Here is a 60286-nt window from a genome sequence, read left to right as displayed (position 1 = left end):
TAATAAAATCATGTCTAAATTTTTGTTTCTATTCGCAAATCAATGAATTTTTACAATAAAATAGACAAAATTATATCATCCAATAAATTATAAATAATAATTTATATTATATGAATCTATTTACAAACTTACCCAATCAAATTGCAAGTCTATATAAATATATTTTTAAAGATAAACATACATATAATCATATAATAATATCATATATAGTTTAATTGGGACTATGTTCAAAACCTAGTTCATAAACACATTATTATATTTAACCTTGACTCGTTTTATAGTCGACCTAAACTTATACTTGAGTTTATCTTATATATTAAATAAATAAACATAAAAAAATATTTTTTTCAAATTAAGTTTGAACAGTTTATAAACAACTTGGTTAATTGATAGACATAAACAAAACAAAAAGACATACTTATTTTATTTTTTTCGCAATTTTTTTTTCCTCACTATTTTGAGTATTTGACCCGTCCAAGGGTCCAGGAGGAACCCGTTGGACACTCTGCGTTTACCACACAACTGCGAAGCAGCCCAAGTTGCTCAGAAAATCCAATTCCCACCCTTTGAAAAAAAAAAAAAAAAAAAGAATCCAAATCCCAAAACTTCATATAAATCCCAAACAAACAATTCCCAATTCCATAGAATTCCACAAAGAAATTCATTTCATTCACAAACAAAAGTCCCAAACTCAGCATATCAAAAAAGTTTCAGTCTTTTCCACATACAAATTCAATTTCCGAACACTGTTTCTGAATTCCTTAAGCTTTGGTTTTAGAGTTTGAGTTTAGAGACAAAGAAGAAGATGAGGCTGTTGAAGGTGGCAACGTGTAATCTGAACCAATGGGCCATGGATTTCGATTGCAACTTGAAGCAAATCAAGGAGTCCATATCCATGGCCAGGCAAGCCGGTGCAGTCATTCGTCTCGGTCCCGAGCTCGAGGTTACTGGTTATGGCTGCGAAGACCATTTCTTGGAGCTCGATACCGTTTCTCATGCGTAACTTTCTCTCTCTCTCTCTCTCTCTTTTGGTTACTGTAATATAACACACACATATGATATATGTGTATATATATTGTTTGTGGGTTTTGCTTTTGAATTCTTGGTTTTTTTTTTTTTTTTTTTTTTTTTTTTTTTTTTTTCTGGTTTGGAAAAGAAGTAAACTTGGAGCTCAATTTGGAAGCAAGTGTGTGGAAAATGGTGTGATTTTGTTACTGTTATATTATACTATCATGGGTCAGTTACAGCTGGTCTAGCTCTTTCTGTTAATGTTATATCGCCCAATCACTTTGCGTTAATATTTTAAAAATATTACGGTTGGATTACATGTTGTTTATGTTATTAACACACGTGCCAAATGTTTTGTTAATTGGTGGGTCAAGATTAAGTTTTACGCAGTGTAAATTTTCTTTAATGTTACACGACATAATAACTTTTTATTGGATTGATATTTTTAAAATTTGGATTACATACACTTTTTGTGCTAACACACATGCCAATTTCTGTGTCAATTTGGATGTTTTTTATTTTTTGATTGTTAAACCCATTTTTGTATGTAATTTTAAAGTTCAAAAAACTTGAAATTTAAACATTTTATGAATGATGAAGTTGTTGATATATGATAATCTTCATATTTTTGCATGCATGCAGGGTATATAGGGATGATGTAATCCAATAGTGAATTTTAAAAAACCAATAGAAAGTTATTGAGTGTGTTTGTATTGCTTTTGATTCTTTAGTTTTTGTTTAGAAAAGTATTAAAATTGGTCAGTTTAGAAGGAAGTATATGGAAAAGGGTGTGAATTTTGTGGAGCATAGGCTTTGAGTGAGTAAATTTATGTGTTAAATCGAATTAGTTTGTTGGTTGATGTGGCAGATGGGGTAAGAACAAAAGTTTCCACTGAATTTATATCAGACTCATTAATATTTAGTAGTGGGGTAAAGCTTATAAAAAATTTATATATATAAAAAAAAAAAAAAAAAAAAAGTAGTGGAGTAAAGAATTGGAAAACCATGAATAGAAGAGGGTGTTATTGAATTTTATTGATGAATGATGCCATACTTATTTTGCTGATTCAGCGTACACGAATTGTTGAGATTCTGACCATCATGTTCTTCTTTGACTAATTGATATGTAAAAACGTTTTCTTTTTGTAAGAAGATATTTTGGTTACCTGCTGATGGCAATGCTTGATGTGATTGCAGATGGGAGTGTTTGAAAGATATTTTACTGGGCGATTGGACTGATGGCATATTGTGCAGCATTGGTATGCCTGTCATCAAAGGATCGGAGCGTTACAATTGTCAAGTTCTATGTTTTAACAGAAAAATTATTATGATTCGCCCGAAGATGTGGCTTGCAAATGATGGAAATTACAGGGAGCTTCGTTGGTTCACAGCATGGAAGCAAAAAGACCAACTTGTGGACTTTCAGCTTCCAATTGAAATTTCTGAGCATATATCACAAAAGTCAGTGCCTTTTGGTAATGGATTCATTCAGTTTCTAGACACGTAAGTGACAACATTACTAGCACTGGTCTTGGTTAGAGTATTTAGTCTTTTGTCAGAACTTATGCCACCTGTTGCTTTTATAATTATGTGGTCAAGCAAGACTGAATAATAGATCGTAGTGTCACTACACATAGCCCCTATTTTCCACTTTTTCTTATGAAGACATTAGATGGAAAATTTCAATGCCTCATTCTCCCTATAGAAGTTCTCTCATTGGGAAATCCCATAGATGCATAATATCAACTAATTACTTTTTTTTTTTTTTCCTTTTTTTCTATAAGTATAACATCAACTAATTACAAAACTCATGAACAGATGAACATTATTAGAAAAGTTTTGTTGGGGATGCAGGATTTGTGTGGTCCACATATAATTTTGTTGTATGCTTTTATGCATGTCAGGATGTATGGAAGATTGATAATTTGTATGAGCTTCTCACTTATATCAGAAATTGAAAGTTAAATGTCAAGCATGTTTTTTCCCTTGTTAGAGCTGTTGCGGCTGAAGTTTGTGAAGAGCTTTATAGTCCTGTTCCTCCTCATGCTGACCTTGCACTGAATGGGGTTGAAGTGTTTATGAATGCAAGTGGAAGTCACCATCAACTAAGGAAGCTTGATATTCGCCTTCGTGCTATTATAGGTGCTACTCATACTCGAGGAGGGGTTTACATGTACAGCAATCACCAAGGATGTGATGGCAGTCGTCTTTACTATGGTACATAACTATATCTTAGTTGAATTGACATTTGTATTTCATTCACTTACTACTTAATATGAAATACATATTGGACTTTGTTTTCTTATATGTAGACATTCTATCTTCTGTTTGATGCTTATTTTGGTTTCCCTCTTTTGTAAACCCACTACTTGATACGTACCTTATTTGTGGCAGATGGATGTTCTTGCATTGTTGTAAATGGAGATGTGGTTGCTCAAGGCTCACAGTTTTCTTTGAAGGATATTGAGATTGTGGTTGCTCAAGTTGATCTAGATGCGGTATGCAACATCTTGTGTGTGTGTGTGTGTGAGTGCGCGCTCACGTGTGCAAGTGCAAGCATATCAGAAGGCACTATATGACATACATTTGATAGTGTGGATTAGTTTTACCATTGTATTTGCTACTTTGAAAATGAATCACCCGTTGATGCTCTTCCTAAATATTCAAAGACATTTATGTGTTGCATCAATACTATTACACTTTTATATTTTCCTGTCACCCTTTTAATGTATAATCTGTTTGAGCATGAACTGGTTGTTATTGGTGACTGTTAAGTAAATTTTCCGTACAAAAAACTTAACAGGTCTGTGAAAATAGGTACCTATTTGGATAATCATGCTGTTAATCTGATATTCATTCTATCGATTCAAATTTGTGGCATTTCTTGTGATTATAACCTTCTGTTGTAAATATAAACAATTAACTTCTGTTTCCTTAACTTATGTGCTTGATGTCAGGTTGCTAGTCTTAGAGGATCTATAAGCAGCTTTCAAGAGCAAGCAAGTCGCAAAACCATAGTTCCTTCAGTGGCAGTACCATACAAGCTTTCTCAGTCTTTTAACCTGAAAATGTGTCCTTCCAGTCCACTTGAGGTTTGTTCCTGGTCCAGCAAGGACTTATTTTACTGATCTTGTGTATTGAGATGAAGGCTTTACTCATAAACAGTTTGCATTTAGCAGTCTTGCACCCACTTGGAGATTTTCTGAAATTTTAATTTTAATTTTTATATTACTTGTAGTTTTATAATTTTTGTAAGAAGTATTATTTTAACAAGCATTGTATGATCATTCTAGAACCAAGCACTTACTAAATTGAACATGACTCAGATTAAGTATCACTGTCCTGAGGNTTCACTTATAAAGGTGCCATTTCTGGCATACATTTTTACAAGTTCTATATAATCCATTAGGTCCAATTATGTTTCTTTTTTAATGCACTATAATTTTCGGTCATCAATCAAATCTTTATGTTTGCTTGGCTACACCTTTCCAATGAAATTTTATTTTAATGCCATACAGAGAAGTGTGTGTGTGTGTGTGTGTGTGTGTGTGTGTGTGTTTTAATACTTTTGTGTTGCACAATTTTTTTGGGGGCTTGGGGGATTTGAGAGCTTGGTTTATGCTTTTCATGTTGGGCCTTCTGCTTTGGGGAGTAATGAAATTTTGTAGGAAATTCACGTTACAAAGTGTAAGTAATTACGTTCTAATTATTCTTCAATCTATTTCTTTTTTTTTTTTTTTTACAGGTAGATGGCGGATCTAACATTGAGAACTTAGGTTTGCAGAACATTCAAGCTCGAATCAGAATGGTGCTAGCTTTTATGTTAGCATCACTCTTGCCGTGGGTGCACAACAAACCTGGATTTTATCTTGTTTTGGGTAGCTCCAATGTGGATGAAGCATTGCGTGGTTACCTAACAAAGGTAATATTCATTTTAACTTTAGTTAAAAGTTAGATATTAATTACACAACCTTCTTTCTAATAGTGAAACTTGTTAAAAAGTCAACCTTCTGTCAGTGTGCATTTACTTTTAACTCATCTATGTCTAAACTGTGATGTCCGTTTCTTCTTCTTTCAACTTCTCTCTCCACCCCCCCCCCCCCAACCCCCCCAAAAAAAAAGTGTAGCAGCCTCTCTTGTATAGTTAGTATATTTTTATTTCCCAAACTTTTGGCTGGACCTAGTTAAACCAGGTTTTTTTGTACCCTCCCATCTCAGAGGGAGCAAGCCAACTTTGTGACATATGAAACAAAAGAGTTAGTTGTGAGGGATTCCTCTATTCTGTATAATGTTGATTTGCCTAGATGCTTTTACAATTCAATCATGTAAGAACTCAATTTTATCTCAATTCTGTTTTATTTCAATTATATGAACTCATGTCTATCTCTTTCACACAGTATGATTGCAGCTCTGCAGATATTAATCCAATTGGAAGTATTAGTAAGCAGGATCTTCGGTCATTTCTCCGATGGGCTGCCACCCATCTTGGATACTCATCTTTGGCAGATATTGAAGCAGCCCCACCAACGGCTGAACTGGAGCCTATACGCGCCAACTACAGTCAGGTAATGGATTTACTTTCATCTGCCTCTACATTTTTTTTAATATTGAAAACAGTGGGTCAAAGATATAAGTTAAAGGGATGAATAAGTCATTCTCATCATCATTTTTTTTCTTTCTGGTAAGTCTAATTCTTTGTTCTATAAAACAGTTAGATGAAGTGGACATGGGAATGACATACGAGGAACTCTCTGTCTATGGAAGGTTGCGGAAAATTTTCCGATGTGGTCCAGTATCTATGTTCAAGGTCTGTTTTTGTTTCCCTGTTTATCTCATAAATGAATCTCACGGAGCTTCATTGGTTTTCCTTCTCTCAAATTAATCTGTGATAGGAACTAGAAGTGTTGTGATACCATGACTCAATTTCTTGCTTGCTTTGGTACATCAAGGAATACTCTTTATGGTGTCTCCTATTCTAAGTTGTCTTTAAACAGATTTTGTGGTGATGTCTAAATTTTAGAGGTAAAATAAAAATTATTATAATAACTTCATCTGATCTAGAGGTGCAATATGAATACACTGAATATTTACTTGAAAATAATAATCTTAACAATTATGTATAATTATAAGTTAAACATCTTCAAGATCATACCAGGGGCTTGGATCCTGCACTCTGTGATTTTCTCATTAAGTTTTCTTGGATTCTACCTAGATCATTTTTTGTGTTTTTAGTTCTTTAGAAATGGGACCAGAGATTTGGCAGGCAGAGTTACTGGCCACTAGCAGAGACCCTCTGTTATGCTTGTTTATGATGCCATTGGATGAAGGAAATAATCAGATATCTAAATAAGCTGAATTTTCCAATCTTGAGCTCAAAACTCTTTTACATGATTTCTTTTCACATGGGTGGCAGATTTGACACTATGTCTCAATTTCATTTCCTAGTTTTATTGTTACCAAACCTTCTTGGCTTTTCTCTGAGGTGGTTTTCCCCTTTTTTTTAATTGCCCCCTTATAATCTTTTGATACATGTACCTTTAAAGAAAAGATAGAATAAAATGAAAAATTCATTGGAGGAGCATCCGTAGCAGATGTTCTAAAAATTATGCCATTTTACCACATCAAAAGCCTACTTTATTATTTTACCACATTATTTTACAACATCCCATTTATCAGATGTTTTATAATTCAATTTTATACATTACAATAATATTTACTACACATTAAAATAATATTTATTACAACTCATCAACACAATCAACACATTAAAAATTTTACCACATGCATTCCGTACCATGGCAAATTTGCCACGGTACTGTTCAATGTTGCAAAAAAAAAACAATATCCCACATCTGCTAAATGGCCTCAAATTGGGTTTGGTGTGGGATATGTGCCAAATATTTAGCATTTGGCACATATCCCACATCTACTGTGGGTGCTCTTAGTGTTAGTTATGAGTCCTCTTTCTTTATATGTGCTTTTATTGGATGACTTGTTATATTACCAAATCTATAAGGTTGTTGGATCCAATTGACATTTTTATCTCTGATGCCCATAAGCACTCATCAGTTTTGATACTATTTTTCTTATCGCAGAACCTCTGCTACAGATGGGGTGCAAGATTAACTCCATTGGAGGTGGCTGATAAAGTGAAACACTTCTTCAAGTACTATTCCATCAACCGACACAAAATGACAGTTTTGACACCTTCATATCATGCTGAGGTAAGTTGACCTAAGAGAGCAAGGTCCAGAGTTATATATTTCCAGCTTGGAAACTTCTAGTAAAAAACCGCATTGTATTTATCTTAATCCAGTAAGAGCTTACACCTTTCTAAACTACATGCAGAGTTATTCACCAGAGGATAATAGGTTTGACCTTCGCCAATTTCTCTACAACGCAAGATGGCCATATCAATTCCGCAAGATTGATGAACTTGTGCAAGAGTTAGATGGCAACAAAGTTGCCATTGAAGAAGACCATGAAAAGTTGGGAACTATATCACATGGTGGAGGTGGAATGGGAGTTGCTGCAGCAGGCTCAGGCAATCCAAATGTTGGTATTTAATTGAAACAAACCTTCTTGTGAACTAAATTGGTACAAATAGATTTGTCTATTTTATTTCTTGATACACTGGTTTACATGATGAAATTGTGACCAGTTAATGCGTTTTCAAGGGTAATTGCCACCCCTAACAGTTATATTGATTTTGCCTCACCTCAAGGCTATTGTACATTTATTCATTGATTTAAATAAAAACAATTCCAAGTCTTTCTTATCCTGCAAAGGTATCAGGATTCAAATGAAAGAAACTTTGAAAAAACCTAGAATGAGCTGATTTAAATTCATGTAATTGACAACTGGAATTGTGGTTTAGTGGTATCTGGTTCCCTATATATCACAAAGAACAAAGGGTAAAAGTTAACCAAATTCAGCTAGCAGCTTCAAAACAGGTCTGTTGTAAGCCCTGCCTTGGCTATGGTCAAAGCCTCAAAGGCTACTTTAGCACTTAGTGAACTGTGAACATTGAAGGTTTGGTTTAAAAGAAATGGGTGTTGCTCCATTGCTCATGTCCCTACTTCCATTCCCTGGCATTTTGTTTTCCTAACCGGCTTATGAAGCCTTTGGATACACAGGAACGGGATTATTTTTAGCAATAAAGCTCTGAAACCCTGCCTACTTCTCTTTCTTCTCCAGCTCGGACAGTCATTCAAGTCAAGTGGAATAAACCTTTCCTGGGCTGGTTCAAACTAAATGGATTGTTTATGGGAATACTGGCCCAGCAGGATGTGGAGGAATTATTCAAGATGATTGGGGTAATTGGGTGAAAGGTTTCTCAAGGTCCATTGGCAAAGCTTAGCTGAAATTTGGGCACTGCTAGACGGTCTTGGTCTAGGGAAAGATCTAGTAAACATTCGTCTTATTTTTGGAAACTACTTATTTTGCTGAATTGAAAACTTTTTATTGAAAGTATGCAAAAAAAAAAAAAAAAAAAAAAAAGCTAAAAACTGACTTTTAGAGCAATGAGACCCACTTTAGGAGGAAAAATAAGTTACAAAGGAAAATAAGCTAACTTTTTCTCAAATCTCAAACACATTGCACAAAAGCTTGTTTTGCTTCTCCAAAATAAGCAATCACCCAATTTAGGGCCCGTTTGGTACATCAACTTGAACACATGTTTATCAGTTTTTAAACATTACACGTATTTTTATACACTTTTTCACCCACATATATTTCCAAAAAAATTGAAAACTATTGTTTAAACATACGTATCAAATGGGCCTTTACTATTCCAGAATGTCATAATTGATTGTACGAATATCAACCAAGATTTCTATTTCTGGAATCTCAAGCATGTTCTCTGTAAAACCAACAGATGTGTTGAAGCTTTTGCCAAGAGAGGCTGTTTTCAAGTGGCTGATTTTATTTTGTATAAGGAACCTCCTCCTGGTGTTTTATTTTTGTTGGAGTTTGATAACTCTGATACTCTTTCGAGTTGGTTTGTAAGGACTTAGTTATGTTAGTGTATGCGTATGTTACCCAAAAAAAAAAATAGTGAACATTAGTCCAAATTTTTTGCTACCAAAAATATAGAAAAGCGATGGAATTGGGAGCAAATGTAGCTATGTAATCAAGGGCTAAAGTAAGACCTGGGTGATTTTTGGCATTTAACTGAGTAAAAGATGCAAAAATTATTCAACTCTGCTTACAATATTTAATCAATATAATAACCTGCAGAACTGGCTTAGTGGTAGAAAGTTTTTGTGACCTATTACCTTGCAAGTTCAAGATTGTGGATTCGAGTAGTAGCAAGCCCCATTATGGCACGGGTGGCCTCCAAGCCATTCATGAGTAAGATTTAAGTGGGCCGAGAGCAATGATCACACTTGTGAGCTCTATTTTATTTTATTTTTTTCTATTAAAAAAAATAAAAGATAAGAAAGATTCAATCAACACCTCACAGCACAATGGGAATGATTCTTCTCTAGCAAGAGAATGATACAATCCTTATGATTGATATAGGAGATTCCATGGAAACTCTTCCACCCCAAAAAAAGCATTCTTCCAAACTGACCAGCAAGTAAAACTTTAGTTTGTCACTTCACAATTTCAAGGTCCCCACTACCATCGGCCGATATCTACAGCCAACATTGCATGTGTTACCAGTTACCTTCTGAGAGATCTCTTCAAGAACTCTACCGGTTCTGGGCATTTAAAATTAGCCACCCTTTCCTTGCGCATTGCAATTTACTAGCAAGCCATAGTGGTCTGAAGTTTGTCCATTGGAGACTTCTTATTGGTGTGCAGAAAAAAAGAATCTGACACAACTGGCTGCAACCGTTGCTGGGGTAGAAACAAAGGCATAATTCGTCTCTAGAATTTTCATGGAGGTTGAGGGTTTTTCAGTGCTCTGCGGAGAAATGAGTTTTCTTGCAGGTCATCAGGTAGAGAGATGCAGACTGCAGGGTAGCAACCAAAGCTTTCTAGACCTTGTTCTGGCCCTTCGTTCCTTTTTTTTCTTTTCTTTTCTTTTCTTTTTTTTCTTTTTTTTAATCTTATCTTTTCCTTGTCCTTCATAAACCTTTTGGCCCGACTTTGGATAGATTGATTGCATATATAGCCAGACCCAAATTAATGAAGTCCGAGAATGATTCAACTGAGATCAGTCCCAAAAACCAAAACAAACCGAACTCACACAAACGTAGGCACGAGAAATCACAAGTAGAAGACTTAGAAAAGGTTTGCTTTTAACATAAAAAGAAACAAATACAAGTAAAATTACTAATACCGAAAGACCTGAAAGTATCTTCACCTCAAAAAACAAGCGAAGTAGGGGAAAATTTCGTTCTTCCCCCCTCAACTTCCCACCACCAGAAAAATTACAGTAAATGTCTCATTGTTCTAAGCCTATATCCTCAATCTCAGTTTCTCATTCCTGCTTCCTCAGCAGTACTAAAATGAAATCAAAGATGTCTAAAGCTCATCATGTGAATCATCATCCTCCGCTGATTCTGACTCACCTCCTGGGGCACCACCTGACCTCTGATAAACAGCGGTAATGATTGGGTTACAAACGGCTTCCACCTCTTTGAGCTTCTCATCATAGTCCTCTTTCTCGGCACTCTGGTTGTCATCAAGCCATTCAAGGGCATCCTTCACAGCGGTTTCAATTTTTTCCTTTTCATCTTCCTCAAGCTTGTCAGCAAGCTTGTCTTTGTCGTTGACCTGGTTTTTCATGTTGTAGACATAGGTCTCCAGGCTGTTACGAGCATCAATCCTTTCCTTCACCTTCTTGTCTTCTTCAGCAAACTCCTCTGCTTCACGAACCATACGGTCAATCTCCTCCTGACTCAGGCGACCCTTGTCGTTTGTGATGGTGATCTTCTCTGATTTACCAGTGCCCTTGTCTTCTGCCTTGACGTTTAGGATACCATTTGCATCAACTTCAAATGTGACTTCAATTTGAGGGGTTCCCCTGTTAAAGAATGAGATAACGTTAAGCCAAGGCAAACATTTGAGGCATACTTTAAAGTAAGATTAACAAAGGCAGAAAGCAAACCTTGGGGCTGGAGGAATTCCAGAAAGATCAAATTTCCCAAGATTCCTACAATCCTTTGTGAGACTCCTTTCACCTTCAAAGACCTGATATCAAAACAGGAGCATCTCGTATAAGATTTACCCAGTTCCAGACAGCAACACTTAATTTGGGGTGATATATTCCAAACTTCAAGAATTGGAAGACAAGCAAACGAGCATAAAAAGAACCATACCTGAATGGAGACAGTAGTCTGCTGGTCCTGGTAAGTAGTGAAAACCTGAGATTTCTTTGTTGGGATAACAGTATTTCTTGGAATCAATTTGGTCATCACTCCACCAACAGTTTCAATTCCGAGGGTCAAGGGAGCCACATCCAGGAGAAGGATATCTGCACCCAGAATACCACATGAAATATTTGTCAATGCTTCCAATATAGTTCATCTAAAGTCTCTTTGGCAATGTATAATACCACTTCAAAAGATACCATATTTGATAGGATACTAACAGAAAATGAAAAATAATACCTTTGGTTTCTTCACCACCCTCTCCACTCAAGATGCTTCCTTGTACAGCAGCACCATAAGCAACTGCCTCATCTGGGTTCACACCCTTGTTTGGTTCCTTCCCGTCAAAGTAGTCCTTAAGAAGCTGTTGTACCTTTGGAATCCTAGTGCTTCCACCAACAAGAACAATCTCATCAATCTGGTTCTTCTCCAATCCAGCATCATCCATAGCCTTCTTCACAGGTCCCATGGTCTTTCTGAACAAATCATTGTTCAGCTCCTCAAACCGAGCCCGGGTCAATGGTTCAGAGAAGTCAACACCATCAAAAAGTGATTCAATCTCCACACGGACTTGGTGCTGGCTGCTAAGAGCTCTCTTGGCACGCTCAGCTTCCCTTCTGAGCTTCCCAAGAGCTCTGTTGTCCTTGCTGATGTCCTTGTTATGCTTTTTCTTAATCAATTTGATGAAGTACTCCATAATTCTATGATCAAAGTCCTCACCTGCAAGGGATACCTTGCTTTAGCTCACAATTCAACTTCTACTGATAATAGCAAAGCAACAAGACAACTTACTATAAAAACTTTTCAGAATTTCAAGGCTTTTTTCTCACACAAAACATGAACTTCTTTTGCACCACCCAAAAAATATTCTAGATATTTCAACATCTAGTTATACACAATATCAGTCCCTCTGAATTTTGTTATTCATTCCAAGTCCACGTATTTCTTGCAGTTGAAGTAATCATATTTTCCATATAAATTAAGAGAGGCACATTCACTACCAAATTGAAGAAAAACCCTATATACACATATCCAAGAACAGATATAATATACTTCTCCTACATAGTGCATGCGTTTTACCACATGAAAATTTATAAAAGAATAAATCACTGATTAAGAAGGCAAATTCTCACCTCCAAGATGGGTGTCTCCGTTGGTGGCAAGAACCTCAAAAACACCATTATCAATTGTCAAGATACTGACATCGAATGTCCCACCACCAAGGTCAAAGACAAGGATGTTCTTCTCACCACCCTTCTTGTCCAAACCATATGCGATAGCGGCTGCGGTCGGTTCATTGATAATTCTGGCAACATTCAATCCAGCAATAACACCAGCATCCTTGGTAGCCTGCCTCTGGGCATCGTTAAAGTATGCTGCATATTGAACACAAAATACCAATGAGTAATGCTAAAATTAACAAATGTCGAAATCATAAATTACTACATGGTAATTGGGGAAAGTGCTAGGTTACAATTAAGCATTACTCACCAGGAACTGTGACCACGGCGTCCTTGATTTTCTTCCCAAGGAATGCTTCGGCTGTTTCCTTCATCTTAGTCAGAATCATAGCACTGATCTCCTCAGGGCTGAAAACCTTGGTCTCACCATCCTTGATCTTTACTTGAATGTAAGGCTTTCCATCCTTGTTCACAATCTTGTATGGAACAAGTTTCATGTCCTTTTGAACCTCCTTGTCCTCAAACCTGTCAAAGACGGGAAAATATCAGTTACTACACAATGATTCCTTACCGACTCAAACAATGGTAAACCACAGAGTAAAAGATGCATTACTTTCTTCCGATAAGTCTCTTGACGTCAAAGATGGTCCTCTCGGCATTAACAGCTGCCTGGTTCTTTGCAGCCTCACCGATCAGTCTTTCACCGTCGGTGAAAGCAACCCACGATGGGGTGATACGGTTACCTTGGTCATTGGCTATGATTTCAACATGGCCGTTCTTGTAAACACCAACACATGAATAAGTTGTGCCAAGATCAATGCCAATAACAGTTCCCAACTTGGTGGCTTCCTCTTTTGCAATGGAAATTGCAAAGAGACATCCTGTTATGCCCCAAGCAACATTGTTAATTACCAATTTAAATACACATTCCAACATTTTTCAACCATAACTTTCAATCACAACAAAAATCAAAGCAAGAAATAACCATTTCATGACACAAGCACATATCACTCAAACACATACATGGCACAATATTAAATCACACGTGCTTGTATTTATTCACGTAAATTACATGCATTTGGTGGATTCAGAACCCACGACGAAAATGACATTTGAGCCAAAGCTCATTGGCTACATGTGCTTTTATTTAAATTCATAAGTCATCCATAAGATCATCACGTCTTTTACCCAATCAATCCTAAGAAGATATTGATTAAAGGATTGAATTCTCAATACTAATACCATTGCTATAATAACTCTATCACCATTTCCTAATTCTCTTGATTGATCAATACCCATCAAACTAAGCTTGATTAACAATCCTAATCAATCTCAGTCCCATCCAATTTCTCCATAAATTAATTTTCTTTGTCTTTTTTCTTTTTTCTGGTAAGTGTTTACAAACTAATATTCAATAATCACAAAGTACGAAAATTTTCAAAATTTTAAAAATTAGTAAAATAAAAAAAAAATTCAAACACACATTTTCTTCATACATGCATATTCAAACAAAAATTTCAAATGCTACGCTTTATAAGATCATAGCGATATAACTTCGAATCTAATACGCACAAAAATCCACTAAACTCCGATCAGATCTAATACTAGTCACTACAATAAAGATAAAGCTTTCGAGCTAGAATTAACAATTAAGTTCGCTCAAACACATCAAAAAGGACCAAATCAAAGCCAGATCTACCGCATTTTCAATCACAAAATCGCAAACCATTAAAGAGAATCAGATCTAAGCCATGGAGAAGAAGAAAAAAGAAGATACCAAAGAAAACGATTGCTAGTACAACAAGAGTCCCGCGTGCTCTCCACGAGCCAGCCATTTCGTCGCGTCAAACAACTATTCTCTCTCTCTCTCTCTCGCTTTCTCTGTGTTTTTTCTCTGTGAGATTCAGAGTGGAGCTGTGTAAAAATGTTATATAAGAGTTTGAAATGGGTTTCGGAGATTGGCTTTGGCTAAGTCTTCGTTCTCTTAATAGAACCGCGCGTGCCTGAGGGTCCGAGCCCTTTATATATAGACTGGCTTTTGCGCAAGTCTCCGCTTCTATCGAACTTTCGAGTGCACGCATTGGCTAGTGTGAGTCATCAATTAGAGGGAACATGTCATCGGGGGTGACGTGGACCAATCAAAATTTGAGGACGGGTTCCATTGTCCAATCAGATTTGTTCTTGTGTTGGGATGATATCAGCCGTTGATCTTCTGTTGTGTGTCCCACACTACACCAAACCCAGCATAGTTTCTTTCCTCTTTCCCTTCAGATGATGCTGATAGATATTCTGATATGCCCTTTTTGGATATTGTACGACTGCCGTTTTGGGTTTTTTAATGAACGACAATCTTGAATCGCTAGGCTTTTAATGTGAAGCCCCTCCGTTTAACGACATTTTTTTATTAAAAAAATAATAAAAAATAGAGACACAAAAAAAATAACCCTGTGGTTTCCTGTGCAAAACGAAATTGCTTGAAGTTTTGAGTGTATCGATTTATGTAATATGGATTGTTTTATGCATTAACAATATGTAACACTTAATCCCATGGATTTTTATTTTTTTTATTTTTTTAAAGATAGATCTATTATGTCATTCTCCAAAAAAAAAAAAAAAAAATCTATATCGTCGGTTCTATGGCTGTTCTTTTATGAATTTTTTTTTAATTATTAAGATTTTTTTTATTCACTTATAATCTCATACATGACATGATATGTAATAATGATTGTGGGGACAATTTTTGCTTCAAGGCCAAGGGCTAGACCATGTTGTAACCTAGGCAATTTTTGTTGTCCCACATGGGAAATAAAGACTTCCTCTTCACACCTTATAAGGGATGAGCAAGTGGATGAAGAGTACCACTAGCTTGGTTAACCAAACTAGTGGTACTTTTCATCCACTAACCTAGGCAATTTTTGTTGTCCCACATGAGAAAGAAAGACTTCCTCTTCACACCTTATAAGGGATGAGCAAGTGGATGAAAAGTACCATGGTGATGGCGCAAATACATTCCGTGCTTTTAACCCAACTCAAGCGGAAGAAACTTATTCAATGGTCACCGCTAACCGCTTTTGGTCCCAAATCTTTGGGGTTGCTTTTTCCAATAAACGTTGGTTACATTTCTTTATGTTATTTGTACCAGTAACTGGTTTATGGATGAGTGCTCTTGGAGTAGTCGGCTTGGCTCTGAACCTACGCGCCTATGACTTCGTTTCTCAGGAAATCCGTATAGCGGAAGATCCTGAATTTGAGACGTTCTACACCAAAAATATTCTTTTAAATGAAGGCATTCATGCTTGGATGGCGGCTCAAGATCAGCCTCATGAAAACCTTATATTCCTTGAGGAGGTTCTACCCCTAGTGGTACTCTTCATTCATTTGCTCATCCCTTATAAGGTGTGAAGATGAAGTCTTTTTTTCCCATGTGGGACAACAAAAATTGCCTAGGTTACAATATGGTCTAGCCCTTGAGCTTGAAGCAAAAATTGTCCCCACAATAATATTATAAATATATATATTTATTGATTTTGAAGTAATAATTGGATATGGTGTGACATTATGTAACGAGGATTTAGATATATTTATTTTGCAATAATAATAGTAATAACTCCGAACCAGTACGTTTGAATAGACCAACACTACGGTATTCCATTCTTNTATATCGTCGGTTCTATGGCTGTTCTTAGTGTAACACAAAAGTCCAAGTGTAAAATACAATTATAAATATGTACAAGTGTTATAGCAATTCACCACCATTTTCATGTATAACAATACCAAAAGAATTTGAGTATATTGCTCAAAACTTCAAAAGGTTTTTGTATTTTACGGAAAAACTACAATGGTTTTGTGTACTTTTCCCTCATTTCTTGTTCATTTGTTGGGTAATTAGTAATTGGGTTCAATTGATATGACTTAAAAAAAAAATTAATTTACAATAATGATGCGAAATATGTGGGTTTTCAAGGAAAATTTTGGCAAATGTCCTTTTTGAGCAAAAATTGTTGCGTTTTACCCTCTTTCCCAAACTAATTAGAGAAATATCCCTCTTTGTAACTTAATTTGAGATAAATCGAGTTTAAAAAAAAATCTGCAGCCCTATAGCTGCGTTTTAAGGAATCTATAGTGACGTTTTAAGGACCTATAGTGACGTTTTGTAACTCGACTTCCATAAAATCGAGTTATAGGCAATTTTTTTTTCTTTTTTTTTACCTATAACTCAACTTCTGGAGGTCGAGTTACAAAACGCCACTATAAGTCTTTAAAACGTCACTATAGACTTCTCTAAAATAAGTTTGGGGGAAAGAGGTTAAAACGCACAATTGTTGCTCTCAATACAGAAGGTTACCCACATAATCGCCAAAATGTCCAAAAAAAAAAAAAAAAAAAAAAAAAAAAAACTACAATATTCCATTCTATTATGTCAACTGAAATCATAACTAGAACAGAATTGACAACTTTAGTTTAGGGATGAAAAAATAAATTTTTTACATTTTCAATAGTTTATCAATGAAAAACAAACTTTTTAAATTTTAAGAACAAAAGGCGAAACATATATATATATATATATATATATTGCAATCTTTTGGGAAAAATCTTGTAAGAATATCATTCGTAAATATGCAAATTATTGTTCCATCATAGTAATAAAATATGGTAATTTATTGACCTCTTTGTATATTTAGTTTTTATTTCTTAATGTGGTGCTTGTTATTGTGAATGTTTCAATTTGTTTGTATCTAAATCAAACTATTAGTGTATATCACTTTCACGATCTCTTCCTCAATCTCAAAGTTAAGCCGTTCAATCTTTCTCAGGTTTATTTCTTTCAAGTCTCACACACTCTCTTTTTTTATTACTATGTTATGTATGTTAATTTTTGTTTGAGTATATACATATATATATATATATATATATTTGGATTGGGTGTGGTGTAGGAAGAGGAAAAGAGGTGGGAAAAGCTAAAGCCTTTCAAAATCTAAGGTTAGATCTACTTCAATAATATCTTTTTGTGATTTTTGTGTTTATTAAGGTTTTTATTTTGACATTGATTTGAAGCTTTATGGATGAGATGATATATTGTGATTCTGTTTCTAATTTGAGTTGTTTGCATTTTTTTTAGAACAAAAAGAGAAGGTGAATTTGTGGGAGTGTGTGACCAATATATTAGCCCAAAACTGTTCAAACAGCACCTTCTACATCGCACCACACCTATGACAACAAAACTGAGATGCGGTGCAATTATAATTTTGGCCAAATTACACCACCCAAAACCTCATCGAATCACACCACAAATACCCCTAATCGTGATAGAATGATTTTTGATAATGTTTTACATTTTACAATCAAGTTATTAAAATCCAGTTATTATGAAATATATTTAAAATGTACAACTATTGTTTTTAGATCGCAGTGTTGTCAATAATTTGTTTTTTGAATCTTAGATCAAATTAAATGATGAGTTTTGGAATTATTAACAACTAGTCGATAACCCGTGCTATGCACGAGAACCTACCTATTTGTGAGGTAAACTAAATTTTTTTTTTATAAAATCTTAAATTGATTAAGAAACTATACCATTATATGATTTGCTCTTGTATGACTTCAATTTGTGTTACAATTTGATGAAAAAGTCATTGATTGAACGTGCAATTACTTTCAAATTTGTCAAATAGTTTTAGATACTGCAAAAAAATAACTCAAAAATTCAAATATTAAAACTTCTAAAAGACAAAAAAAATGAAAGAATCAGATGATTCACTGTTTAGAAATTATTGAAACAAAACAATATATATATATATATATATATATATATGACTAAACAATAGAGAAATATGGGGTACGTTCAAAATAATAATCCATGACTATAACTATTGAAAAGAATCAAAAGATTCAAAGCCTACAAATTATAGATAATATATGTGTGTGTGTGTGTGTGTGCGCGCACGCGTGTGAATTACACAAATTCAAATGTTAAAACTTCCCCAATGCCAAAAAAGATATATAATTAAAGAATAAGTTATTGAAATAATTCAAAAAATATATGACTACTCAAAAAAGAAATATAAGAAAAAGAAAAAGTACACGAACCCATAAAGCAATAAGTTTTAAATTTTAACGGGTCTAAACTTTAAACGAACATTATCAGCACATGGCCCATGATAAAAAAAATGTTGAGCAGAAGCCCGCATTGAAATAATGAAAGCCATACCTACCCTTAATATATCGTATATAACCTTTCTGTTCAAGAAATTAACATACTTTCATATCGTGAGGTGAAGCAAAGACATATGCAGTAGCAACAACCTTAAATTTCAATTATTGCAAGTTTTTTTTTTATTATATATTGTAAAAAAAACGACTAAAAAGAATTTGGTGGTTCGTGTACAGAAATTACTTTTTAAAAAATACATGAAAAACCATAAAGTAATTTTTTTTTTTTAATAAAGTAGAGGAGAAAAAAAAAATAACAGAAGAAGAGCTCATACATCTACTCGGCTTTAACAAATATATTGGAGTTTGCATTGTTTTTATAGTGTTCATAATTAATCTCGCAAATTTAGAGATAAATTATAAACATTTGGATTTGACTTTAAGTTTGATTTGTTAGAGAGATAAAATTTTACTCCTTATTAAATTTGAACTAAAGAAAAATAATTTTATTTAAAAAAAAATGATAATGATGTGGCAAGCTCAGGAGATATCAATAAAAAGTCAAAGGCTTATATATATAATGCCCTTAAATGTAAACTATTAATTCCACGGTTTCCACTTGTATTTCTTCAAAAAAAAAAATCAGTTACATGGACATCATGTTATATGGTACGACTTCTTAGGGGTATTGGAAAGTCAATCATTTAAGAGTTTGATTAAAAATGACTCCTTCTCTACCCTTCCACCTAAATTTTTATTTGGAAATACATTAATTGGAATGAGTTTGACTTTAAGTTGGACTTGTCAGAAAGATAGAGTTTCACTCCTTATTAAGTTTGGGTGAAACAAAATTATTTTATTTTAAAAAAAATGATAATAATGTGACAAGTTCTATAGAGGTCAATAAAAAGTCAAAGATTTCAGTTATACATACATACATACATACATATATATATATATATAGATAAAAAATTGGATTGGTTTCAAATTGTGATGGAAAATGGTTTTGAATTGAAAGAATGCTTTGTTGGTTTCAAACTGTACGGTACAAGCTCAACTTTTTGTTGAGCTTGAATTAAATTATTAGACAACGAAACAATTTCTTCACGTATAGTTTTATACTCTACATGCAATGTATCTTAAATTTAAGTAACTTTACCAATAACCATTGTTTAATTTATGTCTATGCATCTTTAACCGAAATAAAGGACATGTATGATACCATCACGTACCTTTGGCGCAATAATCACTCCACAAGTATAAGTACTAATGAAATGTGGAGAATAAAGGCTGAGATTGAAGAGAGCATGATTTTTACACTTAGATCAAATTAAAATAGAGTTTTATCTCATAGCGAAAAAGACATGTATGATGTTGGCAAACAATGAAAGTATGCATACATGTATATATGTAGGGAAGTGGTGTGGGTTCCAGTTAGCTCAACTGGTAAAGTCTCTAATGGTCGTATAAAAGATCTGAGGTTTAATCCCCGTCTATACCAAAAGCTGATTGGTGTTTTAGTCTGATGATACAGAGCTATCATAAGGAACGGACGCCATAGGTTAAAACTCTTTTAAAAAAAAATGGAAGGAAGTGGCACATAAAACCCAAGTAAGTACTAGGCCTTAAATTAGAACAGGCCCATAACATATCGCTCCGAGAAATGAGGCCCCTCTACGAAGACTTATACCCGAGAGTGCGGATCAAAGGTTGAACAAGAAGTCATCATAAACACCCTCAAGATCTCAAACCTCAAAATCCGACCTAATAGGATCCATTACCTCGGGCCCGAGCATGAGTAAACCACTAGAGTCGCCCAAGGTAAAAGCCTATAGGATCTTCCTGATGATTCCACAGCAACCCAATTGACACAGTTGCATTTAATACAACATATAACTTATCAGAATAAAACAAAAGGTTCTAAAAGTCTTTGTTTATTATAACCTCAAGAAAAGAAGAGTCTAAAAGGATAGAAGGTTGCCCAACTATACCAGGACAGCACCTACACTGGCACATGCTAGAGAAGAAAATGAAGAGAATTAAACAAAGGATAAAGATAAAGAAGAAGAAAGAGGAAGGATAAAGAAAGAAGACAAATAAACAAAGCAGATTTTTTATTGACAGTGAAAGATAAAGATAGTAAGTAGAAAAAGAGAGGAACGAAACACATGGTGAAAAATTTAAGAGAAATAATCGTATGAATAAAGTCTTTGACACAATTTTATAAGGCTGAGAATTATCTGTTCCTTATTCAAATCTCCTGTCATGGATTGTATTAGCCCATAATAAAAATTAATTGTGATTATAGGCAAGTCATTAAGCTAAGGCTAATATATATTAATTATATATATATATTAATTATGCTTATTAATCATTATGCAGGCAAATGATGATCACGTGTTTTTCAAGTTTAGTACTAGTAATTCATTGTCAAAGCCATTTATATTACATTGAATATGCAAATTTTTTAATATATCTTGTATTTCATTTGATCGTTGCAATCTTCACCCAAAGATAAAGGGTCCGTTTGGATAGCACTTATTGTTGCTGAAAGTTGATAAAAATTGATTGTTGCTGAAAACACTGTAGCAAAATAATTTTTAAATGTGTAAATAGTATCGTGGGACCCATTTTTAATATTAAATATTGCGTGAACAGTACATAAACAGTGCGTGAACAATATGTGAACAGTGCGTGAACAGTAAATTTTGTCCCCAAAATGTCAACAATTGCGGGGGAAAAAAAAAAAAAAAAAAAAAAAAAAAATAATTTTGTCCCCAAAATGTCAACAATTGCGGGGGAAAAAAAAAAAAAAAAAAAAAAAAAAAGAAGGAGAGAAAACGCAGGAAGCAAAACGCGCCGTGACTATCCATCGTATCCAAACCCAACCAAAATGAAAAGTTGTGTTGTCATAAATAGGACAATGATTGTGATTATAGACTACTACCGAAAAATAAAAGATTATGATTATAGATTTGCAAATACCGTACACTTTTTGAGCTAAACATTTACCGTACACTTGTCAATTGCTTTTGTACCATGGTAGGCATCGCTAAACCAACAGTTAAAATTACTGCACAATAATATAATATAATTTGAGTTTTTTCAACAAATTTTTTTAAGTAGCTAAAAATTAAATTAGGTAAAAATATAGTGTTATTTTAAAAAACTACAGTAAATTTTTTAAAAATTGTTCATAATCAAATAATTTAAATAAGTTAAAAAATTAAATAGGAACAAAACCATCACTATAATATAGTATCTCACTTTTCACTGTCAATGACAAAACTCAAGTATAAGTTGACAATAATGTGTTTCTCAAAAAAAAAAAAAGTTGACAATAATGTTGCAACAAAGGTTGGAAGAAACAAGTGTGAAAGATTTTTGAAAGGGAGTGTATAAAAAACAACAAATAGGGGTTTTATACATTGACAAAACTTATGTATAGAATTTTATGTGCTGTTTTTTAGGTTTCCTTCTTAAGATTTTGCTATGTGACTATTTAACTAAAAAAATACACTTCTATCCTATTAGAAAAAAGCCAGATAGCAAAATTTTAAGAAGGAAACATAAGGAACAGTACCTAAATACTGTTTTTAAGTCTTGTCATTTATAAATCAACATACCTTGACAAAACTAATTAGCATTGGCGAAACCTTAAAATTTGAACTCAATTCCCTTACCAACTCATTCCATCCCATCTCTCATTCCCATTGATTTAACCTTACTAGATTTTACCTCGCCATCTCTCACCCCTGCTTATCCTTGCCTTTAACAAGATTTATGACATCAAGGATCTTGATTAATGTTGCATCCTTGCGTTCGACTTTATTTTATAGGTGTCCCTTAAGTTAATGATGTCAAAATTCGTATGATTGGCCTAAACCGACCAAGGTTGCACTCAACATAACAAAATTTACTAGATGCGGTCAATCGACCAACATTATAGTGCAACTCAATAGAAGCTTTTGAGAATTACGTAACAATATAGTCTAATTTAGGGTTGTAAACAAGTCGAGTCAAGTATTAAAAGTTCAAATTTGTTCATTTAATTTTTTTTTTTTCAAACACGAGCCAGACTCAAGCTCATTACCAAACAAGATTATATATTAAAGTTTGAATCATTTTCTTGTCGAGCAAGATCAAACTTGTTCATGAGCTAGCTAGTTAACTTATTATTTTCTTATATATTATAAAATTATGACTAAAATGTGTCACTACTTTAAAATTATATGAAATTTTAATACAAATAGATTGTTTATATCACCAATAAGTTAAAATAATGATTGAGTATCATATGAATTTATTGAAAAACTTATACAATCCAATTTCAAGTTTATATAAATATATACTTGAACAGGTATACATATAAAAATATAATATTATTTATAGTTAAATAAAGCTTTCGTCTTATAAAAAAAAAAAAAATAAGGCTTTCGTATTCACAATTACATTATTATGTTGAACTTGATTCATTTAATAATTGAGCCTAGACTTTAGGCTTGAACTTAACTTATTTTATAAACAAACTTTTTCTTGAGCCAAGGTCGAACTATTTATAAATAATTTGGTTCATTTAAAATCTAATCCAATTATATAGGTTGCACTGCCTAATCTACATCGCTAATTGCAACAACATCATACATGATACGATGGAAGAAGGAAGGGGATTTATTTATTTATTTTTGTGTATGATAGATTGACTAACGGTACAAAATTTAAAAAACATTCAAGAGGCTACAAACCAGTGAGAAAAATAGAAAAACACAGCGAAAAGGGAAAAAACAGTAATTATAGGCTTACAGCATATCAAACCCATAGAAAATAAATGAACAACTGTAATGATAACGGCGATAATAATACTCGGGCGAACCACGGCCACTCACACCCACACAGCGAGTGAAATCTCCAACCAATCACACACTCTATCCTCAAATCAAACCCCCAGAAAGCCGCTTCTGGACCCGCAACAAGAACCAATCACAACGCCCAATTGACTCCACGCTCCCACGCGCTGAAAAAATAGCGTGGACTCACCTGAGGACCAATTAGAAAATCAGAGAGATATAGTTTATTTTTGTAAATCCCAGCTTTACATTGGCGTCTCTGCCTTTTGCCCACACTCTCTGCTAGGGTTTCAGACTCGCCGCTTCTTTCTTCTTTCTTCTTCGTTTCGCTAATCGGATTTTTGATCACTCGCTCGCTCGCTCGGTCTCCGAGTCAACTCGCCAACTCGGTAAGCACTTTTTCTTCAATCTTACATATCTCAGTGTGTCTGAGCTCCGATTCTTCACTTTCAAATCCCTGATCTGATCTAGGATTTATCTCTAGGGTTTTGCATTGAGTTCCTTTTTTTTTTGGTGATCAGAACAACTTTGTTAGTGTTTTAGTACTCACTTCGAATTTAGATTTCTCGAATTTCGTTTTACTCTTGTTTGGTTGCCGAGAAAACACGGGTAATTCCCGATTTGATAAACGTTTAGATATCCGATTTTTCGGTTTGGGGCCTCGGAGCTTAAAATCGAACGGAATCGATTCTGTAAGTGTTTATCAGAAATGTTTGGATTCGTGGAGTTGAGAAAATTAGTGCTTGCTTACTTAGCAGAGTGCTTTAACTTTTGGAAATATTGCGAATGTCAAAAGATGATATTTTTCCTTTGAATCTTATTAATTTTTCTTAGTAAACAAACAGAGAGTATGAGTTAGGATATAATAGAATGACAGAAATGAATATGTGGGGCCGACTTGACTAGTCTGTTGAGGATCCATAGCTTTTACTTTTGGAAATACTGAGAATGACATAGAAGATGTTATTTTTCCTTTTGTATCTTATTAATTTTTCCTAGTAAACAAACAGAGAGTATGGATTTGGATATAATAGAACGATGGAAAAGAATTCATGTGGCCAACCTAATGAGTCTGTTGAGGATCCATAGCTGACACCAAAATTTTGGTACTAAGGCTTGGATATTGTTGTTTTTGTAGTAAACAAACAGAATAGTGGATTTAGGGTTTGGTAATATTGATCGTGATGATGATTTGCTGGATGGGTTAGCTTTCTTTCCAATTGTGATGAGCAGTTGATAGTTACTTAGGGCTTGTAATGACAACCGATTGGTGTGCTGTTATTTTTGCATTAATTTTCTTCCCATTGGTCTGTTGAGTAAATTTTTGTGAGGATTGAAACCAAAGAGCACTTTTTTTATTACTCGAATGATCTTCAAGTGTCTCAATATCTTGCCTTTTTATTTCTTCGTAATGATAATTTGTGGACTTTCATATTATATATTAAGTAGATTTACACTTTGAATGGAGGGGGAGGGGAGGGAAGGGGTTCCATTTATATTTAAAAAAATTTAAACTGTCAATTTTCCCTTATGGTTTCAATTTATATCAATCTCTTTAAAATTAGAAAAATATAGTTACAATAGTCAACTTATATGACCATTCCCCTTTCCTTTCCTCATCATACTTAATTTTTAAAACATCCAAATTATGGGGAGTGGTATCTATTCCCCTTCCCCGATTTAATTTTTAAAATACTCAAACAAGGGGAGCAGTATCTTAACCCTCCAAACCCTCACTTTTAATTCACCCAAATTGGGACAATTTGGTGTCAGTTTTTCCCTTATGATTTCAATATATATCAATCTCTTTAAAATTAGCAAAATATAGTTACAATAGTCAACTTATATGACCATTCGCCTTTCCTTTCCTCCCCATACTTAAATTTTAATACATCCAAACTAAGGGGAGTGATATCTATTCCCCTTCCCCGATTTAATTTTTAAAATATTCAAACAAGGGGAACTGGGGAAGGGGTAATCATTCCCCTCCACTCTCCTCTTCTACCTTATCCTTTAATTTCCTTTCCCGCCAAACTTCCAAACACATTGTTACTCTTAATGATTTAAAGCAACTTGGTGAGTTACGTCAAATGTGGGTTACTTTTTGTTTTTTTGATTGTATGTCTAAGGGTGGTGTTGGATACATTAACATATAAATTATCTCTTGTCTAATTAGTGGGTTTAATTTGTTGATCCCAGATTCAAATGGCAATGGAGGTGACTCAGGTTCTTTTAAATGCACAAGCAGTAGATGGTACCGTGCGCAAGCAGGCAGAAGAAAATCTAAAACAATTTCAAGAGCAAAATCTTCCAAGTTTCTTGTTTTCTCTTGCTGGGGAATTGTCGAATGATGATAAGCCTGTTGAGAGTCGTAAATTAGCAGGCTTGATTTTGAAGAATGCCTTGGATGCCAAAGAACAACATAGGAAACTTGAGCTTGTGCAAAGATGGTTGTCATTGGACCCCTCTGTGAAGACTCAGATCAAGGCATGCTTGTTAAAGACCCTCTCTTCTCCTGCTCTGGATGCTCGATCAACTGCATCACAAGTCATTGCAAAGGTTGCAGGTATTGAGTTACCACATAAACAGTGGCCTGAACTGATAGGGTCGCTCTTGTCTAATATTCACCAGCTTCCGGGTAATACCAGGCAGGCAACGCTGGAAACTCTTGGGTACATTTGTGAAGAAGTATCCCCAGATGCAGTAGAACAGGATCATGTAAACAAGATTCTTACTGCTGTAGTTCAGGGTATGAACTCTTCCGAGAGTAACAATGATGTTAGGCTTGCTGCTACTCGAGCTTTGTACAATGCTTTAGGTTTTGCGCAGGCAAACTTTTCCAATGATATGGAACGTGATTACATAATGAGAGTTGTTTGTGAGGCTACCCTTTCTCCAGAGTTGAGGATTCGACAAGCTGCTTTTGAGTGTTTGGTTGCCATATCTTCAACCTACTATGAGAAGTTGGCTCCTTACATACACGATATCTTTAACATCACTGCAAAGGCTGTTAAGGAAGATGATGAGCCAGTCGCTCTTCAAGCCATTGAGTTCTGGAGTTCAATATGTGATGAGGAGATAGACATTTTAGAAGAATATGGAGGTGACTTTACTGGGGATTCTGATGTTCCCTGCTTTTACTTTGTTAAGCAGGCTCTCCCTGTTCTTGTCCCCATGTTATTAGAGACACTACTTAAGCAGGATGAGGATCAAGATCAAGATGAAGGGGCTTGGAACATTGCAATGGCTGGAGGCACATGCCTGGGTTTGGTTGCACGAACGGTTGGAGATGATGTTGTCCCACTTGTAATGCCATTTATTGAAGAGAATATAACAAAACCAGATTGGAGGCAAAGGGAGGCTGCTACTTATGCCTTTGGTTCCATTCTGGAAGGTCCATCCCCAGACAAGCTCATACCACTTGTTAACATTGCCTTGAACTTCATGCTCACTGCCCTTATGAATGATCCAAATAACCATGTGAAGGACACTACTGCTTGGACTCTTGGAAGAATGTTTGAATTTCTGCATGGGTCAGCTTTGGAGACCCCCATAATTACCCAGGCAAATATTCAACAGATTATTAATGTTCTGCTTCAGAGCATGAAAGATGTACCAAATGTTGCGGAGAAAGCCTGTGGTGCTCTCTATTTCTTGGCCCAGGGTTATGAGGATGCAGGATCTTCATCTTCTCCGCTGACTCCATTCTTCCAGGAAATTGTTCAAGCTCTTCTCACTGTGACTCACCGAGAAGATGCTGGAGAGTCACGCCTCCGCACTGCAGCCTATGAGACTTTAAACGAAGTTGTGAGGTGTTCTACTGATGAGACAGCTTCAATGGTGCTGCAACTAATTCCTGTCATTATGATGGAACTCCACCAAACTCTTGAGGCACAGAAGCTTTCGTCTGATGAGAGAGAGAAGCAGAATGAATTACAAGGTTTGCTCTGTGGTTGCTTGCAGGTCATTATACAGAAACTTGGGTCATCCGAGCAATCGAGATATGTCTTCATGCAGTATGCTGACCAGATGATGGCCCTTTTCTTAAGAGTATTTGCTTCTCGAAGTGCCACAGCTCATGAGGAGGCTATGCTTGCCATTGGAGCTCTTGCCTATGCAACAGGTGCCGATTTTGTAAAATACATGCCAGAATTTTATAGGTATTTGGAAATGGGTCTTCAAAATTTCGAGGACTACCAGGTTTGTGCCATTACAGTTGGTGTAGTTGGGGATATATGCAGAGCGCTGGAGGATAAGATATTGCCTTACTGTGATGGAATAATGACCCAGCTTCTCAAGGATTTGTCAAGCAACCAGTTGCACCGATCTGTAAAGCCCCCGATATTTTCATGCTTTGGTGACATTGCTTTGGCAATTGGAGAAAACTTTGAGAAGTACTTAATATATGCTATGCCCATGCTTCAAAGTGCAGCAGAACTATCTGCCCATATTTCCGGTGCTGACGATGACATGTTGGAGTACACCAATTCTCTGAGAAATGGAATTCTAGAGGCATACTCGGGGATCTTTCAGGGATTTAAGGGTTCTTCAAAGACCCAGCTATTGATGCCTTTTGCACCTCATGTTCTTCAGTTCTTGGATAGTTTGTATATGGAGAAGGACATGTAAGTTATGATGGAATCTTTACTGATTTGTTTATTAATTTTTTCTTCTTTATTTTTTTAATCTCAATTATTAGTTTCTTACCTCCTTATTTGTTTTCTTTCAGGGATGATGCGGTGTCTAAGACGGCGATTGGGGTCCTTGGAGATCTAGCTGATACCCTGGGTAGTAATGCAGGTTCCTTGATTCAGCAATCTGTGTCAAGCAAAGACTTTCTAAGCGAATGTTTATCATCAGATGACCATTTGATAAGGGAATCTGCCGAATGGGCCAAGTTGGCCATCAGTCGAGCCATTTCTTTTTGAGGCAACTGCTTCGTATACTCTTCTTCTTTGCATGCATTTGGGTGTGTTGAGTGGGGTCTGGGATTGCATACAATGAGTCAGGTCGTCACCATTTTTGGGCGCAGATGTTTGGTCGGTCGGCTGTCAGTGTTTCACTCAGCAGCTCGGAGTCGGTTTTTTTTTTTTTTTTTTTTCATTTTAGTTTTGCATTGCCATGGAAGTAGTCGGTGATGACCCATACATTTCTGCTATGTGTTTCACTCAGCAGCTCGGAGTCGGTTTTTTTTTTTTTTTTTTTTCATTTTAGTTTTGCATTGCCATGGAAGTAGTCGGTGATGACCCATACATTTCTGCTAGCTTGGCAGAAAAAGTTGAACTGTTACTAAGTTAAAAAGGAAGTCAATGGTATGGGAGGAATGAGATAGGAGACTCCATCGCTCCCTGATGCGTCTAATGTGCTAGTGATAGCAGTTCCATTTGTTGGGAGTCGATGGTGCGGAAGCGTTGGGTTGGGGGTAATTTAGCAGCAATGTAAAAGCCTGCATTTTTTAATCTTTTGGCCTTCTTTTTCCTTTCTTCCCCTCACCGAAATTTGGTGTCTGAAAGCATGGCACTGTTACATGTCAATTTTCATATAGTTCGGTCTCTTGCCATTTGTACTCATGTATACCTGCTCATTATGTGGGACTGGTGACAAACAACATAATATTAGGACATTCATATCATGCATTAGTCATATTTTATCATCATTATATTTACTGTACCTTTTTATTATTTAGTCAATGATCAATAGCATGCTTTTTATATGCTCTTTTTATGCCTTATTGTGGCTATTCTTCTTGTATAGCTTTGCAGTTTTCTAATTTTGAAGTTTCTTTTGTGTATTGCTGAACATTAATTCTGTAATGTCTCTTCCCCCTTGGATCTTATTATCTGACTGCTGTTGTATGTGTTATCTGTCAAAAAAAAGAAAAAAAAAAAAAAAAAAAGAGAGACTGACAGACGAATAGTTTTGGGGTTGAGACTCTTGTTTCATTCCCTTTTCTGGTGTGACTCTGGTGTAGTTTCTAGTTCTCAGGTAGTTTGAACAGACTGACAGTTAGAACACTGGCCTGCATGCCTAAAATTTATTCTCATCCCAAACGCAATGACTTAGTGTAATGCTACTAGTAGATTGGGCCTAGCCTAAAATTCCTTTTCATCCTTGTAAAGTATACACACGTAGAATGAAATCCCATTGTTTGTCGCACGATTTTAATTTGCGATGCCCACATTATGTTTTGCTTCTTCTATTGTCGTTTTAATCAATAAACTATTCGGGGAAAAAGAGAAATAATAATAATAATAATAATAATAATAATAATAATGATAATAAACTATTTTAAAGATTATCAGCTTGTATGGTTCCTCCCTAGAATATCCTTGACTATTATGCTTAGCTATTTGTTTATGAAATTGAGAAAATATCCATACTTTATGGTAGAGATGAGATCTAATTTTTGTACAAAAAGTGTATCATTTAAAATGTCATTTTAAAAGTCTACTTTAAAATAGATTATGCCTATTTTAAAACAAATGAAAGTATTAACAATGGAACGTGTGATAGATTCTCTATCAACATTGCTTCCTTCCCAAATTCTCGTATATCAATAATGTATCATCCAATAAAGTTTTAATTACAATTCCTAAATACTAATAATAACCATTGAAAAGATGCTTATAATTTAATTGGTATTTCTTAGTGTTTTTAATGAAATTGTTTAAAGTTTAATTCATTTATTCTAACTATTGAATTATATGTATATATATATATATAAATCATTTATAGATTCACAATCATTCTCGTTTTGTATATAATCTCATTGGCACTCTTTTTCACTTCGAGTGATCAAATTAAGCAAATAGAGAGTCAAACGCACAATTCATCGGCCATTGTATTGTTAAAAAAAAAAATCATTGGCCATTGCATTTGCATCTGTCAAAGTCAGTCTTCGAAGCATCCAGCTTGCTCGTACGGCTTTTTAACCCATCTCACCACCCTTAATCATCGAATCCAGACCGTACAATTCCATGGACCCCGCCACATACACAAAAAAAAGTGTCAGACCTTCAAATTGTGATCCCAGTTTCTCTTTCTCTCTTTCTTTCACTGTATCCTCACTCATTCCTCAATGAGTCATTTCCTCTCTCTCTCAGTTTGTGGCAAATACGAAATTTACTTATATTTGGAAAGAGTCCTAACCAACAGTGAAATTCATTGAATGGCGATCGCATCTCCTTCAACGCCAAGCTTCTCAGCTTCCTTCTGCTGCACTTGGACCGAGTCAATTCGCTCCCCCACTCGTTCCCCTTCTTTCATTTCCTTCACTCGCCGACTCCAACCTCACCCTCCCCTAACTCGTCGACTCGCCATCTCTTCGCGTCTCAACTCCTCCAAACCCTCCGGCGCCGGCGGCTTCATCTCTCCGGACAACGGAGGCGGAAGCGAACACATCCAGTATGAACTCTACCACAAATTCTCCTCGCCACAACGCCGGAGGCTAGGATCGCCGGTGTTCGTCACTCTCCCCGTCGACTCCGTTAGTACCGGCGGCCAAGTCCGGCGTCGCAAGGTCATGGCTCAGTCGTTCAAAGCTCTATCAGCCGCCGGTGTCGAAGGCGTCGTCGTCGAGGTCTGGTGGGGACTAGTGGAGAGAGACGAACCTAGGGTTTACAATTGGCAAGGGTATTTGGACCTCGTTGCCTTAGCGAAACGGTGCGGTTTGAAGGTCCGTGCTGTCATGGCCTTTCATCAGTGTGCCACTGGGCCTGACGATCCTCACTGGTCAGTCTAAACTCTCTCTGAATTTTGTTTTGGTTTTTGTTTTTTTTTTTGTTTTTTTGTTTTTTTTTTTTTTGTAATTAAAATTTATTTTTCGTGTTTCGATTATGAATTTATTATTGCAATGTTTTTTTTTTTTTTTTTTTTTTTTGGATAAGTAACAAAAATTTTTATTAAAAAACACACAGCCCAGTACATAGGAAATGTACAAAAAGGCAAAAACATCAAGAAACCAAATTACAGTGATCTAGCAACACAGGAAGGGAAATACAAGAAAAAGATGGTAGAACAAGACACCATTCGAGAAGAGTAAAAAAGAAGAAAGATTTAAACTCAATCATGGACTGTTCACGACCCTCAAAGCTTCTAGAATTCTGTTCCCGCCAGATACACCACATCAAACAGTGCAGCACAAGCCTCCAAATAACTATATTACGACGATGCCTGAATGTGCATGTCCAACAATCCAACAAATCCACTACCCTTTGAGGCATCACCCAACAAATACCAAACAAGCAAAAGATCAAACTCCACATCTCAAAGGCTATAGGACAGTAAAGGAGGAGATGATCTACAGATTCCCCACACCTTTTGCACATAAAGCACCACTCAATGACAACAAAATGCCTCTTCCGAAGGTTGTCTATAGTTAGAATCTTGCCTAAAGCCGCAGTCCAAGAGAAAAAAGCTACCCGAGGAGGAACCTTCGATTGCCACCCCATTTTCCAAGGGAAAGAAATGCCAGTAGAAGGGGAAATAGAATGATAATACCCACTGACCTTGAAACCTTGACTGCTGGCTGGCTTCCAACAAAGATTGTCAGAACCAATGCCCTGCACCTTTGTGGAATAGATCAAAATCATAAATGAATCCAAAGATTGTGACTCTTGATCATTCACTAAATGACAAAACTAAATGTCCCAAGAAACTCTCCCATTTACAAAGCACATAACCTCAGAGACCAAAGCATCCCTTGTCCAACTAATATAATATAAATCTGGAAACGCCTCCTTAAGAGGACAATCCCTACAACACATCATCCCAAAACTTCACACGAGTTCCATCACCCACTTCATACTGAATGAACTTGGAAAAATTCCCCCAGCCACTCCGAATGAACTTCCACAAACAAACACCATATGCCCCAGACAGATTTTGTGCACCAACCACCCCACTCATTCCCATACTTCGCCCCAGTGACCCTTCTCCAAAGGGCATCATTCTCCAAACCATAGCGCCACAACCATTTGGCTAATAAGGCAGAGTTAAACCTTCTCAAACAGCTAATGCCCATCCCTCCATTCTTCACTGGCCTACATATCTTAGACCAATTTACTAAGTGAATTTTATGCTTGTCTCCCATACCAGACCAAAGGAAATCCCTTTGTAATTTCTCCATCCTCTTAGCCACCTTGTCTGGGATAGGGAAAAGAGAAAGGAAATACGTAGGTAGACTAGAGAGAGTAGTCTTAATAAGGGTAACCTTACCCCCCTTAGATAAATACAACCTCTTCCAACCAGCTAGCCTTCGCTTCATCTTCTCCAAGATAGGATTTCAAATCGTCTTATCTTTAAAAGAAGCACCCAACGGAAGACCTAAATATTTCAGCGGAAGAGCCAACTCCCTACAGCCCAAAATCTCCACTAGCTCATGAAGATTAGGCCCATCCCCAACTGGAACCAATTTAGAACTAATTTAGATATAGTGGTTCTCATGAAGTTTTCGAATTGTGGGTCGTTCTGGATAGTCTAAAAATCCAGAAAATTAGTATTAGATGCATGGTAGCACCGCTAATACAAAAAGTAATTTTTTTCCACATGACTTTTTGAGCTTATGCCTTATTTGGCGTTTGAAATGGGTGCCTGCACTCATTAAGGAAGCTTCAAAAGTTTCCTACCTGTATTGGAAAATAGCAAAAGCTAATAAAATTCTGCCTTAATGGTCCACAAGGGTGTCCATTAACAGGACACGCCATAATTTTTATTTTTTATTTTTTTATTTTATTTTATTTATTTTTTGTGTGTATTGGATGGCTTGCTGGAGTAATACATGGGATCATGCTGATTTCTGATATATAAACAATTTCCTAGTGTGGTTCTTACTTTCAGCACTGCTATTTAATTTTCGTGAAATCAAATGACATGTTTAAGGCCTGCCGAACACTGATTGCTTTTATCACTAGACTTTTGAGGTGTTGTGTTAATTTAAGAACTCAGATGCATTGATTTAGCTGTCAAGCTGGATGATTTAAATACTTAAGAATATTTGAAGGGCTGTCTTACCTCTTGTTATGGAAAAAGTATCTCATGCATCAGATATATGCATTTTACACTCTCATGGTGCATGGGTCTCTCACTGTTGTGGAGCCCACACGTTATTAGAGGATAAATGAATTATGGGGGCATATCTTCGATATAGAACTTTTTGGCTTTTACAGTTTTACTTTTGGTTAATCTAATTTGGTACTTGGAGATTTCTCTATTCATGTTCAAAATTTAATGCCGCTATATATGCAAATAGTTTTATATTTGACATCTCCATGTTTTTGTCGTTAGTCTTTTAGAGTGGGAGGAAATCCTTAAAGCATTTCTATTTGACAGTAGGTGTCAAAATTATAAATCTAGTTAGTCATTTTTCCATGTAATATTTTGCGGTTGATCCTATTTGATGTTTAGTCTGAAATAGGAGTTAATCTGCTTTAAGTTTTATGTTGGGTCTTTCTTGATGTTTTTATTCAAAAGCTGTTGTTTGTGGTTGCTAACTCTGAAAGTTGTCCTTATAAAATTAAAGGATTCCTCTTCCTCTATGGGTACTTCAAGAGATTGACAAAGATCCAGATTTAGCGTATTCTGACAGATTTGGAAGAAGGAACATGGAATATATTTCACTTGGATGTGATATTCTTCCTGTTTTGCGGGGGCGATCGCCAATCCAAGCATATACAGATTTTATGAGGAACTTCAGAGACACATTTAGGCCATTTCTTGGGGTTGTCATAACAGTAAGATGATGCCGTGAAGTTTGGCATAGTCATAGATGCCCCTTGATATTAAATTAGGTGCTCAATGTATTGGCTGTTCATGTTTCAGGGAATTCAAGTTGGGATGGGTCCTGCTGGTGAACTAAGATACCCGTCATGCCCTACACAGAAGCTAACATGGGCTTGGCGCACACGTGAACTTGGAGAGTTTCAGTGCTATGATAAGGTAGGTAGAAACTTCAGCTTTATTTACAAGCTTGGTCTTTCTTTACACAGTTGTTCTTTAATATTAGGCTGAAAATCTTACACTTTTAACCCTATAGTTTCAAAAGTAATAAATTAAACCTTGAGGTTTGAAAAAGTAACAAATTATACACTCGGCGCATAAGCCCAATGCCTTTCCACTTAAAAGGATTTAGGTTTAATTTGTTAATTTAGAACCTCACGTGTAATGTGTTACTTTTGAAACTATAGGGTTTATTTTTTTAAACTCCTAAACTCATAGGCTTTAAAATGTAATTTTTTCTATTATTTTTTCATCTGTTGTATTGATTTGATTCCCCTGCTTCTTTTTTCTTTTTCTCAAATTGCTCCTGCTAGTATATGCTTGCATCTTTGAATGCTTGTGCACGAGAGATAGGGATGCGTGAATGGGGAGATGGGGGTCCCATAGGTGCAGGTAATCTAATGCAAAATCCTGAACACACTGAGTTTTTCAGAAGCAAGGATGGGTCTTGGACCAGACCATATGGTAAATTTTTTCTTGAATGGTACTCGGGAATGCTGCTGCTGCATGGAGACAGGATATGTAGGGAAGCTGAAACTGTTTTCAGGGGTACTGAAGTTAATACATCAGCAAAAGTGGCTGGTATCCATTGGCATTATGGTACAGAATCCCATCCATCAGAGTTAACAGCTGGCTATTACAATACTTCAACTAGAGATGGATATCTACCAATTGCTCGCATGTTTGGTAGGTATGGGTTTACCATGTGCTGCACGTGTTTTGAAATGCAAGATGAGTTAGAAAGACAGATGAACCCGGTCGGTAGCCCAGAAGGTTTTCTTAGACAGCTTCTACTGGCTGCTAGGGTTTGTGATATACCCCTAGAAGGTGAAAACTGTGCAACCAGTTTGGATGATGATTCGTTTCAACAGGTGCTAAAGATGTCGAAGTTTTATTCAAATGGTCTAGAAAAGCCCTCCTTCTCATTTAACTTTATGAGGATGGACAAAAACATGTTTGAATATCAGAACTGGGTTCGTTTTACTCGTTTTGTGAGGCAAATGTCTGATGCCAATATTTTTCGTGCCAACCTAAGTTCAGGAGGTGATATAAACCTGTCTTCTATGTTGGATGCTACGAAAGTTGGTTTGGCTTTAGCATATTCTTGAACAGCTTCATCTGTTCGCACCATCAAGGCAGAAAAAGAAAATATTTTTATCAACGATTGATGTGAATACCTTATACATAATTCGATGACCTCTCTGATCTCCTGTTGTGAAATGTGTAGTAATGCCTAAATTTTTTAATTATTTTTTCCTTTTTTTTTTTTTTTTATAATTTTTTATGAAAGAGTTATTTTAGTGTATCATAATACATTGCCTTCCCATATTTTTAAAACGGTGGGCTAATTACTGTCAACTTTTGCTTCTTGGGTACAATTTGTGGTAATCTTTGTTACTCTCAATAATGTGATGCTGTGTCAAGTTGAATGACAAACAATCCTGAAATGCGTTATCCAGTCAATTGAATATTGCTACTAAGGAAAATAACTTATAGGATAAAAAGTTTGTGTTCTCCGGGTCATGCAATTCTGTTTCAGCTCATTTCATGTAGACGGTTGTAGAAACCAATTAAGAAGGATTCACCTCTACTAAGGGCTGTGAATTTTAGTTACCCTTTAACCAATCTTGGAGTATTTTTACCTTTTACCATATCTGAAAGTTTTGTGCCTTTTGGGTATAAAATGAATTTAATATCGATGGCAGATTTGACTGAGTGTAATGTCAATTGGCTAGTAGTAATTCAACCAAATAATACTCGTTCACTTCCCCACTTGGTCCTTTTCAGAGCAATAATCTACCCTTTGGTCTGACAGAAATGACATTACTCTTGGCCTTAGGTCTTGTACCCTTTTGATTACATATATCATATATATAGGGTCTGTTTGGATAGCATTATTGTTGCTGAAAGTTGCTAAAAATTGATTGTTGCTGAAAACACTGTAACAAAATAATTTTTAAATATATGAATAGTACTGTAGGACCCACTTTTAATATTTTTAATATGTGAACAGTGCATAAACAGTACACGCACAGTACATGTACAGTATTTTTTCTCACAAAAGTCATAAATCCGGCTGCTAAAATTAAAAAAAAAAAAAAAAACAGAAAACGCAATGCGACTTTGAGTGATTTAAAGTGCTATTCAAACCGGGTCATAATGGTATTACACACCCTATTGCAGATAAGCTTAGGGTTCATAATCAAGACATACAGACAAAGCATGCTGATCTAAATTATCTTTGTTATTTTTTCCAATGAATGTGAATATGTGATCATGTATGTCTGAACTCTGTAACAGCATCACATTCAGCCATGAACACAGGTTACATACTACCTTGTGGTGGCAAATTTCAACATGATAGATGTGATAGGTACATAGCACAGCACTTGACCAATTATAGAATATCATGAAGACTGATTAGATTGCACAAAATTTTGTAAATCATCAAGGCATATTTGCCTTTTCCCATCAAGATGTATATTGCGTTTCCTACAGAAACTCATTTTTTGTGTGACCTTAGTTAGGTCACCTAGCATTTTCAATTAATAGGATGTTGGGCACGCCTTCCAATTTCCATGTGTAGGGTACAACCTCTATATTCTTTCTCAACTACTAAGAATCTCATCATATAAAAGTTCTCAGACAATGGCTAATTCTTCAGCTAGGTATTCTGCTTGTTTAGCTTATGTATAAACTACTTTGAAGTTTTATTTTTCAATTTTAGGCACATCTATACTTCTGTCAAACTTATTTTTTAAAACCAATAATCCAATGAAAATAAACTTTCCCAATTGAGTAAAGTTGGTCTGCAAAGTTTCACAGGGTCTGGGTGATCATCTATCTCCATAGCAAGAACAAAAAGCTTGACAAGCTCAGCTAGCTGAGTCCTAGATTTTTTGAATTAAAATTAATTCCCTTGCACAGTTAAATTATCCCGAATGGGACAGTCCCCAATAACTTGCGCTGCTTATAGCCACTCAAGGTGATAGTGTTGCGCCTAGTACATATAGGGGGCTCAGAGGAGTATTAAGCTGGATTCGTTAACATTTTTTATAAGGAAAGAAATGGGAAAGTTGGATGGTCAACTTTGTATAAGGTTCTGTGATTTTTTTGTGATGATGTGACTGCACAATCCCTAGAGTATGATTTAAAAGCCAACAAAGTTAAGAGGTTGGATGAGTTTTCATTTCCATTCTCTTAAGGAAAAAATTTAGCTCTAAACATGTTTAGAGTTTATATTACATTAACCCATGATTTGATGATTAAAGAGACAATTTATGTGTAGTTTTAGTCACATAACTTTGTTAATGAGTCACGTGGCTTGTATAGATAATACATATGAATAGTTTTATAAATTGCCGTGTAATATGCTTGGAGCCAAACATTTTTATTCTATTGAAGCCCGCTCATATGTAAGAGGTGAGCTTTGTTCCTTACCATACAATATGACATTAGAAAAAGATAAAAAAAAAAAAGAAAAGGAGAATCAAAGGTAGGAAAAATACTGTTGTAAGGACTATGTAAGCTTGCAAAATGAACAGCAAACATTATGTGCACTTACCTAGTGTTTGACTATCGGATGTTGCACTTATCCACCATGCTTTATCATTTTTTAGCATGGCCTCTTGAAGGGAAAGCTAAGATTAGCTTAATTTGTGATGTTTTGATTTATAGTTTGACACAAAACAAGAAAGATGTATGCCATCTGATATAATCGTTAAAGATTTTCAAACAAAATGGCAGGGTTTTGCTAAACATCTATTGTCCAGTGAACTAGCAACCTCAAGATGTCTAGGAAGATGTAGGGCTTGTATTTAAGTCACTTAACAGTTGCATTAAGTAGTTTCAGAGTTTCCAAACTATTTTTCTTCTCCAATTAACTGAAAAAAGTTATGTTGGCTTAAGCTTTTAGTGTCTTTGATTTAGGTGAGAAATCTAGGAAAAGTTGTACTTTCCCTCCATTAGTATTAGACGGACAGAAGTAATGTCTCCCTAGTTTAGTAGGTTACAAACTTACAATGCCCCCTCTGCCTCTCCTTGTTTTTTAAGAGCACTTTATCCTCTTCTTTGGTATTTCTCCGTCAAATTAACAAAAAATTCATATATATATATATATATATATATATAATGTGTCTAGACTCTCAAGCTAACGTCGTCAATACCCTCCAATAACACCTCCAATAACACACATTACTTGCACAAATACGTCACACCCAATTTGAAGGGCTAATCGTTGTGCATGTGATGTGTTTGCTATCAAAGGGTTTTAATAAGGTTTTCACATGCCCAATAAATAATAATAAAGATGGTTTACTTATCTATTGACATCACACTGAATGGTATATTAATTTATATGAGCATCCACATTGGTGGAGCTATAAATTTAGCTATTTGGCATTACAAAAAATTACTTTATCTATTTTACCTTCTCATTTTATAAAACATCCAATATCAATGGTTTTATTTTAGCTTTCAATACAATAAAATAATATAAAAAAACACGATAAAATAATATATCCACTACAATAAACAACCATCACAACCACTATTATAGTGAGTTTGGCCTTCTATTTTTCTTTCGATCTGAACACACTTAACACACAAATTTGCAAAAAAAAAAAAAAAAAAAAAAATCAAAAAAATTCACAAAATTCCAGTTTGCAAAACCCATAAAACAACCCAACATAATAAATCTGAAAACTGAAGAGAGCAGAGGGTCATTAGCTGAAAAATAGCGGGCAAGGGAGAAAGAGGCAAATAAAAAAAGAAAAAAAAAAGAAGGAAAAAAAAGAAAAAAAAAAGAAGGAAAAAAAAGAAAAAAAACAGCATGCAAGAGAGAAAGAGGAAAAGAAAAAAGAAGAAGATGAGAGCATGCAAGGGAGAAAGAGAGTGTGGGAGTGTAATAAAATACAATTTTTTTTGCTATAGTGCACAGTTATAGATGACTTTGCACTATAGCAAGAAGCTAAAATTTTTTAGCTATGACACCACAATTATAACATGCTTTTAAGTATTGGTAGTGCTAAAAATAGTAATATGACTTTTTAGCACCACCAATGCTAATGCTATAACGATTGCTTAAACTTTTTTTGTGATAAAAACCAAATATATATACACTATAGAGTTTAGAAATCAGGTTGGCAAACCATGAATAAAATGTGTCTTGTATTTGTTTTAGAAGTGAGTTTTTATAGACACTAGTCGCGAATCCGCGCGTTGCGCGTGATAATTATTTTTATGGTGGTTTTATTAAAAAAAAGTTTTTTAACAATTTAAACTAATCTTTTTTTTTTTTTTTTGAGAAGCAAACTAATCTAATAATGAGTAATGTATTTCGTAATTATATTTTTATTTGTTATAGGAACAATCATAAATGTAATATAGGAACAATCCAAAACACCAAAAAAATGTAAACTAAAAAAAATTAATAAAACTTAACAATGATTAATTGAACCAATATTATGATAAAATTTTGTTTTTGATTTATTTTCTTTGTAGAAATTAATTTCGGCCACCCAAAACATATTATCAAATAAACAATTATTAGCAAAATCTAAGAATTAAATTTCTATACATGCATTGTTATAAAATAATAATAATTAAAATAAAATTGCAAAAGTTAAAATTTGTCACCTGTCCAATTATTTTCGTTTGGCTAATCTTTGCTTTTCTTTAAATGAATGGCATTATAAAGTACTTCTAATACAACTATTAAGAGTACTTTGTCCACCACAAAGGATTAGAGAATAAACAAAAATTAGTAAAATCTCATAGTTTAACATCTAATTTGAGTACTATAAAAAATCATGATATGTAACAGAATAAATACCAAATTATTCAAATGATGCTATGTAACATTTAACAATCAAAGAGAATAAAATAAATAAATAAAACAACAACAATTTAAAAAACAAAACTAAATCGCATTAACCCAAAATAGAGTTTTAAAGAATATAAAAAATTATCAACCTAAAGAAGAGATGTAAGAAAAAAAAAAAATCCACCAAAAAATTAGAGAGAGAGAGAAGAGAGAGAGAGAGAGAGAGAGAGAGAACCATTTTTTTTGTGAGAGAAAACTATGCATAGAATGAAGAGATAATGACAAATTATAGTAAGAGGGAGTGAATAAAAAGAGACAAAAATAAAGGAAGATGAAGGGAAAAGAAAGAATGATATTAATGTAGAGGGTAGTGGGAGATGAAAAGGTAAGGGAGGGAGAAAGATTGAAAAAGTAGTGGGGAGATGAAATGGTAAGGAGAGAGAGAAGGTGGAGAAGTGTAAATATTAAAAAAAATAAATGTTAAAAACAATTATAGGAAAATTGGGAAGAAGAAAAAAAAAAAACCTAAAGCTTGAAAGGCTTCAACGTTGTTGTTGTTGTTGTTGTTGTTGTTTTTTTTTTTGTTTTTTTTTGTTTTTTTTTTTTAAGCTGAAAAGACTTACACAAATCCTAAAGTTAAACTAAAAAGGCTCACACAAATCCTAAAGATAAACTGAAAAGGTTTTGGATTGGGCTTGATAGTGAAACTAAATAAATCAGAGGTGAGCTAGATTAATTATACAGATTTATTATAGGGTGATAGTGGAAGTAAATAAATAAGTAGTGGGCTGCATTTATAGGGCTGAAAATTGTAGGAAAAATTATATTTTAAAAAAAATGATGTGGTAGTTGATGTGGCGCAACGTGAGAGCAGCAGCATTAAACGCTACCCTTCAGCTTTTAGTAATATATAGATGACAGCGACCCACTTTCACTTTTAATTTCCCAGTTTTTGAAGTTCAATAGGTTTCGATAGCTATTTGATTGATTGAAAAGAGAAGATTTCAATCGATCGAGCTTAAATTGGATTGATCAACATGAAATTGAAAAAAAAACATAAATTTAGTCCATTTAGCCCATAAAGTCACTAGGGTTTCGTGCATCCAAGCTTCTAATATATAAGAAAATCCTTGAGCAAGTAAATGAGACTTTTATGAGAGCTTCTAATTGTAGATATCAAGGTTTTGTGTCTCCTGCTCGCAAAAGTCACTACAATGTTCAAGATTGAAGCTTTATTAAGAACCGTTGTGTGTAGTTGCTCAAATTCTAGAAGATCGAGTGCTAGACTAGAATCTTCAAGTGGGTACTTGAAGTCGTAGATGGAGGTTTGCGCACAACAAACTCCCATAACTGAAGAAGTTCATGGATTCAGAGCTATATTGGGTAATGTCAATAAGTACTACTAGCCAATTTAGTGTTGGGTAATTTTATCTTGTATAAACCTTGATTCAATTAATGGATTTGTTTACTTCGGGGTTGGTAAGGTCAAACCCTCCTAGTGATTTTTACTTTGGAAATGTTGTTCTATTGAATTTCCTTGGGTCATCATATTGTTTGTTTATTTTTCTCCATTGCTATTTATTTTTGATTGCACAATATTAGTTATTTAATGTTAATTAGAGGCAGTGTATCATTGAATTAATTAATAACTTAACCTTAATATTGGATAACCGGTGTTTTTGTGGTGTACAAACCAACAGATACATACTAGGTAATATGTGAGATTAGACTATTGAATTTGATGTACGTAATAAAATTTTAAGATGTAATATCCATCATCCTGATTTCATGCTTTCAGATTTCATACCACATTTCAGTACATTCGCAGTAACAGTACTTTTCTATAAGGACTAAAGAGTACTAATATGTTCAAACATGAAAGCACCATGCAATTAGCAATTAAAGATGGATTGAAACTTGCATCGTGCCAATAGCACATGTTTATGATAATGATTCCCTTGACTCTGTATTGTGATCTAAAGCTAAGATATGGTTGAGTTTTGAGACGTGTATGCATATAATATGCAAAGCTTAGGCATGCAAGCATTGACTACTTCCATCCAAATTAAGAGTCGCTTTTAATAAAATAGAAGTCAATTTAGGTTTCAACGTTACAATAAGTTTGTTTAGTGACTTTGTGTGGATAATTGCTAATGGGTACTGCTTTTGCATCATTTTCCTCATTCTACAAAGCATTTGATTAGATTGCACCATGAAATTTTCATGAATTCATCACCTCATANAATAGCACATGTTTATGATAATGATTCCCCTGACTCTGTATTGTGATCTAAAGCTAAGATATGGTTGAGTTTGAGACGTGTATGCATATAATATGCAAAGCTTAGCCATGCAAGCATTGACTACTTCCATCCAAATTAAGAGTCGCTTTTAATAAAATAGAAGTCAATTTAGGTTTCAACGTTACAATAAGTTTGTTTAGTGACTTTGTGTGGATAATTGCTAATGGGTACTGCTTTTGCATCATTTTCCTCATTCTACAAAGCATTTGATTAGATTGCACCATGAAAATTTTCATGAATTCATCACCTCATACCTATTATAATAGCAGACTTCCCTAACCTATCAGATTCATTCTTACACTAAATACCAAAACATCCACCATGAATTCTAAGATCAGAATTTTTGTTCTCATCTTCATCATCCTCTTTATTTATATGCCTCCAGGTCAACAGGTTCACATTGTGTGTTACTCAAATATGTAAATATTCATTATTAAAAAGAAATAATATTCAGCTTAGGTAACTAATATTATCTTTTTACTCTCCTGTAGGCGGAGTCAAAGGCTTTATGGGTGGTGTGAATCCTACAAACTAAGTTAATTGCATGCATGCAAATACAAGTCTACTGTATAAACTATAAAGTTCTATTTGAGATAATAAGCATTGCCGCATAATTTTCACTCTTAATCATAGAGCTATAATGTATATAATGAAATATACAATCAACCAATATTTATCATATTTGAAATAGAACTAGAAGAGATGGTTCTATCCTATTTTATTTCTCAAACCATGAGATCCATAAATCAGGATCCTAATGCATATCTAAATCTATGATATCTTTTTTATATATAAAACCGAGTTAACTTTAAAGAATAACTAGTATAATTAATAAGAAACCACAACTAAAAAGATTGGGCGTGGAGATATTCTTTAACATATATTCTTTCCTTGACTAACAAATTTATATTTTAAACAATTGGGAGGGATTTGAAATTTTGAACCTAAAAAAGAAAAAAGAAAAAAGACTAGCTACTTCAAAATACATTTCAATGTCTAATTCAAGAGCCACTCAGTAGTCTTGCAATCTTCTTTGCCTGAGGTCCTTGACGATTTGAGCCTATGAATGACAATGTAGTGAACATCAAGGAATATTTGATTCCCTCAAATAGTTACTCTTAGTATTACTATGATTTTACACTAATATATAAATATGTTTGGCAAGTGATTGATTGTGAAATCAAATTGAAAATAGAAATAGGTTTGCTAGTGTTTCCTCTTGGTTTGGTGGTAATAAGCATAATTTTCATTATTCAAGTTATAACAATAGCACTTTTATTAGAAATTATGGTGCAACTTTGATTTAGTGGAAACTGGTATTTTTGGTTCTGTTCGTGTAATTGCCAAAGAAACAATTAATAAAAACAAGAAAATTTGAGTCATAAGAAGTTTATCAACAAATGAAATGTTTGTACTTTAGTTTACATTTAAATTTAGTATTAGATTTCAAAAGTATAATCCAATGCATTATCCTATCAATAGGGTTGTCAACAAAGTATTTAAAGATGAATAATAAAGAAAAGTACCCGTGCAATGCTAGTAGATACAAATGGTCTAATGAGTGCAGGAATTTTCAGAAGCATTTGAAACATTTCATAACTAAATAAAAGAACTCCTTGATTTTCATCATAGTAATTGTGATGTATTATTGAGGTAAACTGATAATCTGATATTAGAATAAGATTTTACTGAAAACAGAAGAGGAAAATAATTATTCTGTCTCCAAATAAGACCAGAATTAATTCTACGCAAATTAAGATTTTAAAAGGTAAACGTAGTTAAGAAGCTACTATGTGTATCTTAGTTACTTATGGCCTGTTTGGATGTTTAAAAAAGGAGGGGGAGTAGAGTAGAGGGAGGGAGAGTAATCTAATTACCTTGTTTGGAAGTTTTTTAAGGAAGGAGGGGGAGGGGTTTGGAAGGGTTTAGAGGGGTTTCAACTCCTTCTAGCCCTCCATTTTTAATTCCCCCAAATTGGAGAGATTTGGAGGGAGAGTAGAGTACCTAAACTATTGACTAAGTAAATTACCTAATTTACCCTTATTATATTAACAAAATTACACAAGGGGAAGGGCTAATTACTCCCTTCCCCCTTACTAATTTTAAAAACATCCAAACAAGGTGGAGGAGAATTATTTTCCTCTACTCTCCTTCCCACTACTCCCCTCCCCTCTACTCCCCTCTACTCTCCTCCCTCTCTAAACTTCCAAACAAGCCATTAATGTGCCTAATCACATATCACATTTTCTTGCTAACCTATACCTTGTGCATTTTGAAGGTTAAAATCCAAATAAAAACGAGGAAACTTGTAGAAGTTGATGCTTGTGACTATGAAAAAGCTTTACCCGAGCCAAGGCATGATGTAGATTACAAAGGAAAGCCTTCTGGTATTGGCAGATTTAACTAGCTAGACCTGCCTTTTTTTTTTCACCTCCATGCCTCTAAGTTCTATGTATAATAAATGTGACTCTTTCCATGGAGAGAGGGGCGAGCTTAAAACCCAACCACAGGTTCAGTGGTTGTGCATCTATTTTGGGTTTGTTTCATGCAATACTAATAAATTATGTGTTAGCCAGTAGCTCTGCTTGTCAAAAGAGAAGATGAATCTGTACTAGTATGATGCTTCCTTTCATGTATCTACTTCTATTATATTCTTCTATTTTCCTTTATTAGTGTGTGCTGTGGAAGAGTGTGTTGAGAAATGTTTATTGTTGAATTGGATTATATAAATGATTATGAGTAGCTCTAATTATAATTTGACTAGTTCTTACATATAGCTAGCACTTTCTTGAGTTGTGACAGAAAGTAGGTTTTTTACGTTACATGTTGTAATTGGCATCTCCACTGGGACAGTTAATCACGAATAGTGCTATTAACAAACAATTAGGCATTAAAGCATAGTGAGCAACGTCCTAAGTTGGGTCAGTTAGACTTTAGCAGTCTTAGTCATGCCCATGTCATAGGCCGCCTGCTCGGCCATAGCCTTCTCGGCATCCTTTGCCTCTAGCTGTTTTTGCTATTGTTTGACCTTCACCATGGTCAAGGCTAGCTGGTTTTCATCGCCAGCTGGTTTTCATCCTTCTTTTGAGTCTTCAGGGACTCTGCAGCTTGTTTCTTGTAGCTGGCTAGGGTAGCTTCGGAATTCTTCCGAGACTTCTCTACTTTGGCCAGTTGGGAAAAGGGTCTCTTTGAGCTTCTTATCAGCCTCTACATGGGCCCTCTCAGCTGTTTCCAGCTTGCCTTCATCCTCGCGAGCCTGATCCAGGGCGTGGTCCACCCATTCTTCAACCACAAAGGCTGCTTGCATAGACTGTAAGATTATTGTGGGTTAGTATCTATACATGTGTTGCATAAATTTATGAAAATAAGAGGGTGATTATATACCTTGGCAAGGTCTCTCTTTAATGACAGGAAGACTTCACGTTTCTGAAAGGACCTTAGCTCATGCATGTCCTCGAGTAGGCAAAGGCTTTTTCCAGATAAGATTCCACAATGCTCTACCTACCCTTCTAGGGGTCCTTTAGGTTGACATCATCCATAACAAGACTTTTCGAGCTCAAGTAAATGAGGGTCTCCAGGTAGAGGGCTTTGGCTATTGCTTCCCTTAGAGCTTTTAGAGGTCCTAGAGGGAGCACTCTTTTTCTGTTGGGTCCTGGTAGTTCGGGCCTCTTTGGCTGGGGTTGCTGTGAAGAATGAATGATTTCTCCTTCCTCAGCACTTTCAGGGCCCTTGCCTCCTTAGCCCCTTTTTCTCTTTTTATCTGTGGCATCACCAGAAGACACACACGTGGGAGTAGGAGTTGGTGGTCGTGACACCATTAGAACTACTGGGGGAGCGCCCCCAATGTGGGCTATAAGCAACGCTAGGAGATTTGGAGTCTTTTCCTCGAGCACCATTCCTTCAGGGATATTGGCCTTTTCTTAGCTTGTGCTAACTTGGGCAGGAAGTAAATGGCGTTGGGAGGTACTGGAAAGGTCTTCGGGGTTCCTCTTGCTGATAGAAGACCTTAAAGTCTCTATTTGTCACTTCTTGTATGGGTTCGGGAATGGGTTCCTCAACTTCGTTGTCCGAAGGTATGAGCGGCTCTTGAAAGTAAGGAGTTTGGTTACGAGTGGGGCTGGAAGTTGAGTGTCTTAGGTTCCTTCTGGAGAAGGATCTGTTAATAGAAAACCAGGAACTACAACGTCAATTAGAGCTAATTGTCGATCTTTAGCTCTAATTACGTTCTTCGGGCTTTGGAAGGATTTAGAGATGGGTTCAAACCCGAGGATTATATGCACCGTCCGAAGTTGACCGTCTTTATGTAAAAAAATTTCTGACATAAGGATTCGGTTTAAATCGGGAAAATTCACAAGGTTCTTGTTAGGATAGTGTGGTATTCATCTGTCAAGAAAGAAGTAACATAAGTCACAGGTTAGAGAAAAAACCTTGTAATTTTTTTTCTTTATGTAAATATAAAATCCTACGCGGTCTAATATTTGTGGGAACCCTACCTGGTTCCCCTTCTGGGTGGGACAATACAATCCATCATGCTAGTCTCCTGAGACAATGAGGAAGTCTTTGTCCATACCTTTATTTGACTCAGGTGTACAAGATATTAACCTAACGGATGGGACCCTACATTTGATGTAGTATTTGGTTTCCTTCCCTTTCTAGCAATTGTATACCCAATTCACATCATGCCATGTAAGGTTAGTTCCCATTTTACGGTTTATCATATCTATGCTACCGAGGACCCTAAAAACGTCGGGGCATTATGTGGGGGTCAGCCTATAATTCATCAAGAAGTCTCTAGTGACCCTACCCATGGGAATTTCTATGCTGCCTTCTATGAAGGCGATCATCGGAATCACGACTGAGCCAGGAGGTCTGGTCATAATCAGCCATTTGCCCAATTCACAGTGTTGGAGTTCAACACTGTTAGGGATCCTATATTGAGCCCTAAAGGTGGCTATGCCTTCAGGGGTATCTACCAGCCTAGCAAACCTACCCATGGAAACTTATGGTGTAAATAACAAGGAGTCTGTGTATAAAAGTAAATAAATTCAGACACACCTATAAGCAATGAAAGAGTCTCTCCTTGGACTGCTGCTTCAACAAAAATTGCCAAATGAATAAAAAGAGAAGATTTGGCCTCACCCTTTCCTTATATAGAGGTAAAAAATGAGCAGTAAGATTCCCGCTCATAATTACGAGTAAATGAGGACTGTAGGATTATCATCATACCATTGAACGTGGGGGTAAAAGTAGCCACCTAACACAATAAATACGAGATCGTGGATTCTAAAGTGTCAAGAATGTGCTGAAGACATATGAAGAGATGTTATCACGTGGGAACCCGTTTGACACATATTACGTGGAAGATATATGACTAAAACCTTACTTTTTACCTCAAGGTTAATAGCAAGGTTTTAGAGGGCTATTGTGGGCGCCTGAGGACCGAGGAAGGATGCAATAAGGCGTAGCACTCACTAGAGGAGCACTTAAAGTCCGAGGAGAGGGTTTGCCTGAGGATAGGAGGAGAAGAGACAAAATAATTCTTGGAAGTCCGAATAGAGGGAATAGTGTTTAGATTGAGGATCAGAGTGCTTGAAGGAAGCTTCCAGTGAAAGTTCACCAATTTCCTCCACATTGAATGACTGACAACAGGTTTATTAGCTGCATTAAAGAGAAAATGACCTGAACAGTGGAATTCACAGCTGAGTAGCTCCTTCTACCACCTTCACCTGAAGTTTAAAAGGACAAGTGTCCAAAGGAGAATCTGGAAGAGAGGAAATGAAGGGCCAGGATGCAACAAGCTGGAGAATATATTGGAGGAAGGAAACTTCCAGAGACGGGGGATGAAACAAATACTCAAAGTATAGAAATTAGAACAAGAACATTGAGAGAAATAAAGTGAACAGTGTGCTATTCTGTGTAAGAATTGCCTCCTTGGGCAAACTTGTAATAAGCCTCATATATACATAAACTTTGATCTTCAGTCATTCTGGCCCTATTATTGTTCTCAGGCTAATCCCCCTCTCCTTTTTTTTAACCCACTCTCTTACAAATATCTATTGATTTGGGCCTAGTTGGGCTGTACAAACTTCAATGTTTTAAGTGAGCTTGGACGGCTAGATTTTTGTATCCTTACAATGAGTATAAATATACCTACCATAAATGTTTTTTATTTTATTTTTTATAATTAATATATTAAAGATCCATAAACATCCTCCGAAATTTGGCACTAATACTTAATTTTTGTTGTTATATTTTTTTTCTTCCACAACAAATCAACTTGTGCTTCTAGCTCCATGTGGCCAAAAGGTTGTTAGACTTTGCTCATTGATTAACAGTCAAACATGATATGGAGATCAAAATTAATAATATATATTTATTTTTGCACTTAATTTAACGAATTTTTTTATGAAAAGTAAGCTAGATTTGTTGTCTAACAACAAAGTACAATTATTTACTTTCTGACAAGAGGTTGTAACTTGTACTACATACACCTTTTTTTACTTCAGATTCCCTTGCCCCTCCTTTTATCTGTTATTTAATTCCCTCAAGAATGGCATTGATGTAGAATAGACAGCACATGCCTTCTTGGAGCAGCAAGGGCGTAGGAAGTCACAACGCAAGATCAAAGAGGGGTGCCAGTAGGGGCCATCAAAGGTAACAATGTCGGAATTGCATGAAATTTGGCAGGTTGAAGGGAAACGGCGTTCTGATCCAGATTCATTTTATCATGAACGTCGCCAAATTTTAGGCAAATTCCTTCGTTAAGGCCCCAAAAACAATGTTTTTGCTATTTATAGTAATATTTGTTTTTCCTTAATAACTTTTAGTTTAAAAGTCAGAATAAGGTCCCGTCTGTTTTGGAACGACCTTTAAGGTCAGTAGTTTATGATTCTGCGTTTAACTCAATTTTGCCATTTTTGGTAAAATTCGGTAATTTTGTCACCTAATCGCTTAATTAGTGCGAATTAGGGTTTTAAACGTTTTTGCTCAGTATTTATATGTTTTGTAGCCGTCAGAGGCAAAATAGACTATTATCAATAAACACAGACATTTTGTCAATTTTCTTTTCTGGTGCATTCCAGTTTTATCTCCTTGTGGATTCAGGGAAACCCCTCGTGGATTCGAGGTTTACTACCAGAGACTAACAGTTTAGTTTCTGTTTCATCAAAAGAGCATCGTGCATGCTCTTCTTCAGGCTTCCGCGACATCAAGCATAAAATAAGAAAGAAACAAGGGCCTCTGAACGAAAAAAAAGAGTTCTTATTAGATGCATGAAGATTGAAAAATGAATAAAAACGTTAAGATATATTAAGATAAGCAGAAAACCTATTCAGAAGTCAAAAGAAGAACACTTCAGTCTGTTTCTCAAGGGGTTAAGCACGTGGTTAATCTTTTGNATGACGTTATTACTATTCATGATATGAAATTCTTTTTATTCATATATGGTTCATTTGTGCCCTGCTGTGGTTGCGAGTTATGTGGTAGTTACTTAATGAAGAAATTTCTAAGTGTTAAACAAAACCTCGGTCTTGTTCGACTCTTCGGGTCACAAACCTTTGGTAAATTAACCTTGATATAGGAAATTTCTAAGTGTTAAACAAAACTTCGGTCTTGTTCAACTCCTTGGGTCACAAGCCTTGTGTGAATTAACCTTTATGTAAGAAATTTTTAATTGTTAAAAAGAACCTCGGTCTTGTTTGACTCCTCGGGTCACAAACCTTGGGTAAATTAACTTTTATGCAAGAAATTTCCTAGTGTTAAACAGAACCTCGGTTTTGTTTAACTTCTCGGATCACAAATCTTGGGTAAATTAACCTTTATGTAAGAAATTTTCAAGTGTTAAATAGAATCTCAGTCTTGTTCAACTTCTTGGGTCACAAACCTTGGGTAAATTAACCTTTATGTAAGAAATTTTTAAATGTTAAATAGAACTTCGGTCTGTTCGGCTCCTTGGATCACAAACCTTGGGTAAAGTAACCTATGTGTAAGAGGTTTCTAAGTGCTTACCAAAATCTTGGTTTGGTTTCGCTCCTCGGGTCACAAACTTTGGACAAGTTAACACTTATGTGAAATTTTCTAAGTATTGAATAACGTCATAAATCTTGCTTGCTTCCTTGGGTTACAAGTACAAGGCAGATTGGTCTTTTAGCATTCTAAGTCCAAAGTAAGGTAAGTGTTGCTTGAAATTTTTACTAAGTGTCAAAATATGGTTACAAATTTCCCTAAGTATCAGTTTAGTAATTTTCTCAAAGTTCATGTCAGATTGAATAGGATAGTGAGGGAAATTAATTAAGTTAGTCAAAGGTTAGTATGTTACAGATAATATGAAAAAAAGGGAAATAGTAGGAGGTATACTTAGACAAACTAAACTTAAATAGATGAAAAATTATAAAATAAAGGTTGATTGTTTCATTGAAGTTCAGGAGTTGGATTACAATAGAAGGAAAATGGGGCATCAACTAAACTTAAGCCTAGTTACAAAACTGACCAGTTGTCTTTTAACCTAGGATTAAGTTATGCTGATGCTTCTTTCTCCTTCCCTTCCTCTTTTTCTTTCTCCTTCTCCTTCTCCTTCTTCTTCCTCTTTAGCTGACCCACTTTAGTTGCTTCTTCTGTCTCCACGTCCACAACAGCTACTGGAGGTGGCAACTCTTTCCCTTTCTCTGTAGCAGGTGTGGCAACTGGAGTAGTGGCAAGTAGGATCGAGGTAGAGGCAAGGGTAGAGCCAGGATAGGCTGAAGGCTAAGAGAGGCTAGGGGTCAAGCGCAAGACTGGAGGGTAATATACTCTATCAGGAGCCTTAAGCTCTGATTCAGTATTGACCCCAGCTGTATTGAGGGCCTGAACCCATACCTCAACGTAAAAGGCCTGAGCAACGTCCCTAAGTTGGGTAGTTAGACTTTAGGCAGTCTTAGTCATGCCCATGTCATAGGCCGCCTGCTCGGCCATAGCCTTCTCGGCATCCTTTGCCTCTAGCTGTTTTTGCTATTGTTTGACCTTCACCATGGTCAAGGCTAGCTGGTTTTCATCGCCAGCTGGTTTTCATCCTTCTTTTGAGTCTTCAGGGACTCTGCAGCTTGTTTCTTGTAGCTGGCTAGGGTAGCTTCGGAATTCTTCCGAGACTTCTCTACTTTGGCCAGTTGGGAAAAGGGTCTCTTTGAGCTTCTTATCAGCCTCTACATGGGCCCTCTCAGCTATTTCCAGCTTGCCTTCATCCTCGCGAGCCTGATCCAGGGCGTGGTCCACCCATTCTTCAACCACAAAGGCTGCTTGCATAGACTGTAAGATTATTGTGGGTTAGTATCTATACATGTGTTGCATAAATTTATGAAAATAAGAGGGTGATTATATACCTTGGCAAGGTCTCTCTTTAATGACAGGAAGACTTCACGTTTCTGAAAGGACCTTAGCTCATGCATGTCCTCGAGTAGGCAAAGAGCTTTTTCCAGATAAGATTCCACAATGCTCTACCTACCCTTCTAGGGGTCCTTTAGGTTGACATCATCCATAACAAGACTTTTCGAGCTCAGAGTAAATGAGGGTCTCCAGGTAGAGGGCTTTGGCTATTGCTTCCCCTTAGAGCTTTTAGAGGTCCTAGAGGGAGCACTCTTTTTCTGTTGGGTCCTGGTAGTTCGGGCCTCTTTGGCTGGGGGTTGCTGTGAAGAATGAATGATTTCTCCTTCCTCAGCACCTTCAGGGCCCTTGCCTCCTTAGCCCCTTTTTCTCTTTTTATCTGTGGCATCACCAGAAGACACACACGTGGGAGTAGGAGTTGGTGGTCGTGACACCATTAGAACTACTGGGGGAGCGCCCCCAATGTGGGCTATAAGCAACGCTAGGAGATTTGGAGTCTTTTCCTCGAGCACCATTCCTTCAGGGATATTGGCCTTTTCTTAGCTTGTGCTAACTTGGGCAGGAAGTAAATGGCGTTGGGAGGTACTGGAAAGGTCTTCGGGGTTCCTCTTGCTGATAGAAGACCTTAAAGTCTCTATTTGTCACTTCTTGTACGGGTTCGGGAATGGGTTCCTCAACTTCGTTGTCCGAAGGTATGAGCGGCTCTTGAAAGTGAAGGAGTTTGGTTACGAGTGGGGCTGGAAGTTGAGTGTCTTAGGTTCCTTCTGGAGAAGGATCTGTTAATAGAAAACCAGGAACTACAACGTCAATTAGAGCTAATTGTCGATCTTTAGCTCTAATTACGTTCTTCGGGCTTTGGAAGGATTTAGAGATGGGTTCAAACCCGAGGATTATATGCACCGTCCGAAGTTGACCGTCTTTATGTAAAAAAATTTCTGACATAAGGATTCGGTTTAAATCGGGAAAATTCACAAGGTTCTTGTTTAGGATAGTGTGGTATTCATCTGTCAAGAAAGAAGTAACATAAGTCACAGGTTAGAGAAAAAACCTTGTAATTTTTTTTCTTTATGTAAATATAAAAATCCTACGCTGGTCTAATATTTGTGGGAACCCTACCTGGTTCCCCTTCCTGGGTGGGACAATACAATCCATCATGCTAGTCTCCTGAGACAATGAGGAAGTCTTTGTCCATACCTTTATTTGACTCAGGTGTACAAGATATTAACCTAACGGATGGGACCCTACATTTGATGTAGTATTTGGTTTCCTTCCCTTTCTAGCAATTGTATACCCAATTCACATCATGCCATGTAAGGTTAGTTCCCATTTTACGGTTTATCATATCTATGCTACCGAGGACCCTAAAAACGTCGAGGGAGCATTATGTGGGGGTCAGCCTATAATTCATCAAGAAGTCTCTAGTGACCCTACCCATGGGAATTTCTATCCTGCCTTCTATGAAGGCGATCATCGGAATCACGACTGAGCCAGGAGGTCTGGTCATAATCAGCCATTTGCCCAATTCACAGTGTTGGAGTTCAACACTGTTAGGGATCCTATATTGAGCCCTAAAGGTGGCTATGCCTTCAGGGGTATCTACTAGCCTAGCAAACCTACCCATGGAAACTTATGGTGTAAATAACAAGGAGTCTGTGTATAAAAGTAAATAAATTCAGACACACCTATAAGCAATGAAAGAGTCTCTCCTTGGACTGCTGCTTCAACAAAAATTGCCAAATGAATAAAAGGAGAAGATTTGGCCTCACCCTTTCCTTATATAGAGGTAAAAAATGAGCAGTAAGATTCCCGCTCATAATTACGAGTAAATGAGGACTGTAGGATTATCATCATACCATTGAACGTGGGGGTAAAAGTAGCCACCTAACACAATAAATACGAGATCGTGGATTCTAAAGTGTCAAGAATGTGCTGAAGACATATGAAGAGATGTTATCACGTGGGAACCCGTTTGACACATATTACGTGGAAGATATATGACTAAAACCTTACTTTTTACCTCAAGGTTAATAGCAAGGTTTTAGAGGGCTATTGTGGGCGCCTGAGGGAGGAAGGATGCAATAAGGCGTAGCACTCACTAGAGGAGCACTTAAAGTTCGAGGAGAGGGTTTGCCTGAGGATAGGAGGAGAAGAGACAAAATAATTCTTGGAAGTCCGAATAGAGGGAATAGTGTTTAGATTGAGGATCAGAGTGCTTGAAGGAAGCTTCCAGTGAAAGTTCACCAATTTCCTCCACATTGAATGACTGACAACAGGTTTATTAGCTGCATTAAAGAGAAAATGACCTGAACAGTGGAATTCACAGCTAAGTAGCTCCTTCTACCACCTTCACCTGAAGTTTAAAAGGACAAGTGTCCAAAGGAGAATCTGGAAGAGAGGAAATGAAGGGCCAGGATGCAACAAGCTGGAGAATATATAGGAGGAAGGAAACTTCCAGAGACGGGGGATGAAACAAATACTCAAAGTATAGAAATTAGAACAAGAACATTGAGAGAAATAAAGTGAACAGTGTGCTATTCTGTGTAAGAATTACCTCCTTGGGCAAACTTATAATAAGCCTCATATATACATAAACTTTGATCTTCAGTCATTCTGGCCCTATTATTGTTCTCAGGCTAATCCCCCTCTCCTTTTTTTTAACCCACTCTCTTACAAATATCTATTGATTTGGGCCTAGTTGGGCTGCACAAACTTCAATGTTTTAAGTTAGCTTGGACGGCTAGATTTTTGTATCCTTACAATGAGTATAAATATACCTATCATAAATGTTTTTTATTTTATTTTTTATAATTAATATATTAAAGATCCATAAACATCCCCGAAATTTGGCACTAATACTTAATTTTTGTTGTTATATTTTTTTTCTTCCACAACAAATCAACTTGTGCTTCTAGCTCCATGTGGCCAAAAGGTTGTTAGACTTTGCTCATTGATTAACAGTCAAACATGATATGGAGATCAAAATTAATAATATATATTTATTTTTGCACTTAATTTAACGAATTTTTTTATGAAAAGTAAGCTAGATTTGTTGTCTAACAACAAAGTACAATTATTTACTTTCTGACAAGAGGTTGTAACTTGTACTACATACACCTTTTTTTACTTCAGATTCCCTTGCCCCTCCTTTTATCTGTTATTTAATTCCGAAATTTGGCACTAATACTTAATTTTTGTTGTTATATTTTTTTTCTTCCACAACAAATCAACTTGTGCTTCTAGCTCCATGTGGCCAAAAGGTTGTTAGACTTTGCTCATTGATTAACAGTCAAACATGATATGGAGATCAAAATTAATAATATATATTTATTTTTGCACTTAATTTAACGAATTTTTTTATGAAAAGTAAGCTAGATTTGTTGTCTAACAACAAAGTACAATTATTTACTTTCTGACAAGAGGTTGTAACTTGTACTACATACACCTTTTTTTACTTCAGATTCCCTTGCCCCTCCTTTTATCTGTTATTTAATTCCCTCAAGAATGGCATTGATGTAGAATAGACAGCACATGCCTTCTTGGAGCAGCAAGGGCGTAGGAAGTCACAACGCAAGATCAAAGAGGGGTGCCAGTAGGGGCCATCAAAGGTAACAATGTCGGAATTGCATGAAATTTGGCAGGTTGAAGGGAAACGGCGTTCTGATCCAGATTCATTTTATCATGAACGTCGCCAAATTTTAGGCAAATTCCTTCGTTAAGGCCCCAAAAACAATGTTTTTGCTATTTATAGTAATATTTGTTTTTCCTTAATAACTTTTAGTTTAAAAGTCAGAATAAGGTCCCGTCTGTTTTGGAACGACCTTTAAGGTCAGTAGTTTATGATTCTGCGTTTAACTCAATTTTGCCATTTTTGGTAAAATTCGGTAATTTTGTCACCTAATCGCTTAATTAGTGCGAATTAGGGTTTTAAACGTTTTTGCTCAGTATTTATATGTTTTGTAGCCGTCAGAGGCAAAATAGACTATTATCAATAAACACAGACATTTTGTCAATTTTCTTTTCTGGTGCATTCCAGTTTTATCTCCTTGTGGATTCAGGGAAACCCCTCGTGGATTCGAGGTTTACTACCAGAGACTAACAGTTTAGTTTCTGTTTCATCAAAAGAGCATCGTGCATGCTCTTCTTCAGGCTTCCGCGACATCAAGCATAAAATAAGAAAGAAACAAGGGCCTCTGAACGAAAAAAAAGAGTTCTTATTAGATGCATGAAGATTGAAAAATGAATAAAAACGTTAAGATATATTAAGATAAGCAGAAAACCTATTCAGAAGTCAAAAGAAGAACACTTCAGTCTGTTTCTCAAGGGGTTAAGCACGTGGTTAATCTTTTGAGAGCTTATATGTTAACTGTGATTAATCCTTTGTTATTATGTCTGCCGACAACCTCAAGTTGTATATAAAGCATAGGGAATGGAATCTTCATCATTTGCAATCCTTAACAAATAGCTGTACACTCATCAAAGAAAAAAAAACAAATAGCTGTACAAAAACACCATCAACATGCAATCCACCTGGAAGGGTTGGTTTAATTGATATCTGTCAATTGTAATATATTCTATTACTAGAATTCATTAGTGTTGCATACTTTCTCAACAGATTCCACTGTGGTTTCACACCAAATTTAACCACATAAGAGCATTCACAATGATTTCAGCTATACAACAATAGCTATATTCATCTCCCCCATTAATTTATTTTTAGAGATGTTGACTCATATTCTGAATAAGAAAATAACAATGATTTTTAGCTAGAGATCTCATAAGTGGAGCTTAAGCGCTTTAAGTTGAGCTCATGAGGCTTAATGCAGCTTGATTAAGTTTGTTTGGCCGAAGATGAATAATAGGTCGGGATGGGGGATCAATAAGGATAGAGCATTATTGTTACATGTTAATGTCTATGGAGTGTGCGCATAACATTAGTTGAAATCGTGTTTTTAAAACACAATTTCAATTAAATTGTGAAATTGTGTTTTCACAATTTCAAATCCTGATTTCAAAATTATAACTAGAATTGTGAAGCATGATTTCCAAGGCTGTATACAAATATGTGCAACTAACTGTGTAACAAATATTAACGATAAGGATATATTGAGAATTTCAATTTACTAAATTAGGATTTTAATTGGGGAAGTAATATATGTTGTAAACTCTTTATTTTTTATTTTTTCTTCTCTCTTTCTTTTTTAAAATATTTATTTTAATATCCCATCAAAAAAAAAATATATATTTATTTTAATAGAGTGAAAATTAGCCGAAGCTCTTGTGGATGTGGGCACATTGCTAGACCACCTAAAAGTTGTTGACTTCCTCGTATTTTTCTCTTTATTTTTCACTACATTGCTTAGATGGACAATTAACAACATCTATTAAGTGTCTTACACTGTATTTGATGATCGAGGGGCACTAATTACTAGGACGTGAGTGCATTGACCATGAATGGTATGATACCTAACAAGTGAAAGCGGCCCATGGTATTGCAAGGACGCATATAGAAAGAAGATATCAAAGGGGAATTGAATTCTAAAAGTTGGAACAAGTAGTCCCACATTCACAATGTTGCTGCTGGGAGATGAAAAGAAGACAATGAACATTGATGTAACATAGTTGACTTTTAGTTGGTGGATATCAATGTGTGTTGCATTTTCATAATCATTCCAAGAAGGCTTTTGTAGAAGTTCATCATGACAAGCTCTTTGGCATGACAAGCTATTTTGGCTGCATTGCCTAGCACTGAGAAATATCAGCATATATATGCTAGAATCCCCTCTAAAACACAAAAACCACATCTCAACAATGGAGAAATCAACAATGCTTCCTTGGATCAAGATCTTTATTCTCATCCTTCTCCTAGTCCCTATTTGCTCGTCTTCAGGTATATCATATATGCAAGTTTGATGGCATAAAATATTTCCAAAAACTGCATGTTGGGTTAACAGCTGATTAACATGCATGATCTTGTTCTTTTCCTTGTAGGCAGAGCTACTAGCTTCAACGATGGTATGGAGCAAACATACCAACCTGGTGAGGTGAGCTTAGCTGCACACATGCATGTGCATAAATCTCTTCTCTATAAATGAGTTATGTGCTATGTCCACTCAATTCATGGATGCCATACCTATAATAAAGTCCTAGAGATGAAAGATACAAGCTACTTCCTGATAGAGAGGCGAAATCAGTGCACCCATGGTGAATTTGATTATCATTATTGGTTCTTAAGAATTATACTTTAAAAAGAAAAGGTCCACCTATAAATGAATTGATATAGGAAAAGTAGAAGATCTGGTGCAAATACCATTTGAAAAAGGTTAATTTTTGAAGAGTTATGCCAAGTGTGTGCTTTACTTATGTACTACTTATTTCTTGTTATTTTATTTTGGTTGGCTTTTGAGTTTTAATTACCCTTTCCTTTATGAAGGTGATAATCCAAATGAAGATAAGAAAGCTTATAGGAGCTGGTGCAATGTTGGATTATCAAGACCCAGTAGCCAATCCTACACATGAGCCGCCAAAGAGAGGAAGCCCTGGTTATAAAGGCTAAAGAGGCAACAATCTTTGAGCAACTTAGACCTCATGTTATATCCTTTTGAGCTTCTGTGAGATTAATGTCACTTCGAGAGAGATAGAGAGGCATGTTGAGTAAAATCCTCCTGTAAGTTTGTTACAAATTTTAGGTGTGAATAGTATATATGTAACTTCCCTTGCGTTTAAAGTTGGCCATAGAAGATTGATTGAGGATGTTTAAATGTTCTATCACAAAAAAAAAAAAAAAAAAAAAAGGTGAATAAATAAAGAGGAAGAGAGAAAAAAGGAAAAAAAGAAACAATAAGACAAGAGGACATATGGGGAAGTAACAATTCAAATCCTAATCCATATGCTTTCTAATAATTAAATAATAATAATAACCAAATTTCAGAATGCTCTCAAAGTACACAGGAAAATCAGGGCACATCCAAAGCCTGTCTAAAAAATCATTTTGTATCCTGAATTTACAGGCATTTGGCCCACAAAGATAGAAGAACTGTGATGAGAGAGGCACAATATTGGTTTGTCAATGCCTTAAGCTTGTTTCACACTATCACCATTAAGCAGTAAAAGCTACTGTCCTGTAAAAGTAATAAAAGAAGAAGAAGAAGAAGAAAAAGGCCTCTCTTTTGGCCAAAATATCCTCTTTTCACTTCGTTTTTACAAGAGACATGACCACATTATATAGGGGATGTCGCTTAACATGGATAGGGCCAAGTTTTTCTTTCACGGTTAATTTAGAGGGTGGTTGCCAAAAGATAAGCATTAGCATTCTTTCCAGTGAAGAGCCGGGTAATTAGACACAACTTTGGAAAAATTATTCGATGCACCTGGTAAGCTACACTCTCCCCTGATATAAATGAGAGTTTTACGTGGAAAACGCATATGTGAGGTCTGCTTTTAAATGAGAAAAAGGGTAATATACCGAGTGCACTGAATAATTTACTATAATTTGAGCACATCGTGACACAAACTCAAGCATTGACCAATAGATATTATCAACCCATGGTTGGAAATTCTTGAAGATTCCCAAGTATTAGTCTAACCTATAATTTCTTTTTTCTTTTGTTAAAGATAGGAATGACAATTTAAACCCCCACCTTGCCCTATATAGCAAATGGGGTAGGAACCAGGGTTAAGTTTTTCCCTCAAAGTTCAGGTATGTATATAATACTTTGTTTTATAAGGCATACATATGCTCCTTAGTCTTCAAATTTCGAATTTATGAGTCTTTTAGTGTTTTATTATTGAATTTATGTTGTAATCTTCTACGTTTTGAATTATTTATAATTTTAAATTGTTGTTTTGTTATATTTAGTTTGTTTTTTAGTTTTCTAATACTTAAAATTTTGTATTATTATTAAGCTTTGGGAATGTTTTGTAATGTTAGAACATGTTTTTTTTTTTTAATGAGTTTTAATTTAATGTAGAATTCTAATCAATTATAAAAATATAATTATATTGAGTGGGTAGGACGGGTACCCACAGGCTATGCTGGAAGTGGAGGTGGGACAAGAGTAGGGTTGAGAGTAGAGCATTGGGTAGTAGCGGGAATAGGAAACTCATCATGTTGCCATCTTTAACTACATACTAGTCCAACATATCATACTTAGAAAAAAATAGTGAAACATGTATCAAGCAATTTTAGGGTAAACTTCACCATTCCTCCTAAATGTCATAGAAAATTTAGCTCACATTCCATCCTATGTTTCTATGAGGGAGACAAGGGAAAGGAGGAATGGTGACTAGAGTGTACTAAATTTTA

At 35.6% G+C, this 60286-nt stretch overlaps 4 protein-coding genes and 1 long non-coding RNA gene across 5 annotated transcripts; 4 read left to right on the top strand and 1 right to left on the bottom strand.

Moving 5' to 3' along the window:
• The first annotated feature begins 515 nt into the window (after positions 1–515).
• LOC112025301 (glutamine-dependent NAD(+) synthetase) lies at positions 516–7789 on the top strand. The gene is made up of 11 exons (XM_065762024.1): positions 516–999; positions 2206–2511; positions 3002–3225; positions 3403–3506; positions 3966–4100; positions 4335–4370; positions 4736–4930; positions 5406–5573; positions 5720–5815; positions 7104–7232; positions 7357–7789. The coding sequence occupies exons 1-11, from the start codon at positions 806–808 to the stop codon at positions 7573–7575; spliced, it is 1806 nt and encodes a 601-aa protein (XP_065618096.1). The 5' UTR covers positions 516–805; the 3' UTR covers positions 7576–7789.
• A 2450-nt stretch (positions 7790–10239) lies between these two features.
• Positions 10240–14532, bottom strand: LOC112025317 (endoplasmic reticulum chaperone BiP). The gene is made up of 8 exons (XM_024057969.2): positions 14289–14532; positions 13125–13392; positions 12822–13036; positions 12464–12706; positions 11571–12050; positions 11280–11434; positions 11069–11151; positions 10240–10984 (listed from the first exon to the last, which is right to left on the bottom strand). Exons 1-8 carry the CDS (start codon positions 14344–14346, stop codon positions 10483–10485), a joined length of 2004 nt encoding a protein of 667 aa, XP_023913737.1. The 5' UTR covers positions 14347–14532; the 3' UTR covers positions 10240–10482.
• A 9212-nt stretch (positions 14533–23744) lies between these two features.
• Positions 23745–28441, top strand: LOC112025318 (importin subunit beta-1). Its single transcript, XM_024057970.2, has 3 exons — positions 23745–23897; positions 25708–28133; positions 28238–28441. The coding sequence occupies exons 2-3, from the start codon at positions 25714–25716 to the stop codon at positions 28434–28436; spliced, it is 2619 nt and encodes an 872-aa protein (XP_023913738.1). The 5' UTR covers positions 23745–23897; positions 25708–25713; the 3' UTR covers positions 28437–28441.
• Positions 28442–30403: 1962 nt separating this feature from the next.
• Positions 30404–35882, top strand: LOC112025319 (beta-amylase 1, chloroplastic). The gene is made up of 4 exons (XM_024057971.2): positions 30404–31239; positions 34028–34238; positions 34327–34443; positions 34818–35882. Exons 1-4 carry the CDS (start codon positions 30677–30679, stop codon positions 35610–35612), a joined length of 1686 nt encoding a protein of 561 aa, XP_023913739.1. The 5' UTR covers positions 30404–30676; the 3' UTR covers positions 35613–35882.
• A 21685-nt stretch (positions 35883–57567) lies between these two features.
• LOC112025260 (uncharacterized) lies at positions 57568–58708 on the top strand. Its single transcript, XR_002884236.2, has 3 exons — positions 57568–57871; positions 57973–58025; positions 58415–58708. It is a non-coding gene; the product is annotated as an uncharacterized LOC112025260 (long non-coding RNA).
• The last annotated feature ends 1578 nt before the right edge of the window (positions 58709–60286 follow it).

This window comes from Quercus suber, unplaced genomic scaffold, assembly GCF_002906115.3.
Source record: "Quercus suber isolate HL8 unplaced genomic scaffold, Cork oak 2.0 scaffold_439, whole genome shotgun sequence".
In the NCBI taxonomy this organism is placed as follows: domain Eukaryota; kingdom Viridiplantae; phylum Streptophyta; class Magnoliopsida; order Fagales; family Fagaceae; genus Quercus; species Quercus suber.
The sequence above is the reverse complement of the archived record's forward strand: the minus strand, read 5'-3'. Positions and strand labels throughout refer to the sequence as shown.

What these genes read in the sequence shown, in the direction of transcription:
- LOC112025317 (XM_024057969.2), bottom strand. Translation starts at nt 14,346, where the DNA reads ATGGCTGGCTCGTGGAGAGCACGCGGGACTCTTGTTGTACTAGCAATC. An exon ending in ACTAGCAATCGTTTTCTTTG is followed by an intron (nt 13,393 to 14,288) that starts GTATCTTCTTTT and finishes GGGGCATAACAG; the next exon opens with GATGTCTCTTTGCAATTTCC. An exon ending in AGACTACTGTCTCCATTCAG is followed by an intron (nt 11,152 to 11,279) that starts GTATGGTTCTTT and finishes TTTTGATATCAG; the next exon opens with GTCTTTGAAGGTGAAAGGAG.
- LOC112025318 (XM_024057970.2), top strand. Translation starts at nt 25,714, where the DNA reads ATGGCAATGGAGGTGACTCAGGTTCTTTTAAATGCACAAGCAGTAGAT. An exon ending in TTGTATATGGAGAAGGACAT is followed by an intron (nt 28,134 to 28,237) that starts GTAAGTTATGAT and finishes GTTTTCTTTCAG; the next exon opens with GGATGATGCGGTGTCTAAGA.
- LOC112025319 (XM_024057971.2), top strand. Translation starts at nt 30,677, where the DNA reads ATGGCGATCGCATCTCCTTCAACGCCAAGCTTCTCAGCTTCCTTCTGC. An exon ending in GGGCCTGACGATCCTCACTG is followed by an intron (nt 31,240 to 34,027) that starts GTCAGTCTAAAC and finishes ATAAAATTAAAG; the next exon opens with GATTCCTCTTCCTCTATGGG. An exon ending in AGTTTCAGTGCTATGATAAG is followed by an intron (nt 34,444 to 34,817) that starts GTAGGTAGAAAC and finishes TGCTCCTGCTAG; the next exon opens with TATATGCTTGCATCTTTGAA.